At 38.8% G+C, this 72089-nt stretch overlaps 1 protein-coding gene and 1 non-coding gene across 2 annotated transcripts; one reads left to right on the top strand and one right to left on the bottom strand.

The window, feature by feature from the left end:
• Nucleotides 1–279: 279 nt before the first annotated feature.
• On the bottom strand, nucleotides 280–399 carry LOC148092715 (small nucleolar RNA SNORA26). The gene has a single exon (XR_015714854.1). It is a non-coding gene; the product is annotated as a small nucleolar RNA SNORA26 (small nucleolar RNA).
• A 23308-nt stretch (nucleotides 400–23707) lies between these two features.
• GPCPD1 (glycerophosphocholine phosphodiesterase 1) lies at nucleotides 23708–70799 on the top strand. Its single transcript, XM_016212052.2, has 19 exons — nucleotides 23708–23990; nucleotides 26820–26916; nucleotides 30974–31058; nucleotides 37245–37320; nucleotides 39280–39321; nucleotides 41255–41378; nucleotides 44579–44810; nucleotides 47043–47205; nucleotides 47779–47911; nucleotides 49015–49069; nucleotides 50944–51036; nucleotides 53775–53852; nucleotides 54488–54527; nucleotides 56204–56265; nucleotides 58629–58694; nucleotides 60390–60526; nucleotides 61082–61217; nucleotides 61622–61782; nucleotides 67599–70799. The coding sequence occupies exons 1-19, from the start codon at nucleotides 23942–23944 to the stop codon at nucleotides 67786–67788; spliced, it is 2019 nt and encodes a 672-aa protein (XP_016067538.1). The 5' UTR covers nucleotides 23708–23941; the 3' UTR covers nucleotides 67789–70799.
• Nucleotides 70800–72089: the final 1290 nt, after the last annotated feature.

The following is a 72089-nucleotide window of genomic DNA, read 5'->3' as shown; positions in this document are numbered from 1 at the left end:
TTGATGTATAGTCTTTTCAGTTTGTCTCAAAGAATACCCAGAAAAAGCCTTGTGTACACATGCTCCATCATCTGGATTTTTCCCATCTTCAAAGATAACCAAAGTATCCAAATTCCCTTAGCTATTTGAAAATACTCAGTGGTATTCCCAGAGAAGTTTAAAAAGCATGCCTGAAGGTATCATCAAAGCTAAGGTTAAATTTAAATGTATCACTTTGCTATATATTGTGTAAAAATATCACAAAGTTGCTCAAACTGGAAGGAAATTTTCTTCTGGTTCAGCAGTAACTCCAGAAAGGATCCAAAGAGGAGTTTTACACAATCTCTTTTCTGGGTTTTATGGAGACTTTACCCTTCTGTGTTAGCCTTGTAAGTTACTGAGTCAACCTTAAAAGGGCACAGGAAAGGGCACCTTAGCAACTTTCAAGTATATAATACAGTATTATTAGCTATAATCACCATTAGATCACCATGTACATTAGATCTTATAACTGTTTATACCCTTTGACCAATGTCTCTCCATTTTCCCCACCCTCTAGGCCCTCGTAACCACCACAGTAATCTCTGTTTCTCTGAGTTCAAGCACCTTTTACCCCTTAATAGTTCAGTGCATATTTCCTAAGAACAAAGATCTTTGCTTATGTAATCATTATCAAATTCAGAAATTTAACATTGCTATAATACTGTTATCTAATCTACAGTTCATATTCCACTTCCAGCATTTATCTCAAGAAATTTCTAGAAAATTTTTTTCTGATACAGAATCCAGTCCAGGAGCACCTGTTACATTTAACTGTCATGCCTCTTTAGTCTCCTTTAATTGAAACATTTCCTTAGCTTTACTTTGTCTTCCAACAAAGAAAAATGGAGTGACTTTTTGAAGAGTATAGGCCAATCATTTTTTTCACTTAGATTTAGATTATATACTTTCTCTTACCTTTTATCATATGTTACTCTACAGTGCTTTTTTAATGGACTTATGTTCTCAATTTTGATGCAGTCAAATTCATTAATATTTTTTCTTATGTTGAATACTTTTGTTTTCTTTTTAAATAAAACTGCATCCTGAGGACATAAAGGTTCTAACCTGTATTTTCTTCTCATGCTTATAAAGTTCTGCCTTTCACATTTAAGTTTTTTGTCTCTGTGGAATCTGTTTAGTATATCACGAAGGAGGAATCCAACTGCATATGTCGCATTTACAAAACTGTGTAAATCAGAATTTATTTGTCAATAATATACATTCCTTAAGAAGAAAGAGAAGTAATATAGTGAATTATGTGCATTCAAAAGTCTTGGGAGGATTGAAGAAACAAGCTATTGGCTGGACTTCCAAAATTGATTCTCAACAAACCAATATGTTAAAGGTGAAACATCCCCAGATAGACCTCAGTCCTTGGGTTTTGGCTAAGAAAGAATTCAGAGCCAAGACTCAAACACAAGCAAAAGTTTATTTAGAAAGTTAACAAGGTAGAAGAAGTGAGCCACGGAAGAAGTGAGCCAGCTGGGCTGTGTGGGCTCAGGGAACAAGTTATGGAGGCAAAAGAAGGACCCTTGGAGCTTAGGAGAGAGAAAGCAAAGGTATGCGCCTTGAGGGAAGGAAGGGGGAAGAAAGGCATGGACATGATCAAAGGAGAGAAAGAGCTGACTAGATTATATACACACACACACACACACACACATGCATGTTTAAATATATCTTCATTGATTTCAGAGAGAGGAAAGGAGAGGGAGAGAGAGAGTTGGAACATTAATGATGAGAGAGTCGTCTTTGATCAGCTGCCTCCTGCACGCCCCCGACTGGGGATCGAGCCCGCAACCTGGGCATGTGCCCTGACCGGGAATTGAACCTTGATCTCCTGGATCCTAGGTCAGTGCTCAACCACTGAGCCACGCCCTGTCAGGCTAGATTATATATTTTTGACTTGAATACACCATGTGCTATTATGTCCTTCTGCTTTTGTTTTTTCTAAACTACGATTGGTGAATTTTAGAAAGCTCATGCAAGAAGTGTTTTGATAGGATTGTTAGTAAGGGCTCAATAATACAGATTTCAAATTCTCAACTCCAGTACTCCTTATCCTATAGGTAAACTATGTTTACACCCAAGTTGGAACAGTCAAGAAGCTCTGTGCAACAGTGGAAATAGTCTGCCGTTTAGGTATCAGCATGGACTTGGGAAACATGGAAAACTTCTGGGACAGACTCTCAACGAACAGGACTCAGCAAGGCCATGGTGGGCAGTGGACTCTGAACTCTTGAGGAAGGGAATACAAGGATTTCAGGAAGGACAAACCTGGCATTAGTGAATGTTCTTTGGGTTACAGGTAGCAAAAAGGTGACTCCTTATCTTTTAAGAAAGGGAATATATTGGAACATAGTAATTGGACTATACTAGAGCCTCTCTACTCAAAAATGTGGTCCTTGAACCAACAGCATCAGCATCACCTGGGAACTTATTAGAAGAGCAGAAGCTCAAGCCTCACCTTGGAACTGCTAAGTGGCAACCTGCATTTTAACAAAATAGCCAGGTGATTCATCTGCACAGTAAAGTAAGAAGCACTTACATGGATGGGGTGATGTGGAAGGTCTCAAGGAACTGGAAATAGCTGCAAACCAAGCCTTAAGAAGCAAGAAACAGGACAGTTCGGGAGCTGCAGGAACACGCAACCCTTCCTGTTAGAGCTCATTATTAACACGACTCAGCACAAGTACTTCCCCACTCTGGTTTCCAAGTTCAAAATTCCCAGCTCCCAGTGAAGTAGATTCTGTTGGTACCACACCCATGGCCCTCAGCCTACCCCAGAGATCACCTGTGCACAATTCCCCTATATGTTTATGGCTTCCTGCACCTTCTCTTTGCCCAGAGAGGTTCTCTGGCCACTGCCTAATGTGGGGAAAGCTAGCAGGTTTGCAAAGTTCATGCCCCCAGAAGAAGCTCTCCAAGAATAAGAGATGGAGTTAATGGATAAATGCCTCATAGTGACAGCATTGTGTTCTACACAGCCCCTTTGTGGGTTCCAGAAGGACTGAGTCCCAGCTGACCACAGCAGTAACTCTTTCTTGTGTGGCATGCTGGAGCCACCTGATACTGGTTCACAAAAGCCAACTGTTAGATTTTCAGAAATTTTGCAAGCCCAGGGCCATTATTAAAATAAATTATATTAAAAACAAAGGTAATCAATACTCAAACTCACTTCTTAGTTGTTCTTGAGGTTTTTACACCTATTATATTTGTATGGTGGAATTACTATTTAATGGTGTGCAATTGTGCATTTCATCCCAACTCAACATTCGGGGATATCACATTGATAGTTAAAAAGTGGCCATTGTGGGAATATTTATACCATGGAAACTGGCAAATGCTACAAATCAGAATTTTTTTCTGGAGAGCCAATTGTTCATTTATCCTTAAACCAATGACTTACACTTTTTTTTTTATTGATTTGTTTCTCCCTCCCTGACCCTTTTCCTGTTCCTCACAATACTTTCTGAGATCACCCACAAATAAACTATTTGCACAAAACTTTGTCTCAGAGTTTGCCTTGGAGAAATGCAAACTAATATAATAGGAGAGAGAAATCCGATTGTTCCAAGCTGACACACTCTCTCACCTCTGGATCAGTTAGAACTGTGTTCTGCAAAAAGATATATTCATATTCTAACCCCCATATCTGTGAATGCGACCTTATCTGGAAATAGAGTGTTTGCAGATGTAACCAAGATGAGGTCATCAGGGTGGTCACTAATCCAATATGACTGGTGTCCTTAGAAGAAGAGAAGAAACACAGAGACAGACATGCACAGAGGGAAGACAATGTGAAGACAGACACACAGGGAGAATGCTATGTGAGGATGGAGTTAGAGATTGGAGTGATGCATCTACAAGTCAAGGAATGACGATTGTTGGCAATACCAGAAGCTAAGAGAAAGGCATGGAGCAGATTCTCTCCTTGTGCCTTCAGAAAGACTATGGCTCTGCTGGCACCTTGATTTTGCACTTCTGGTCTCCAGAACTATGACAGAATAAATTTCTGTTGTTTTAAGCCATTAAGTTTGTGGTACTTTGTTGCAGGACTCCTAGGAAATTAATACAGTATCCCAGCTGAAGTTGCTGGGCAACAGTGTGTGGGCAGATTGACCTACATGTGTAATACAGGAAAGCCGGCAGGCTAAGACCCACTGGAGAAAGGCCAGTGAGTATGGCCAGTGGACTGAAGACATTGAGGGGGAAGGAAGACTCACCTTCAGTTCCCCATTGGGTTGAGCTTGAGTCTCAGGAGGGCACAATGAACTCTAATAAAAATTTTCCCATTTCTTCAGCCATAATGAAGGAATATTGATAGTTTATCGTGGAGAAAAGGGAAGCTTATCACACATCGTTGAATACCAACCATGAAATAATGTTGACCAATCCTGCCTTATTTTGAAAAATATCTTAATTTCTCCAGGCCCGGCATTCTCGCAAGATGTGATTCTGTGATAGGCACTTAGACGTAAGCAGGGCATGGGCAATGAGCCGGGTGCAGGTCACCGAGGCAGAAAGTCCTGGGTGCCTAGCAAAGGACAATTGTAGGGCAGGACCTTGCCCCCTCAGTGACATTTTCTCTCTATTGCTGCTCCTGCGGTTTAGACCCCCTCACCTTTCCTCCCTAGAAATAACATCTAGACTCCAGTTGTATTTCAGCTCCAGGCCCAGAAAAGCAGCAAAACCAGACAAGCAACCTCATGGCTGACCTCAAGACCAGAGGCATTAAATAAATGACCCCTTGCCCTGGTGCTGACCAATCAATCAGTGGAGACCTAGACCCTGCAAGGACACATCTAGAAAGCTGCTGAATATTCTATAAGGTCTTCCCCTAGGGTCTGGCCTGCATGGCTCAGCAGTTGAACATCGACCTATGATCCAGGAGATCAAGGTTCCATTCCCCGTCAGGGCACATGCCCGGGTTGTGGGCTGATCCCCAGCCGGGGGTGTGTAGGAGGCAGCCAATCAATGACTCTCTCATCATTGATGTTTCTCTCTCTCTCTCTCTCTCCCTCCCCCTTCCTCTCTGAACTCAATAAAGATATATTTTTTAAAAAAAGAAAAAGATCTTCCTTTCGGACCTCCCTTAAAATCTCTACCCTAAAAACCCGTAGGATGAAGGACCCAGTACACTCTCCCTCCCCAGGAGCACTCTAGAACCTTTCCCCCCACCCAGGCGTGTTACCATTACCTTCCTCACTCCCAAGCTCCTAGGGCCCTTCCTTTGCCTCTATAACTTGTTTCCTCAGCCCATTTCTTCTACAGATTACATCTCCTATCTCTGTGATTTTATAAATAAATGTTCTCTTATAGTTTGAGTCTTGGCTCTAAATTCTTTCCTAGCCAGAACCCAAGTACCAAAGTAGCTGAACCCAGGTCCTGTGTGACCCCACCAGTCTAACACCTCATGCCATTCCCACTGCCTACAATATTTCCACAGGAGAAGAAACACTGGTTAATGAACTAGCTAATCCAAGGCACAAGTATGCCAAACAAAATGAGCTGTTCAGAAAATTATTAATCTGGGGGGGCTCTCCCTCTCAGGAGCACTCCTGAGCCTTTCCCCTCCTCCTTTTCTTCCCCCAGGTGCTTTACTTTTGCCTTTCTCTCTCCTAAACTCCAAAGGTTTATTTTTTTGCTTTTGTAACTTGTTTCCTGAGCCTACGAAGCCCAGCTGGCTCACTTCTACCTCTGTAACTTTCTAAATAAACTTTCTTTTATAATTTGAAAAGAAAAAAGATAATTATTAATCTGGGCCCTTTATGGCAACAATGGGCAGGATAGAGATTCAACAATAAAAAGTGCACATCAGCACCCGAAGACCTTATGTGGGGTGTACTGTTTCTCAAATCAGATTGAAAAAGCTGAACTGGGGAAAATATTTTTCTGGACCTTTTTTGCCATTCTTGGAATTCCTTCACATTCCAGCTGGGAAAACAGACCTTAGGACTTGCAGAGCCAAGTTATGAATCACTCCCCCCAAATAAATAATAAAACCTGAATTTGAGCCAGACCAATAAATCCATTAACTCTCAGTCTGGGAGCTGTAGGGTGCTCGTAAATAGCCAACAACCAACTCTCCATGGGGAAAGGCCCCGATTCACTGTGTTTGATGGATTTTGACTACATGGCTAATTTCAAGTCACCAACCTGAGGACAATGAACTTGAAGTTGGAAGGAGATGTGCACAACTGACACACAAGCTGGCTTCTGCATGCTATTGCTTAGGAGCCTGTCTCAATAGTCATACTTGACATCTGTAGAGAACTTAAAAAAAATTGTTTTCTTTATGCCAGGTATTTCACATAAGATCCCCTTCATACCTGACAGTCTTTTTTAATCTTTATTCTTGCGGTAGATACTATCTAAATTTTATAGACCATAAAATTGGAAGCCTAAAAAAATAAGCAGTTTTATAAAGCTCGGTAACTGAGGGGAACTAGGCAAGTTATTTAACCTGAATAGCCTTTGTTTCCTTTTCTGCAAAGTGGGTTGTAATGACCTCAAAGATGGTTGGGAGGGTTTAGTCAGATGACGGGTGTAAAATTCTTAGCGCTTTGCCTGCTGTGCAGTTTTCTCCATTTCAAGTCCAATAAATATTCATTGTAGAACATTAGAAAGTACCAATATGCAAAAAAGAAGAAAATTAAAAATACTTCTGGCTGCTAACAGTCTTGGTGCAGAATTTTGATCCTGGCTTAATGTGATTTATGAAAGGTAGTCCAAGCACATGAAATACTTTTTTCAGTAATGAAGCATTTGAGCAATTGTTGAATGCAATTTTGTTTGGATCATGATGGAAGCTTAGGTTGCATACCAATGTATGCAAATTACTTTTTAAAATAAATTAGAGCAAGGAATAATGTGTCATTGTCACTTGGTGTGCTGTGATGCTCTCTCTGAGTGGGAGTACTAAGAAAGGAAAGAGCAGTCAAAGTCCAGGGCATTTAATAGCCATAATGGGACAACCATAGGGAGACGTGGCATTGTAAATTATACCTCTCATGAATGCTGCAAGAGAGATGGAGGGAGAACTGAGCTGGACAAATTCAGTTAGACAGGGAGAGCTATTGTGTTTCTTGCAAGCCCGGCCTGCTGTAAATGCTCCTTGGAGCACTGTGTTGAGAAGGGTAATGGGGCCTATCCTCTGGGGGGGGGTGGGTTGGGAGCAGTTGCAGGACTGTGTGTGCATCGTGCCCACACTGGGCAGAAGGAGAACAGTGGTTTGAATGCCAAGTATATGCTATTTTTGGTAGATGGTAGATCTGTTACTGGCAAGAGGGGACCTTGGTTCTTGTCTTCTTGAAGGAAAGATTTCAATCAAGAGACAAAGTGCTGCCTTAGCCGGTTTTGCTCAGTGGTTAGAGCATCAGCCTATGGACTGAAGGGTGCCAGGTTTGATTCCAGCCAAAAACATGTACCTCGGTTGCAGGCTCGCCCCGGTTGGGGCGCGTGTGGGAGGCAAACAATCAATGTGTCTCTCTCACATCGATGTTTCTCTCCCTCTCGCTCCCTTCCACTCTCTCTGAAAAAGCAATGGAAGAAATACGCTCAGGTGAGAATTAAAAAAGAGAGAGACTAAGTGCTGCAAAGCAAGCAAGAATTTACTGGCCTCAGCAAAAACACACTTAGGACGGTGAAAAAAGGAAGGGCATAGAAGAAGCAGCAGGAGAGCCTACGCTGGGCTGCTTTGGCTCACTGGGAAGTCAGAGAGAAGGGGGCCTTGGAGACAGGTTCAGGGGGTTAGCCTAGGATGAGCTGCCATTGCCCACTGCTCCCCTGGTTGCAACTCTCGTGAGGTCCCTTAGAGTTTAGGAGATACAGGCCTGTGGGGGAAAGAAATGGCATAGGTATGCTCCCTGGAGGGAAAGCAAGGTGGGACCTTTGTTTTCAGGGGTTTTAAAGGCTGGGCATTTAGGGGAGGCCTTAGGGGAGGGTCAATAGAATATTCATCAGCTTTATGCTGATTTACCCAAATGAGATTTATTCTCTTAATTTGTCTGTCTCTGAGTGTGTCTGGGAAATGGCACTAATTGGATTTCTGTTTTCTGTCTCCCTGAGTAGGGTAATTTAAGCTATTTACCCTCTGGTTAAGGAGGAGTGCAAACTATTTACTCTTAAGTGTTTAGGGAAGATAGGAGTTACTAGGTGGCTGCAAAATGCTTTTTAACTATCTGTTTTAGTTTCTCTGTTCCACTGGTCCTGGAATTTTCCTAACTTCTTACTATCCTATAACAGGTCTTTACTTGATTTGACTGAAAATTTTCAGTGGAAATAAAAAGTGATACTTTTGTTTTAAATTTTTCACATACTCTTATTTTTCTTTTCTTTGTTACCATAATTCAGTATTTCTAAGATGGGCTTGTAGTTTAGTTTACTTGTATATGAAAAAACTTTTCTATTGTTCTCAGGCACAATTTAAAAATTAACACATATTCACATAGAATATTTGAAAAATTTAGAAAAACGCAAAAAAAGCAACAACTTCACATATAGTACTTTTTCCTGATAATTTCAGTGATTTCTATAAGCATGTGTTTATACCTGCTGTATGTCAGGTACTACACTGGGAAGCAAAGATTAATAATATATAGTCTTTGCCCTTTGGGCCTAATCATAGGAGGGGGTATAGAGCTACACAGATAAAAACAACAAAGTGTTAGTTTTCACTCTCATTTTCATTTCATAGGTAAAGTAATAAAGGAATTGGGTGAGCCAGCAAGTCAACAGCAGAATGGAAAACAGACTCATTGCCTCTAATTCCCTCATCTAAATACACCACCATTGCCAGGAATCTCTGCCTTCCTGACTTCTGTCCCAAATCGCTCTGGCCCACTGCCAGCCTGCTGTGGGTAGCTGGGTTTTTGAGCCTGGTGTGTGGTAATAGTGCTGTTAGAATTCTTTTGTTCAGAGTAAGGATATGCCCTGAAAACAGCAGCTCATTCTGCAATCATCAATATTTTCGCTAAAATGATACAATGGCAGCCAGTCAATTATTGAAGAATCTGAGCAGCAAAGGGAATTCCCTTGGGGAATTCACATTAATGTAAAATGCACAAGACTGAGAGGCACTTGGGAAGGCAAAGAATGATAACAAGTAGAACAGGCTCAGTTCAGTGTTTTCTGATATAACTTTTGTTTCTTAGTTTTACAGGGTCCGGACTCCTAAAGAGTCCATAGGACAGACACTTTTCAGAGTTGCAGTTATGTTAAATTATGTTACCAGGTGATGATTTTTCTTTAGAGATTGCTTCATGATATCCAGTTTCACCAATATACTAGAAACTTACAAACAGTACTCACTAGTCAGGATGTTTCTGTAGAATGCTGCACTAACTAAACATGAAAATTTGAACTAACACTTGTAGGGGGCTGGTGGTCCACAAATGAGTTCTTTAGAGATGAAAAGTTACTTTAGTCAAAATTAAATGGAAGACTTTCCCAATCAGTTATGAAAAATGGTTATACTGTCCCTTTTTGTGGAGACTCTTTATAGTAAGTGACAAATCTTTCTAGATTATTCATTCATTAAATAAAAACATTTTTTTGAAGCTCTCCCTTTTTAATTATATAGATTTAAAAGGTGGGTAAGGAGGTCCTGGACAGATAGCTCAGTTGGTTAGAGCATTGTCCCTATGTTACCGGAAAGAGGACCTGGCCCTGAACAGATCTACCTAGGGCCAGTGGTAGTGTGTGGGTTCCTGACTTTGTGCAGGAAAAATGGGTCCAGGTGAATTTTTGAGGCTGTTTATTAAAGCTGGGGACAGTGAAACAACAAAGGGCTGGGGATATTGTTAGGGGCAGAAATATTAATCATGCTCTGTTAACTGTGATTGTTCTGTTCTGATTAGAGAAAGCACATTCTAACCTGGCTGAGAGTTTTGTGCCCTGGGAAGTTCTCCTTAACTGCTTATCATCTTAGAAAGATTAACAGCCTTGCTGCTGAAACAAAGGGGTCCTGAAGGCACCCCACCCTTTTACAACCCAAAGCCCGCATTTCCTGTAACCATTATAACCATTCTTATTTCTTTTGCCTACTTCCCCATGTAATCTTTGTCCTTCTACCCAATATAAGCACCTGGCTTATGGGGGAGGGAAGGTAGAGCAGATTTCTGTGGATGACCTGCTGCTCTCCCATACTGCCGGCATTATTGGAATAAATGCTCGTATATGATTCAACCCTGTCTCTGCTCAAGTAGTGACAGGCAGCCAGGACCCATTCATTGTCTGGTTTCAATACGAGCCTAGGCTGGTCTGCTTTAGCTCACTAAGAAGTCAGAGAAAAGGGGCCCTTGGGGACAGGTTCAGGAGGTTTTCCTGGGAAAAACTGCCGCTGCTTATTGCTGTGGGGATCCTTAGCGCTTAGGAGATGCATGCCTGTGGGAAAAGGTGTAGGAAAGAGAAGGCATGGGCATGCTCCTTGGAGGGAGAGCTGGGCTGGACCTACATTTTGAGGAGTTTTAAAGGCCGGGCATCCAGTGGCGGACTTAAGCGGGGATAAATAGAATAATCATCAGCTTTCTGCTGATTTACCAAAATGAGGTTTATGCTCTTAAGTTCATCTGTCCTTAGGTGTGACTGGCAAATGACACTAATTGAATTTCTGCTGTCTCCCTGAGTAGGGTGATTTAAGCTATTTATGCTCTGGTTGTGAGAAGTGCAAACCATTTACTCTTAGGTGTCTGTGGTTTAGGGAAGATACAATTTACTAGGTAGCTGCAAACTGCTTGGCATCCAGGTTTTCTAGATGGCTGCAAACTGCTGTTTCACCATCCGTCTCAGCATCCCTATTCCATTTGTCCTGGCCCACTGGCCTGTCTCACCAATCGGCCAGGGTTGTGGGATTGATCCCTGATCAGGGAAGGTACAAGAATCAACTAATGAATGCATAAGTGGAACCACAAATCTCTCTTTCTCTCTCTCTCTAAAATCAATCAATCAATAAATATAAATTTTAAAAAATGGGTAAGGAAACCTAGTGGGTAAATAACTGTAGATTGATTATCTATCTGTACAATTAGTTTCATTACCACACTTCAGTGAGTTAAGGTGGGTATTACGTCATTTCACCCATTCTAAGATCCCCCTTTTATAATTTTAACCTCTGAACTCACTGGTGGCCAGGCAGCAATCCTGACATACTTGTCATCCTCTGGGTATATTTGAAATGCAGCTGTTTTTCCTGCTGGCATGACTAAGGACTATAACCCCTGGGTGTCTCAGTGCATAAACCATTTGAGGACCCTTTGAAAATGGAGAAGGAGTCCTGGCTGTTGTCTATAGACCTTCATTGATTCCTTCTCTTGGGATCAAAAGTGGTAATGGCATGAAAACTTGCTCAATGGGTATCAGTGGCTTGGAGAAAATCCCAGGGATATTATTTGAGCACTAATGTTATTGGATAATATTGTTTAGAAAAACAAGAACATTGCAGTGTTATTCATGGTTGAACTATATTTTTATTTACTTTTTTAATACTCACCCAAGGATATTTTTTTCCATTGTTTCTTCAGAGACAGTGGAAGGGAGAGAGAGAGAGAGAAACATCATGGTTGCCTCCTGCTTGGGCCCCAACCTGCAACCGAGGTATGTGCCCTTGGCTGGGATCAAACCTGGGACCTTTCGGTTCTTGGGCTGACACTCTAACCACTGAGCCAAACCAGCCAAGGCTAGGGTTGAACTATAAAGTTCAAGAAATTTGAGGGATACCTAAACAATTTATTTCACTTGTATTTTCTTTTATATGCATGCACAAGAATGATATATAACAAAATTTATACCTAATAGGTGTAAAAGAATACTTTCAGTAAGTAAAGTGAAACATTCTAAGTTATAGGAGAGTATTATGGCATAGTTTAAAGGGAAGCACTGTTTTTATTTTAGTATTGTCTTATAATAGACTTCTTAGATTTGATGCAACTGGTAGTTCCTTCATAGAACTGAGGTTTGGTGAAGGCCTGGGAGGGATGTAAGCATTAGGGCACAGCAGGTACTATGTTAGGTGCTGGGTGCCTTCTCAAACGTCACCTGGAATAACCTGTGGTGTTTAAATTCCTATTGCACTGATGAAGACATTTTGACCCTGACATTTGACACTTTTCCACTCCAGACATTTTGATCCTATGATGCATTTGAGAGCTTGGAAAGCAATACACCAGAAACGCTGCAGCCAATTTGAAATTAGTTTAAAGGTTCACATTTGAGGCCCCTAAATAGCTTTGGAAATCAGCAATATCCTTGGTTTCCTCCATAGAGGATTGCTTTTTATGTAAAAGAAAGTCAATTCCAAAAAACTAAATCATAACAATTGTGTCACCTACTTGAAGTGTAAGTAGTGCATGTTGTAATTTGGGAAACTGTTCATGGACCAATGCAGAGGAAATGAAGCATAGCGGTAGGGATAGTACCTTTAAAGAGCAGGACCACTAATGAGGCAAAGGAAACACACAAAATTGCTACTGTTTTGAGTCTGACAGGAGAGCAATTGTAGAGTATCTCAGAATACTTATAATATTTTCATGGAATGATCAAGAGATAAGTACAAATGAGCACCCTTTTATCCAAGTCATAATGAATATTTCTGGGAGAAGAATCAGCCCAAAACATAGCTGGTGGCATCTGTTAGACATGAGCAGAGCAAGGACAATGGGCGAGGTACAGAAACTCACCAGGGCAGAAAGCCCCGGATGCCTAGCAAGGGGAAAAACTAGGAAAACAAGAACCTTGTCCCCAGGGGAACCTACCCTCCTCTAGCATATCTCTGGTCATGCAGTTTAGACCTCCTGAGTGTTTCCTCCCTAAAGATGACATCTAAGTCTCAGTTGTATTTCAGCTCCAGGTCCAGAAAAGCAGCAAAACCAGACAAGTGACTCTGTGGCTGCCCTAGAACCAGCTACATTGACCCCCAGCCCTGGCACCGACCAACCAGTGGAGACCACGACCCTGAAAGAGCACACCTGGGAAGCCGATGAATATTCTATTAAGACCCTCCCCTGAGACCTCCCATAAGATTTTCATCGGCAAGAGACAGATAAATATGCTCAGGACAAAGGACCCATCCCTATTCCCTAAGGGACTCCAGGGACTTGCAACCAGGTGAGCAATGGGCAGCAGCAGTTCGTCCCGGGCTTACCCCTGAACCTGTCTCCAAGGCCCCCTTTTCTCTGACCTCTCAGGGAGCCAAAGCAGCCCAGCCGAGGCTCTCCTGCTGCTTGTCCTATGCTCCTTCCCTGTCCTACTATATTTTTGCTACCATCATGCCCCCAATACCCTTCTTCTTAAATAAGTTCAATTTTTCTTTATTCACCATCTGAGATGGCTATTTAGCCTGTGCATGAACCACTGACTTTAACCTTTCAACATCCTTTAAATACGTGTAATACTTCTGTCATTTCAGTAGGATTTAGGGAAGGAGCATGGATTAGGTCCATCAACTTGACCTATGAACATTAGGCAAGTAATTGCTTGGCTAAATGGTAATTACAGGAAAAGAAAGATCTATAATAAACATTTGAAGGAAGCAAACTCGTATGAAAGAAATCCATCAGTGTAGTATCACTAACAGCAGAGAAACAAAACAAACTCCAAGCTATTAGGAAATGTACAACAGCAGACTTTAGCAGATAGTGGTACATCATCAGGAGGAAATTTTAATTCTTTAAGAAATGTGGGATTAAAACGAGTGCCATCAAAAAAAGCCCACAAAAACAAGGAGAGAAACAAGACGGCGGTGTAGGTAGCAACTGTCCCCGCCGCCTCCCGCAGCCACATCAAAATGACAACTAAAATACAGAACCGCCATCACTCAGAGCCTCCTGAAATCCAGCTGAACAGAAGCCCCAGAACCAGGGAACTAGAACCACCGAGACCAGGAGGAGGGGCGGAGACGCAGGCGGATCGGGGCTGAATCCCAGAGACGCGGCCGCGGGCCCACACCCAGTGCCGCGGGTGAAACCCGGGAGGGAATCTCAGGGTGGAGGTTTCCCAGAGGAGGGAGGGGGTCCCAGCCCCACAGCAGGCCCCCAGCCCAGGGCTCCAGGGCCCGGAAGAGACGTCCCCACAGCTTCGGGCTGTGAAACCAGCGGGGACTGTCCCTGAGGGTCGAGGAGGCTGCGGGAGCCCCAGCAGCTCCTCTAAAGGGCTGCGCACGCACTCACTCGGACGCTCCCTCTGAGCCCAGCGCCGGGCAGCAGCCTGAAAGGACCCGGGACACTCGGGGAGGAACTAACCTGCCTGAAATCCGGGCGAGAGGTGGAGGGGCGGCTTCCTCCCAGGCAGAAGGGCTGGCAGAGGCCATTGCTGCTGTGGCGAGTCCTCCTGGCACACAGCCGGCAGGCAGGCGTCATATTTGAATCGCCAGCACCTGACTCACACCTTAGGCCCTGCCCCTCCCACCTGCAGCTCATCCAGGCCATTTCCAGGGGCTTTTCTGTGCAAGTGGCCTCTTGAGCCTCATGCTTAGGACTTTCCTAAAATCTCTCAAGCAGCAGCGTGCCCCGTAAGGCTTGATAAGTGGCCCCAGGCCTGGTACTAGCGGCAGCCTGCATTGGCTCATAGCTTGGCCCCTCCTGGACACCGCCAAGCCCAGCACAAGTAGCAGCCAACTATGGTTTGCTATGTAGCTCATGCTGGGTGGCCCTGGGCAAGGCACTGGCACAGGCTGACTTTGCACCTCCAGGGGGGCCCCAGAGACAGTGCACCTGGTGGTCAGACTCGACCATGATGGATTACAACCCTACCACATCCACAAGTGACACACTCAAGGGGCGCACTTGGTGAACACCAAAGCTCCACTGAAGTAAATCCTGCTCCATAGGGGTGTCTCCAGCACAGCAGCTCTTTGGCTGTAGGTGCAGCTGGTCCTCACAGCTGATTGGCCGGGGGGTCAATTCCTCCCAGGGACACCAACAGCAACCAAGGCTCAACTACAACAAGACAGTGCACACAGCACACACAGGGGAGCACCTAGAAGGCCCAGCTCAGGTGACTGGGGAGGCTGAGCCACTGGACCCTACAGGACACCTACTACACAAAGCCACTCTACAATTCCAGGAGACATAGCAGCTCTACCTAATACATAGAAACAAACACCTGGAAGCAGCCAAAAAGTGGAGGCAAAGAAACACGTCACAGAGGAAAGAAGAAATCTCTAGAAGCAGAACTAAATGAAATAGATCCAAGCAAGCTAACAGATACAGAGTTCAGAATTTTGTTTATAAGGATGTTTAAGCATATTAGAGTATTACAAAAGTATTACAAGAGTATTACAAAAACAACTGAGAAAATCGATGACAAAATAAAGTACCAATCTGAAATGAAGGCTACACAAACTGAAATGAAGAATAATTTATAGGGGATCAACAGTAGAGTAGAGGACACTGAGAATCAAATCAGCAATTTGGAACATGAGGAAACAAAAAACACCCAAGCAGAAGAGCAAAAAGAAAAAAGAATCCAGAAATATGAAGATAGTATAAGGAATCTCTAGGACAACTTCAAGAGGCCCAACATTCATATTATTGGGGTGCCAGAAGGGGAAGAAAGAGACCAAGAAATTGAAATCCTACTTGAAAAAATAGTTACAGAAAACTTCCCCTACCTGGGGAAAGAAATAGACTTACAAGTCCAGGAAGCACAGCGGGTTCCCAAGAAGGAGAACCCAAAGAGGCCCACAGCAAGACACATCATAATTAAAGTACCAAAGGTTAAAGACAAAGAGAGAATCTTAAAAAAAAAAAAAAAAAAAGAGAGAGACTCTTAAAAGCAGCAAGAGAAAAGCAATTAGTTACCTAGAAGGGAGCACCCATACAACTGTCAGCTGATTTCTCAACAGAAAACTTGCAGGCCAGAAAGGAGAGGCAAGGAATATTTAAAGTGATGAAAAACATGGAACTACAACCAAGATTACTCTACCCAGTAAAGGTATCATTGAGAATTGAAGGTCAGATAAAGAGCTTCACAGATAAGAAAAAGCTAAAGGAGTTCATCACCACCAGACCAGCACTACAGGAAAAGTTGAACGGTCTTCTTTAAGAAGCAGCTAATGGCCCGGCCGGGCATGGCTCAGCGGTTAAGCATCGACCTAGGATCCAGGCGATCAAGGTTGGATTCCCTGTCAGGGCACATGCCCGGGTTGTGGGCTGCAGCCGATCAATGACTCTCTCATCGTTGATGTTTCTATCTCTTTCTCTCCCTCTCCTTTCCTCTCTCTGAAACCAATAAAGAGATATTAAAAAAAAGAAAAGAAAAGAAGCAGCTAATGAACAAAAGAATCTGACGAATAGATCCAGAGACATTGACGCCGGCAACAGACGATCATATCTCAGAGGGAAGGTCAGAGGGAAGGGGGGTGGAAGGTGGGAAGAGATTAACCAAAGAAGTTATATGCATATATACATAACCCATGGACACAGCCAATAATGGGGTGAAGGCCTAGGGAGGCAGTGGGAGCAAAGTGGAGGGGTCAATTGGGGGCGGGGGGGAAATGGGACACCTGTAATACTCCCAACAATAAAGATAAATTTTAAAAAAAAACACAACACAAAAAAACATTGCATCCTGTACCTACCGCAAAGTAGACACTTAATAATTATTTATTAATATGAATGGATGACATTGTCAGAAATGCCCTGGGATCTAATCCAAGTTCAGATATCAAATGTGGTCTTGAACAATCTGCTTTATAGAACCAGAAGCTGTCTAAAGCTGGAGCTCATCCAATCAAAAAGCCTCCTCGTAGGCTTTACAGCCAATTTATTACTCACGCCGTCTCTATTCTGCGCCCCTCAACATTCCCTACAAAAGTGGTTCTTTTTAACTTTCAGTATCTCACTGATTTTAATGAGCCTGATAACATAGTTTTTATGTTAACTGTTAGCCAGAGGTTAAACTTGATGCTGGAAAGATAACAGTTTAAGTTAGATACCCAGCAAGTGTGGATCAATTTTTCTGGGATCATCAAAGGAGAGAGAAAAACTCCTGTCTTTTTTTTTCTTCCTTTGGTGGGGTCAATTTTTTTTTTTCCTCCCATAAAATAAACAACTATGACTTTGGCAGAGGATCTTTCTGGCTTTCAGAAAAGTTCCTTCTAACTTTAACTTGCATACAAATAACCTGGGGATCTTGTCTTGCAGATTCGATTAGGCAAGTCCTCGATGGTCCAGATAGGGCAGTTCTGACGCTCCCAAATGATGCTGCTGGCTTGTGCACCATACTTTGCGTTGCCAAAGATATAAATTCTCAACCTTCTTGTCACCTAATTTTCGTTTACAATTTTAAAATGCGATCCAACGTGTGCTTGTTGTTTTATAACGAAAGAAAATTTCCAGAAAACATCTGGTTTGTTGATCTCCCTTAATTTCGAACGGGAAAACATGCAATTCAGAACTGCAGCTCCAGCCTCCACACTTGGTTGTCCCAAATAGGCTTTGGGGACCAAGGTACTGGGCTACGACCATGGGCCAAGTCCCGTGTGGCCGCCCGCTGCGGCCCTGAGTCAGCAGAAAAGGCGGACCGTGGGAGCCCCGGGATGCCCGGCGACCCCGGGCCACTGACGCGGCGCATTTCCAGGAACGTAGGGCCCGCCCCCCCGCGCGCGGCCGCCGATTGGCCGGGACTGCGCCGGGCGTGACGTAGGGCCCCGCCCTGCCGCCCCTCCGGCTCCGCCCCTCCGGCTCCGCCCCGCGGGGTGGCCTGGCGGTTTGGTCTGGAGCAGCTGAAACCGGTTTGAGCGCAGCCGCTTTCCGCCGCTGGGCGCCGCCGCGGGCCACCTCGGGGAGCGCTGGCGACGCGCGGACGGCCGGAGCCCGGCATCTCGGCCCGCGGCACTCGCTCTCGGGCGCGGCGGCGGCGGCGGCGGGGACCCGCGGACCCGCGGACCAGGCAGGTGAGACGGGCAGCCGGGAGGGCCCGGCGCTCGGTGCGGGGGCCTGAGCCGCAGCTCACGTGGCAGCCGAGCTGTCAGGGCGGCCGCGCCCCGGGACCCGGCGGGGCGGGGGGCGCCGGGCCGGGCCGGGCGGCGGGGCCGAGGGGCGGGCAGTGTCCCCCGGCCCGGGCCGGGCGCTGCCTGCCGGGGAAACAGCGGCCTGGATGTCCCCTCCGGTAGGTCGCTGGGTAGCATCTTCATTCGACTTTTATTGTTCGCTGCCACGTTTCCGCTGGGCTGCCCGGTGCTTAGTTCCTCTCTGAAGAATCCGTGAAGTGTTTTCGATGGGCCCGACTGCAGAGGGCATAGGACCACCACGGTATTCGAAGGACCGAGTGCCGGGACGAAGCCGCAAGAATGCCGCTGCAGTCGGCTGGGTGCCCTGCCCCGCCGCTCGTCCCTTGCCCAGCACTCCCTGCATCTGTCCCCAAGCCCTGGTGTTTTGACAGCTGCTTGTTTTCTGAAATTGCCTAACCGCGTACTCTAGGCCATGCCCGGCTAATTCAGTTATTCCAAGAAACCCAGATGCCTTCCTCTCCTAGGAAGAGTTCCCAGGAATAGACGCCGGTGCCCTGCGTACCGTTTGAGACGGCGGCTCCTCGTCGCCGAAGCTCTGCCTTCCCCCGGGCGCTCGTTCGCGGCGGCGGGTCCCGGGAGACAGCCTCGGTCGGCCAGGTGCTTCCGCAGCCCCTCGCCTCACCCCGCCGCCCCGCTGCCAAGGAAATCTGCCGGGAGCTGCGGCGTGCGCTGGAGGGAATTCTTTCACCTCGAGGCCGCTGCGGGGTCTGATGCGGCCCCGGCACCCGGGAGCCCACGGAACCCAGCGGGACGTTTGTCGCAGGGGATGCCTTCTTCACACTCTTCTTCCACCTTCCCCATTTCTCGCCTCCTACCCACTACTCCTCCCCTTCCAGTTTCTCCATCTTGCTACATTTCTGACAGTTGTGACTTAGCCAAAAAGTATATACAAGCGATCAGTACTTTTTCCAACTCCTGATCTTCTGGCTACAAGTAACACAAAATAAACAGGTAAAATTGCACATGGCCCTATCCTTGATTTAAGAAGAACTAGGGAGAGCCCTGGCGGGGTAGCTCAGTTGGTTGTGGACATGCCAAGGTTGCGGGTTTGATCCCCGGCCAGGATGCACACATGAAGCAACCAATAAAGGCATAAGTAAGTGGAACAACAAACTGATGTTTCTCTAAATAAATAAATAATAAAAGAGCTAGGGAGAACCAGTATTCTAGACAAAATAAGACGTAGAAAAGTTGAACTCAAATAATGATCACAAAATAGATTTCAGTGGCAAAGTGAGTAAAATTTGTATGTACAAAAAGTAGATTGATGAATCAAATCTTCTTGTATAACTTAGCCAGGAAAAATATTGAAATATATAGGAAAATAATATTGAGATAACATGAAATGGAAAACATTTGGAAAGATTTTACTGCATTGTTTAGAAAGTGATTAAGGAACTAACTTGGTTTAATGAAATCCAGAAATGCTTTCTTAATAAAAATCTATTCATGACTGCATACATTTTACTAAAATTTTGGTTCAAAGTATACTGGGGTCTGAGTAGTGGGGTTATAATGGTCCTCCATCAGAATCAACAGAAATTAACTCAGGAAGATGCAGACGTTTCATATATCCCTTTCTTACAGCCAGTTATAAGACTCAAGGCTGTTGGCGTCCAGGAAAAGAGCAAGGAGAGTTGGAAACAGTTTTTACTTTGAAAAAATTTGGGGGAACAGAGATGTCCTTTTTGGCCAGAGAAATATGTTTTTGCCAAAAAAATCTATGACTTCAATTAAGCTCTAAACTAAATGTTCCTGTACCTTGGTTTTCTTAAATCTCCTTTTTGTCCCCTAAGCTGGTAAACTAGTAAAGTCACATATTGGAGTAGTTTCTTTGACAAAAAGAAGAGTAATATTTATTTTGCCAGGTAGTGTAAACTCAGAGATATTTTAAAATGTGAGTTGCAATGTCATTTTGCTAGTTGCTTGAGTCTTTAAAAAAATATTAAAGTAGTGTTAAATGCTACTCAAAATCTCAGATAAGAATGCGGTTTAACATTTATCTAAAAGCACGAAGTGGAGGTTATATTTAAAAACAAAAACAAACCAAAAACCTGTGTCAGGAAGCATAGTCTTTCATCTTATTTTATGTATATTGGGAAGACCTCCCCCGTTCAAGGTTTTTTCTTGTTGTTTTTACTTGTTTGGATGAAGAGGAAGTGTTGGGTGTGTAAATTTTGTGTTCCACCACAGAGCAGTATTTTACCTCGTCATCACTGTTTTGGTGATAGCTGGGTGCTTGGGTGCTTCAGTCCTGCACCAGAAGTTTGGCTTCTGTCCAGGGTCAAGTAAACTGCTGTAGCAGCAGCTCCCCCGGCTTTTATTTGGTATGGTATTAAACTAGGGGAGTGGGGTGGAAGTTAAACCAAGTCATATTACTTTTGGCAATGCAAATAGAAGGTGATGACATTTAGGGAAGTTTCATGGGGTTATCTTTGTGCTTTTAGAGCTTTGTATAGTACACTTACTGCAGCTGTGTCCAGCAAGTTACTACAGCCACTCTTACAGCAGCCTTAAGAACAAAAGGCTCAATTTTAATAATCAGTTGATTTCCCTTAATTCAATTAAATTTAGATAATTTTCTCATTTAATGCAGTAGAATTTAGAGATAATTTTGTATCAGTTGAATTTAATGCATAGGAATAATCACATCTGACTTCTTTAACATTGGTTAAAACTATCCAGCTTTAGTTGATCAATTTTAAATGACTGTGATTATGTGAACGAGGTTGTCCTTCGTCGAGGACTGTGGCAGTGAACGCTGGGTGAAAGTGCAGGCTGTCAGTTGAGACTGAGACTGGTTATTCAGCAGTTTTGCTGGATAATGGGGCTTTTAGCTATGTCTCAAAATTAATTCAGTAACTTAAAAGCTGAGCCTTTTTGCTAGCCTTAAGGTTTCTTTTTGATATAAATTTAAGTGGAAGATTGCAGTGCTTCAATAAGCCATTTTATTAATTAGAAAAGGAAATATTTGTACTCAGTGTTATATACTTAGATTCATATCAGCTGTCATGTTAAAAGGGAACTATTAAGGTATTTGGATAATAACAGGTTATTTGGGGGGTTAACAATCAAGATATTTTTAGATTTAGGACATTCTTTGGCAGTGTAGAACTGGATGTATGTGCTTTAAATAGATTATGTTTACTCTTAGAAAGTAGATTAGGTATCTTAGAAATTATTTTGATCAAGGACAGATTTTTCCCCAGTGCAGAGTCTTGGGTTTTCTAACTGAAATGGTCAAGTTGCCAAATAGGAAAGTCTTTATCCAAGTAACATGAAACCGAATTGATGGTCTAGTTTATATATATTCAACATTTACATTTTATAATTGATATAAATGGGATGATATATAGCTTATACCTAACATTGAGCCTGGACTCTAAAAAAATTTTTTACATTTATTTATTGATTTATTTATTATTTATTTATTTTTTTTAGAGAGAGAGAAGAAGGCAGAGAGACAGAAGGGGGGAGAGAGAGACACATCAGTTTGTTGTTCCACCGATTCATGCATCATTGGTTGATTCTTGTATGCACCCTGACTGGTGATCAAACCCACAGCCTTGGTGTATCGGGACATCGCTCTAACCAACTGGGCTACCCGGCCAGGGCATGCACCTTGGTGGCCGGCTGGGTCTCCGGCCCCAGTCAAGGCATGTGCAGAAGGCAGCTAGTCAGTGTCTCTCTCACATCGATGTTTCTCTCCCCCGCCCCTTCCACTCTCTCAGACAGTGGAGAAAATATCCTTGGGTGAGGATTAAAAAAAAGACGTACAAATTGGTAGTCCCCAGACAGTCACAGCAACAGAACACAGCACAGGGCATATAGTCCGTAACACTGTGTAATTGTGTATGGTGCCAGGCGAGTACCAGCCTTATCAGGGGGGTCACTTCGTAAGTTATATGAATGTTGAACTACTAGGCTGTGTACCTGACATGAATGTAATGCTGAATGTTAGCTGTAATTGAAAATTTTAAAAATAATGAACTTTATATTCACTTCATAAATTTTTTTTAAAATGCCTCCAGTGAGAACCACTACTATAGATCTGTCTACCTTAACTTAGAAGTGTGGTAGCAGTGTTCATTAAATGACCACTGCAGAGAAGTGCATGTGTTCACAGGGAGCCAAGGTAGAACCAAGGGGCAATAAAAGAATGAATAGCTGTGGAAGTTTCTTTAGGACTTTTAAATATAATATAATGTATAAAATAAAAGCAAATAAACAATTTAAAATAGTAAATTAAATAAAAATGATTTAGAGTCACAACATGATGGGAATTTTTTTTTCAAATATGTCTTTATTGATTTCAGAGAGAAAGGGAGAGGGAGAAAGAGATAGAAACATCAATGATGAGTCATTGATCGGCTGCCTCCTGCACACCCCCGAGGAGGGATCGAGCCCGAAGCTCGAGCGGGCATGTGCCCTGACTGGGAATCGTGTGCCCTGACTGGGAATCGAACCTCGATCTCCTGGATCATAGGTTGATGCTCAACCACTGAGCACACTGGCCAGGCATGTTTGGAATTTTTTAAAGGGTCATTGGTGGATTGGGGTGCAAAAGTTTTTGGGAATATTGGAGAAGTTATGTAGAATGTGATGTGTCCTTGTGTGGCATATGTGTTCTTTCTATACTTATTTATTTTTAATCCTTACCCGAGGATCTGCTTATTCCTTTTGGAGAGAGAGGAAGGGAAAAAGAGAGATGTGAGAGAGAAACCTCAATCAGGTTTTTCCTGTACACACTCCGACTAAGGATCGAACCTACAACCTAGGTATATGCCCTGACCGGAAATTGAACCCATAACCTTTTGGTGTATGGGATGATGCTCCAGCCAACTGAGCCACCTGGCCAAGGCATGTTCTTTCTATATTTAAATTATATAACCTTCTGGAGAATTGACATTGTATATTTAAAAACAAATCTATTTCCTATCTTCCTCAGGAACTTAAATTAGAGGATAGTAAACAGATTGGTTTGGCTGGGGGAAACAGCAAAGAAGTAAAAATTAAGAAAATGTGGATAAGCGATAAAGGACATCAAAGGCTAGGGGTTTAGATTTCTGTACATAATCGAAGTGATTCCACGAATATTGAGGAAGAATATTCTAAATGACATAAAATGTATTAGTGGGAAGAGATTTAGAAACCAAAATACAGGTAAGAGAATTAGGGTTATGAATGAAGTTCAAACTTGAGAAAGAACAGCATATATGTGAGATGAAATACAGGGTTTCGTAATAAATTGCAAAGTTGAGACTCTAAATTTAAGTCTGCAGAACTGGATTTGAGGTTCCTAAGGATAATAAAGAGAAAATCTGAAAAGAGTAATTTGTGGGGAAAAGTATTTGTTTGTTTGTCAATAGTTACCAAGAAGCACTTTCTCAAACTTGTAGAACATGACTAGTTTGTTTCAGTGGCTGATACTTTGTTCTTTGGTTGTTTCCTTGTTATTAAAGTTAAAAACCTTTTGTTAAGGTACAAATCCTCTCTTGAGCCAAGCCTTTTTCTCTATAGTTTTGTTTTTTGTGGGTTTTTTTATTCCACCATAACATGGGCCTGGTCAGGAAAGGTTGATTTCAGAACAGCTGTTCATCAGAAGAGAAAGTATGTGACAAGAGAATCTTGCATCCTTAAAAAAATGGGTGTGTGGGGGGTGGGGGGAACACTTGTTTTGCAGTTTTTATGGTCCATACATTCTTATGGAACAGGTTTATAACAGCACAGGCCCTAAAATTTGCTAGGTACTTCCTAAGTAATTCTGTCTTTCTGTATAAGGTCTCTGAAGTATTTTGCTCACAGTTAAGATTCATTTTTGTTTTTGTGTAGCTATCTGGAGCTAATATTTTCATACTATAAATGACATCTCTTTTTCTTCCTAGCACGACATCCTAAGATAAATCCATCACAATGACACCTTCTCAGGTTACCTTTGAAATAAGAGGAACTCTGTTTCCAGGTATTGTAAATGAGCATTTTTCTTATCTGGTTTATCTTAAATATGGAGTTGTTATTAGAGTGGACCTAATTTTTAGGTGAAAATATCTTTATGGCTTGCCTGATACCAGAAATGTACTTGGAACACAGTAAACTCAAGAAAAAACAAACCCTCATATTTTCCATGAAAATGTGATTTTACTTAATTTTACATAATGAAGATAATTGAGCTATGATTTTTTTTTTTTAATATGTCTTTATTGATTTCAGAGAGAGGAAAGGAGGGAGGGAGGGGGAGAGAGAGAAAGAGAGAAACATCAATGATGAGAGAGTCATTGATCGGCTGCCTCCTGCATGCCCCCGACTAGAGATCGAGCCCGCAACCCAGGCATGTGCTCAGTCCGGGAATCGAACCCCGATCGCCAGGATCCTACATCGATGCTCACCCGCTGAGCCACGTCCGGCTGGGCGAGCTATGATTGTTAAGTAGCATAAAAATAAGGGAAATTTTGCTATTGCAAGAAGTTGGCAAAATATTTGGCTACGATAACTTTGTTCCCTACTTATAAATTTTTATTTTTAGCTTTATTGTATTTTTTGCTGTCTGCTTAGGCATTGTGAAGTAATTTTAATGTAAGATAGCATGTCAAAACAGCATCATACCTGGCCAGTATACACCTCCTTGTTTAATATACTCCGGCTATACTGGCCAGCTCCTTCAATCTGTTGCATTACTTCTCTAGAACCATGGGACTTTCTCAAATTACTTTCTCTGCCTAGATCTGTGTGCTCCCCTTAATTATCTTTACTGTAATCCCTACTTTCAACTAGGTTAAGGTGTCTGTGAAATTCAGGGTTCCAGGACTTTAACACCTCTTACAGAGTTTATGGACTATATGAGTAATTTTGTTTGTGGATAGATTATAAACTCTGTGAAAAAGTTACTTTGTCTTGTTCATGCTGAATTACTGTACCTCACACAATGCCTGGGTCAGAGTGGGGGTAAATTTGTGTTCAAAGAATGAATGAATAATTGCTTCACTCTGTATATCTAGCACCTTTGTTTTAGGAGTCCTCACAGCAGTTGACAGAGTTGTGTGCCTAAATGCAAATTCTTAGCCAAGATGATCTGGGCAAGATTCTACAGATGGAAGATTCCCAGTCAGCTGATGGGCTGGCTCCCTCGGGTCAAGTGCTCACCTCCACTCCAGTATGCAGCCTTCTCTGTGGGAGAAGACTGCAGACCTATATCGTAGCCTTTTAGGGGGCCATACAAAGGCAGTTTAGCTAGAAGGAACTGGCAATGTCAAGTAAATAGACTGACCACACAATTAGCCGTCCAAGGATCTGCTTGGCAAGAAGGAACCCTCCTTCTCAGGACTATAGGGAAGATAGTGGTGAATATGAATGCAGATGAATTGTGGGTGGGAAGGAGAGGGTGGAGGGCGGGGGTGTTGGGAAGACCACCCCACCCCCAGCTCTCCCCCATTACCTAGACTTTCTTGCCAAATGTTGAGAGAGTAGGGAAAGCAGAGAGGGGTGGGTTTAGAGGGAGCAAGTGAAAAGAATACGTGGGGCTGCTGTTTGCAAATTCCTTTAAAGTCTTTATCTTTTATAAATGAAAACTAAACAAAGAGATTTATCTGTTCTAGTCAACAGTTTCCCCCTTTCCCTCATAGAAGCCATATTCAAAGGCAGTTAGCAGAAAGACAAAGTAAATTGCAGGTGGGAACTGGTAAAATGCAGGAGCACTTACAGGAGGAAAGAGTGAACCACCGACTGGTTGCCTAAGTTTTACTTTTTCCATTTGGGGTACATGTTCTTTCCACAGCAAACAGTAGCTGCTGTTTTGTGTGGAGCTAAGAAATAACTGACTCCATGAAAAAGTTGGAGACTCTCTAAAGGAAGTATAATGGACCAGAATCAGTGACTTTATGGTAATCTGTCCTTTGAGCTAGGAGCCACAGCATGTGCTATCATGTGCATAGCAACATATTTGTGCCTTGTATTTAGCAACAGTGTTTATCCTTTAAAAAAATCAGAGAAGGTATGATAACCTAAGTTAATTGTAAAAAATTGGGTTACTTTAAAGGATTTAAGTATTTGAAATATTTTGACATGAAATCTTCATACTCAATCACCCTAAGCTTTACACACGTCTATTTAGAACTCTGGAAACTCCTGAATGACTCTCATACCTAGCATTTTAGTTGAGTTTTACAGTCTAAGCTTACAAAATGCTTATGCAGGTGGCTAGCCCAACTGTAATTCTAGTTTTTCCTGAGTAGAGCCTAAAGCTGGAAAGCAAGCTGCTCTCAGAATGTGGAGGAATTTGTCCTGACCTTCATCATTTGGGCTCAGTTCATTATCTTTCTCTTTATGAATTTTAATTATATTAATTCAGAATGTGTTGATATAAGTCAAAGACTTCTGCATATTTGTATCCAGAAGGTGTAGACTTTAGCTAAATTTATGAAATTTAGCAAATATAGATGATAGCTATATGTTGCTTTGTCTATTGATGAGAAGTGTTCTGATGAAGCAACAGGTATTATTTTTATAAGGCAGACGAGCGTTTTCAGTGTCTTTTTTTCAGATTTTTATTGTTATATTGCTCCTGTTCTTTTGATAATTTTCTTGATCTTTAACTTGTTAATAGCTACTGTTTGAGTTTCTGGAAAATATCAATTACTGTTTCTTTAGAATACTTATATGCTTTTATTGATTGCCCATTTATGTAGTCCTCCATCTGGTCAAACTAATGCAACTGAATGCTCTTTTCTTGCTCTCTTAAACTAGAAATTGAAACTTTCCTGCTCATGCCGCTGTAACTGGTGTTCTGTTTCATTAGGAGAAGTTTTTGCAATATGTGGAAGCTGTGATGCTTTGGGAAATTGGAATCCTCAAAATGCTGTGGCTCTCCTTCCAGAGAACGAGACAGGTGAAAGGTAAGCGTGGAAGTGGCAGGTTACAGAATAATTGTGATGTTCAGATTATAAATGGGGCTTCTAAGACAGCTTGGTATATTTTTCTTCTTTTTTAATTTTAATTTTTATCAAAGTTATGTGCATAAATAGTAAAATCATTTTACAAAGTTTGTTGTGAGGAACAAATTCATCTGTTCCTCAATTTCTACGTCTCAAACATTTTCAACTCTTAGTTGATTCTTTTGGTACTTACCACCACATTTCTAAATAATAGGCTTATATTGCTATTTCTTTTTTCTTTTTTTAACTTTTTAGGAAGTATCGTTTGGTTTTTCAGTACATATTCTTGATAAAAGATCTAATTTTTGCTATAAAATAATTTTTCCCCAGACCTGTATAGTATTAACTAAAAGTAGCAGAGAATGGAACATACTTATTTAGATATTTTATTTAACGTAATGAAATGAGTTCACTATGAAATTAAGTACAGCACTAAACTTAGCATGGGTGTGTTGGTGCATTGGGCTGGGGAAAGGTGGATCTGGGTGCCCGTTTCAATTCTGCAGTTAACTGTGATCTTGGGCAGACCTACCATCCCTAAGCCTTGTTACCTTATCTACACTGTAAAGGGGTTAGGAAAGAATTAGTGAATGTTTCTCCACTTGGGGATACTTGGAAGTGTTATGGGTTGTCAGGATCTATTGGTGGGGGGTCAGGAGAGATGAAGAGATTCTAAATAGTATATAAATACATGCAATACCCCTAGGGAGAAATACCAAATCTGGAGATTATGAAGCTCAAATTTTCTTTTCCTGTGGAGCAGTGCTACTTAATGTGGCCTGTGGACCAGTGCTAGACAAAACATTATTTTATTCATGCATATGTGAGAAGTACAGACACTTCTGTATTTCTCACATCTGAGAGCAAGCATTTGGAAATGTTTGTAGCAGTTTGACATGCTAGGGCATCCATGTATGTCACCATGGATGCATGGTACCTTGTTGCAGGTACAGTTGCGGGACAGGTTGGGTAAAACAAATGAGCAAACAAAAGTGGCCTTCGCAGCAGATGGTTTGAGACGCCCTGATGGCAAAGCAAAGGAAAATAACAAAGGAAGTAAAATAATATCATAGTGTAAGCTGAGGGAAAGAAAACAAACAAATGTAGAACACCTTTTTCACTATTGTCATTTGTGTGGCCCATTTTTCTCAGCCACAAGTAAAGTTCCACTGATAAATGATATTGGCGTCACAGGAATGATCACAGAGAGTTTATTCCTTTTTTTAAAAAAAATGTTTTTATTGATTTCAGAGGGAAGAAGGGAGAGGGAGAGAGATAGAAACATCAATGATGAGAGAGTCATTCGTCGGCTGCCTCCCGCTTGCCCCCTACTAGGGAGCGAGCCTGAAACCCGGGCTTGTTCCCTGACCAGGAATCAAACCGTGACCTCCTGGTTCATAGGCCAACACCCATCCACTGAGCCACGAAGGCTGGATGAGTTTAGTCCTTTTAAGTGGCTAGTTTTTCCTTGATTTTCAGATTGACCACTCCTGTGAAGTGAAACCTCATACCTTTCTGAACCTATTCCTAAACCACCCCTCTGCTCTGAACGTTTGAGCTTCTCTGTCACCTACCTTAAAACACTTTGCCGACCGGTCACAAGTTAACTCGTGTTTCCAGTCCCAAATGTCGTTGACAGGTCACGAGATAACTCGTGTCTGCACTTACATTAATTTATGGGACCAGCCATTTTCACATTGCTGATGTATGCTGAAATGTAAATGGTTCGTATATGGCAGATAGACAATGCTTCACAAACAGAAAGGCGGTAGATAATACAAGATGACACAAGCAGGTGATACAAAGTATGTGTACTCTGTGTCTAAGTCCTCTGTACCGGTTTTTCAGAATCTCTTAAGCCTCTCCATACCTACAGGCTTGTGGTGACAAGACCTCTGTTGGATTTTTTTTTTTACTTAGAGTTCATTTGAATGTCTTGTATTGTTTCCTAATTCAGAAAATGTGGCTCACTTGTGGTTTTACTCACTCTCCTTGTAGATTTTCGGGAAGGATATGAGGGCAATTAAAACTCCGGCAGGTGTACTAAGCTTTCTCACTGCCCCTTTCCTGGTCTGTCTTGAATTTTGTCAGGTTATATTCATTTTTGACATCACTGAGCAGTACTGGTTCATTTTTAACTTTGCTACATTTGCTTAGAGAACTGGAGTAAAAAGATTCATTGCGTTGTTCTTTTCATCTCTTCATTGGTTCTTAACCAGGGGTACAGATTAGAATCACTTCTGAGGGTTTTAAAAAAAATACACATGCCTAGCCCTGGCTGGTGTGGCTCATTGGTTGGGTGTTGTCCTGTGCATCAAAAGGTTGCTGATTTGATTCCTGGTCAGGGCACATGTCTGGGTTTCAGGCTCCATCCCCAGTAGGGGGCATGCAGGAGGCAACCAATCAATGTTTCTCATGTCAATGTTTCTCTCTCCCTTTGCCTTCCTCTGTCTCTAAAAATCAACAAACTACTCCTTAAAAAAAAAAATTTTTTTAAATACACATGCCTAGACCTTACCCCTAGAGATTGAAAAATAGTGCATTAGAATGTGGCCCCAGGGTATTTTTAAAACTTCCCACTAATTCTATTGTGCACATCTGGGGCTGGTTTCATATGCTCTAGCTTACCATTTTTTGGATGACATAGTACTGGGAATTTGCCTTTTTATTTTTGTAGCAGAGATGGGGAATAAATTTCACCGTATAGTTGATAGAATTTGCCTAGAGTTGTGTGTTGAAAATGATTCTGAGGTCTATCAGGGGAAACATAGTAGGGGCACATATGCCAAGCATTTGCTCTGCTTGCTTTACAGCAGTGATTCTCAACCAAACATATACATCCAATGTCCTATGAAGTTATATCAAATTCCACATGACCAGGCTCCACCCAAGATCTGTGAAATCAGGGTCTCTCGGGGTGGGGCCAGGGTATGTGTAGCTTGTTACTACCACATTATTCTGATTGCTGAAGGTAGGCCCACAGGTGATAGCTGGCTGTGGATATTTTTAAGGAACCACAGTTGAGTCAGAGTAAGGATAATGCACTAAAACCTGTCTTGGCAGAGTCAGATGGGGAGCAATGCTATCCATCTGGTGTCATGGAGCTGCCGTTCATTCACTGAACTATTCATGTGGGACTCATGTTTGGGTAATGGGCTATGACAGTGGCTCTCAGACTTAAGTGTTAGTTATCAGAGTCACCTGTTAAATTATAGATTGTTGGGCCCCACCCCAGAGTTTCTAATTACATAGGTCTAGGTCTAGTCTTGGCGTGAGAATTTGCATTTCTAACAAGCTCACATGTTCTAGGACCACACTTTGGATACCACTGGTCTATGACTTGAAGCTAAAAATCAGTTCTAATCATGAATTGTAATGAATTTTTTCACCATTGAGTCAAAGTTCTAGAATAGCATAGTTCAGAGGAGGACATTAGGTTGAAACAAGTAAGATACAGATACTGATTGCTTGGCTAGGAGAATAGCCAGAGGCTGGGCAGGACAGTTGAGAACATGAGTGTAACTTGCTGGCCTTGGCCCCAGAGCCTCTTAGCAGCCATGCAACATCTCTAGCTAAGTGGAAAGTCTGACCCTGCCATCCACCTCTGCACTACTTGCCTTTTCTGTTTGGAGTACTTCTCCTGGTTCTTTGTATGGCTGGTTTCTTCCCATCATTTAGGTCTCACCTCAGACAGTTCTTCCTCTTTTAGACCTCCCTTCCAAAGCCTCCTCCAAAACTTCCTGTGACATCAGAGAGGCCAAATAGCCCTTACTGTGTATGTTGTTTGGTGGTTCGTCTACCCGCACAAGAAGGCAATCTCTTTGAAGATGGGGCTCTGTCTGCCTCATTCATCAATGTGTTTCCAGTGCCTGGTACAGATTATACCTAGGGTAAAATTTTGTGTAGGAATAAATAAGTGGTATGGGTCACAGACCTTACTTGAGGGGTTTTATGAATTATGAAATCTTTATGCATTTTAGTTTGATATTGATGCTGCTGCTTTTTTCCCCCCTCACAGCATGTATTGGAAAGCAACCATTGTACTCAGTAGAGGAGTATCTGTTCAGTATCGCTACTTCAAAGGGTGCTTTTTAGAACCAAAGGTATGTTTTCTTCATCTAGTTTCCAGTTTCTTTAGCAGACTTACTTCTTTCAAGAGCAATTAATTTAAGTTTGGAAACATTAAAAGTAAAATGAGTTTGTTTTGATCAAATAAAGAAAAGAGAACTCTAGATTAATAACATTTTAGTACCAAAAAGCAAGGAAATAACCACTTCAGAGGCAGACAATGTCTGTAATGGAATTTTTAAAAGACTAATAGTAAGTATGTTGCAATTGTCATGATACAGGATTTAATGATAAATAAATGTTTTTGATAGGTAGGTATGCATTTTCTTTAACTTTTGTAAACTAATTAGTAACCAGTTGTGAGGGTTTTTCTTTTTGTTTTGTTTTTAATTGTTATGCGATATGAATACATTTAGAGGAGTATACAGCCAGCTTTAAGTGAGTAATTATTTTAAAAAATTATTTCACAGCAGCTGTCTCTTAGTGGCTGTATTGTTTAACTTCTATCAAAACTGAAGTCATTTCTCTTAGATTTTTTTCAGCAATGGTGTTGATAGATCAGGATCTTTCCTGAAGGCCTTCGGAGTATCTATTAAGTCTAAATCTGCTTGCTCACAATGATTTATTATTTTGGGAGTGTTTTCGTAAAAAAAAAAGTTGATTCTTTTCCTCTTATTTTAAAGATACTTATTTGCTGAAAGGATTCTTTTCCTTCAGAGTTTACCTTTGAGCACACTTGGGCTGCATGTGAACAAGGGCTTAGGCAGGAGCCTAGGAAGTAAAACGTGGATTAGAACATTTAAGACAATGTCTTTCCCTTCGGGGTCATTGAATACTTGTTACATGTGAAAATGCAAGCAGCCACTGTTACCCATTCTCTTAGCCACCGTTATAAAAAAGAAAACTGACAAACCCACTTCAGCTGTCTTTTGCACCTATTACGTACGTTTCTTATTCTGAGAATATATTGTAAATACTCAGTAATGAAACTAAATTACATTATGGTTAATCATTGTGTTGGCTTATCTTGACAGTAGTCTCACTTTACGACTTGCGATCATTTATTTAGTATAGGGGTTGTTCATCATGGCATAGTTCTTCAGTATAAATTGAACAATTGTGCATAGAAACGTAGGCCACAGCACTCATGATGTTGAAAGCTTATTGTGGATTCTCGTATGTGAAATTTATAATGTGAAATCAACTAAATTTTACTTAGAGGGGTATTTGGACAGGAAAAATCATGATTCCTTTGGGCATAGTTTTCTAAAGTAAGACTACTGTCAACACAGGTTAAATTAAGCCAACCTAAGCATTTCCCCTCTTCATTGAAAATGTAACCAAAAGCAGCAAAACCATCCAAAATGCCTTTGAAAAAATTGGCAAGAAGTCTGCTTACAGTAAGAAACAAGTTTTTCCCCTTGTAATACTTGCAAAAGTTTACAGTATGTGTTGGTGAGTGTGTTTCTTTAAGTAGGTGCTCTGTATCGTGTACACATGTACCGTGTGATGCAGGGGCTGCCATGGTAAGTATGTTTTTCATGGAATAGAGTAAATAGCTACATAAAATCCCATGCATATGGCTAGAGGGTATTTTCCCCCACATGCCAGCTTAAATTGACACTTTTTTTTGTAAGTTGGTGGCGCTTTTTAAGTGAAACTTAATTTCTAATAAAAATAATTATGAAACTTTGTCTCAATTGTGCACCGTGAAATGACAGAACTAATGTGCAAGGAATCTTAAATCATAAAATGATGTAAATTATTGGAATATATATGTTATAAATATAAACAATAATAAGAAAGCAAAGTAATTATGAAAGCATTGAAAAGCCAAAATGGGTAATAAGATTAATTTTACTGAGTTAAAGTCTTAGGAGGTCGTCTACCCCGGCAGTTGTAGAGTCTAAGCTAAAAATCTTGTGATTTTGTCACTTGACCTTTAGACTTTAGCTTCCTCATCTTTAAAATGAAGGGTTTGAACTATAAATTTCGTAGACCCCTTCCATCGATAATATTTTATTGTAAATAATGTAAAATTTTACCATTCATATTCTCTCTTTTATATTTCCTTCCTTCTGGCATATTCCTTTTAGTCTAGAAGTTGAGCCTTGCAGTCCTTTTTCTCTTAATTTTTCATAGCTACATGTTCTCTTATACTTTGTAGAATTAGAATAAGATGTTAATATGTTGAATTTTAAGATAATTTTACTGGGGACAAATCAAAATATTAATTTATGTAAGCACAGAAAACAAAGGTAGTAGATATTCCTGGAGTGGAAACATTGGTGTGAGCCTGCAGATAGTCGATTAATTTCATATCTTCACGAAAGTAATTTTTGAGTTAACATGCAATTTAAACATTTTTAAAATCCGTGTCCACCCCTCTTTACTTGTGGCTAGAATTAGGGTAGTTACCTCATATAGAAATATTAGCCAATTTTAAATTATATTGTCTTTGAAATATTTCCTTAATCTCAGTGTAAGTAGCTGTTTATTTTTAAGTAACAGCTGTTTCAAATTTTTATAGGTGTTGACGTTCATTCATAATTAGATTCATTATAAACTCTTTTACTTTATTCTTAATCTCCCTTGATTTTCATTTAGAATAGCCCAGGGTATCATTTTATAAAATGGTTTCTTAATATAATAAAATTTTTACCTCAGCTGTTAACTTCGAATTTAAATCATCTCATAGATAGCTGTTCACCTACCCTTCTTTACTTGACTCATTCCTAGGTCACCATTTTCTTAATGGTCTTATTAAAAATAGTGATTTTTAAATAGCTATGGTCTGGCCTCTGACAGCATAGATAAAAATTCCTCAGAGACCCTTTACATGCACATTTTTTCCAAAATTGTGGAAGAAAACAATCAGTAAAATTTTAAAAGTTTACATTTTTCATGATATTTAAAAGCAGTGCTGTTACATGAGTATTTGATCATTTTGCTTGATGGTTTGTTAAAACCAAACAAAAACTCCAGTCTACATGTTGAATAATAACCTTGTTTATTTCTCTCAGTGCTCGATGTAGCTGAGTGATGTCAATGACTGTTTAAGAAAGTGATGGTTAAGACACAAGTCTGTGGAAACATGTTATTTTTGTGTTTTTGTTAGTATGCATGTTTGAAAACACTTCAGTAATTGTCTGATTTAATAATTCTGCCAGTGCTATTAACAGAATACCGTCTTAGACTGATAGTGTTCCTTTTTTCTCCAAAGATCCACCTTCACTTCCCTCCAAAATGTTTACAGTTGTGGCAGCCTTTTACAAAATGGAGCTGTTCTGTCTTCTAAGATTTTAAAGATTGTTTTTCATGGAATATAGCCTTAAAAATGATTGCGTCTTTTAGAGTCATTACTGAAATTTTTGTTTTTTTCAAATATATCTTTATTGATTTCAGAGAGAGGAAGGGAGAGGGAGAGAGAGAGAAACCTCAATGATGAGAGTCATTATCGGCTGCTTCCTGCATGGCCCCCACTGGGGATCGAGCTCGCAACCTGGGCATGTGCCCTGACCGGGAATTGAACCACAAACTCCTGGATCCTAGGTCGATGCTCAGTCACTGAGCCATGCCTGGCCAGGCTGAGATTTTTAATATATCAATGCTCAGGTCTTAAAAAAATTTTCAAAGAACTTCAGTAAGCTAAAATTTAAGATTACCTTCTAAAGTTTAGTAAAGTAGTCATAACAATTCTGGAAATTCACTGTATTTTAAAATTTGGTTCATTTTCCCCCCAATATTATAACACTTTGTGTACCAAACAACATGGATTTGTAGTGTGAGCACTAGTAGGCACAATTCTAAGTTATCTGTTGAATTGGCCCTTTGGACTGCTCCTCAAATACTCCATTCTGTTCAAGCCCAAATTGTTTTATGCTGTGAGTGGATTTGAGGGTGGAGTTCATTAAAATTACTACTAAAATATATTCCCTATGAAATATTCAATTCACAGGGCTATTCTTACATGATTAATATAGATACTACAGTCAAGATGTGGTCAAGTTCCCCGGACACCTGAATTAAAACAAAAACAAAGTCTCTTTTTCCCTCTACCCACTTTTTAATCCTTGCTGATATTTAATATTATTTTCATGGCACCCTTTTAGTTACGTTTGATTAGTAACTTCTATAAGAATATAGACCCAGCCTGGCCAGGCTTGGCTCAGCGGTTCAGCGTCGACCTAGGATCCAGGCGATCGGGGTTCGATTCCTGGTCAGGGCACATGCCTGGGTTGTGGGCTGCAGCCGATCAGTGACCTCTCATCATTGATGTTTCTGTCCCTCTCTCTCCCTCTCCTTTCCTCTCTCTGAAATCAATAAAGATATATTTTAAAAAAAGAGAAAAAAAAAGAATATAGACCCATACCATCTTTGTAGAGGATTTTTTGTTTTTGTTTTTTCTTTTTCTTTTTCATTTCTTTTTCTTTGGCAGGGTATGTTGGGGATATGGGAGGAGTGAAGAAGAATAGGTTAGTTTTTCCTGGCTGCCGATTATTGCCAAGAAACATCATTCCTATTTTTAATGTATGCATTTACATCTCTTGAGGATTAGAAAGTTTGATGTTTAAAAAAACAAATTCAGAAAAATGTGACAGGAAAAGTAAAAAAATCTAAGAGATGTAGGATTAAATGCATCTTCTTTAAGTTGTAATGAAAATTAAATTCCCCATATTTTAAGATGAGCAGTTTCACATTTACCTTTTTAAAAACATCTACCCAGTCTACCATTTCATAAGTAAACCCTCATAACAAGGAGGTATTTGTCTAGAGAAAATGAGCATTTCCTATATTATCCCAAGATAAGTGATTTGAGTATCTAGTGCTATTTTAGTTTTCAAATTCCAAAAGTATGCAAGTTAAAAAAAGATTTTAATCTCTGGTTATTTTAAGTGGCAGAATTACCTCTTGTATTGAATTGCCTAATATTGTGCCTAACTTGTTACCTATTTATTTGTTATCATTTGGCAAATTTTTAAAATATAATCAATATTGAAATCCTGTAACATGTTATAGGAGAGTATTTAATGCCATCTAAAGATGTACAATATATAGAGAGAAAGTTATATGTTTCAGGCTTTTTAAGAGTATACTTAGTATATGCCTAGAAAAGGCCTTGAAGATTATGTATGAAAATGTTGATAGGTATTAAACCCTAAGTGGTGTGATAATAGGTGACTTTTGTTTTTTCTTTTTGCTTCCCTGTATTTTACTACATTTCTTCAGAAGATATGTAAAGAACAAAAAATTAAAGTAACTTGTAAGGTTACAGTTGAAATTTTGCTTTTAAAATATGTATTTAAGGGTTCCATTTTAACACATAAGTTTAATTTTTAAAAAGTAAAGGAAAATTAGGAAGCATTTAATACTTCAGTCTCTTAGGTATATGCCAGGAATCTTTGTTGGTAGGTTCATTATTGTTTTTAAATTGGTATAGGTGTTATCAACAACTCATAAAGCTTTATTCTTATAATGGGACAATATTAGGAGTTATCACACTGTATGAATTTAGAAACTCAAAGGCATAAAGAGTAAAACTGGATGTTAGTTCCAGTTTACCCATGTGTCCCATGTGTGTGTCCTTTCTTTTAGGGTTTCCTGTGCCCTTTAGAAACACTGGTTACTGTGATATGAGAAATCTCTGAAGTTCTTTCTGTAATCTACTTACTATTCTTAAATGTATATAGTAAAAAACTTTATTGTGCCCTCCAATTTTTTGAATAACTTGTGATAATTGATCTCAAGGTACTTGTTTCTACTATTCCTATGATAGTAGAGTTTAGGCTTTTTAAAAACACTTCAAGAGTTACTTAAGATGAGATACTTTATCCAGTAACACCCCATTGACTGCTGACATACCAAAAATAAAGTATATTTGTGGTAGCTTTAACTTAGGACAGAATATCTGTTAAAGATTAAAATTTCTTTGAAACAAATTGAGTATCGTAGGCAGATTTAAGAATGGGTTTAAAACAGTTTTATGTGCCAGTTCATCCCATTTTTCTTTGTTTGCTCTCTCATCTCCATTTTCTTCCAGCACTCATCATGTTTTGTGACCTGTTACATTCCTGATTGGGGGCATATAATATTGATAATTAACAAGATGAATCTCTTGGTTTCATATTTAGTATAAACTTAGGCTACAAACATCTAATGGAGTCATGGGTAGAAAATAAGATATAAGAAATTATTGCAGACATTTAACTTTTAAATTGCAGACTATCGGTGGTCCATGTCAAGTCATAGTTCACAAGTGGGAGACTCATCTACAACCACGATCAATAACCCCTTTAGGTATGGGCATTAACTGCATCTGTTTGAGGCATATGCGTAAAGTTACTAATATGCTGCACAATGGCTTAGTGGGATTTAATAAATTTTTATTCTAAAGTTTAAGGTCAATTTTCATTCAGCATATCATGAATCTTACTTTCAAAACTAAATAGTTCTTAATTGCCTTTCTTTATAAACTTTATTAGAAATGCTTGCCTACTTATTTTTATTTTGTTGGGTTAGATTAATTTATTGTAGAATATTTATTTTCATTTGGAATAGTTACAAAGTTTATAAAGTAACATTCTTCTTTGCTGAGCATCCATGGCTTTATTTGATTACTTGCTCAGAGAACTTAGAGAACACTTTTTTTTTTTAAGAGGAAAGGAGGGAGAGAGACATTGATTTGTTGTCCCACTTATTTATGCACACATTGGTTGATTCTTGTATGTGCCCTGACTGGGGATTGAACCCACAACCTTGAGGTATCGGGACGACCCTCTAACCAACTGAGCTACCCATCCAGGGCAAAAACAAAAATTCTTAAATTTTTAACTTTAAATAGTAAGAATAGAACAAGTTATTCTAATTATTCTGTGTGTTTTTAAACTAGTAAATACTTGAATAAACTTGTATGAATAAATTCCAATTTCTTGGTTGTAGCAGACATATTTTCCTCCTAATTTACTTAAATACCTTGCTGGCTAGGCTGAAATTGATATTTGGATAGTTTTTTTTAAAAAAACACCATTATTCTGTTTTCTTATGCCTAAAAAGGCATTTATCTTCATACAAGTATTTTTTAATTTCCTTCTCCATACTAAGATTAAAATTTGAAGTTCATTTCACATACATTAAATTATCCACTTGGATTCATCTGTAAATTGACTCAATGCTGACAAATGCATCTCTCAGTTTCTAAGGAAAAGTAGAATGTGAAGATAATAAATGGCTTTCTAGTTACCAGCTTAGAAAGTAGTGAGAGATTCTGCTTTACCCTGTAGTAGACACGTCTTGTTTAAACAGATATCTCATTCCATCTTCTTTATTGGATTTTTTCTGTTTTAATACATTTTTGATAGTGTATTTAGAATTTTTCTGATAGTGTCCTTCAGAATTACAATAGTTCTATATTGAGGTTGGAAATTATTAGGTACTGAATATTTAAAAATAATTTGTGTTTTGAAGCATCTTGCAGTTATATATATATTTTATTATGAGAAGTGGGATGATTTTGTTTCTGATCATTCAAAAAAAGTTATAAACTTAAGAGCTGCGTGAAATCTATCAGAGAATCTTCCTTGGGAACTATCACACTTATTTTAACAAATATTTCAGACTTATGTTTAAAGTAAACTGGAAAAGGAAAGCAAGAAATTAGTATGTTACTCAGAGGGCGGGGCTTACCAGCTTAACTCATTTAGTTGAAATTTCTGTTAGAAGGGCATGTGCTAGAACTTACTCTTTTGATAGTTCCTCACAGCTCTGAGTGTACAGGTAAGTTTACACTGTTTGTAAAGCTTTTAGCCGGCTTTAGAGAATAGTGGAGATTTGAGGAGAATTACATTTTAGATAAGTTCAGAATATGCACTACATAAGAATAAGCATTTTAATTGTGCCAAGACCTTGGTTTAAAAAATGAACCAGGATACACTGTTGTCCAGCAGCCTGTCAGGCTCACACATTGTGGGTATAGAAGTTTGTCCCAGTGCCTCTAGAGCACCTGTCTGAGGAGTTCTCTTTCTCTTCCTTGTAACATCAAGAATGATCACCAAGTATGTAAGAAATGTGATTGTTTGATAGCCTTCTTAAAAGAGAATTCTTTATTGAGGGCTACAATAAATATGCTTATTCACTTTGGGCTGCTTTTAAATTTTAGATTCCATATTTTAAAAACGCTTAAGGTGGGTAGTTTCTCAATTATGTGTTCTATATACATCATGAATTTTAATTAGGTTTTCTATTTTCCTTCAATTCTAGAAAGTGAAATTATTATTGACGATGGACAATTTGGAATCCACAGTAAGTGAGACCGAGTTTTAAATTTTTTTACTGATATGGTTGAGATGTTACATAACATTCATTAGAAACAGATGGCATAGGGAAATATAACAGTATGATATTGAAAATAGAGGCTAAATATAAGAAACAAATAACATTCTCTCTTTTTTTAATGTATCTTTATTGATTTCAGAGAGAGGAAGGGAGAGGTTGAGAAAGAGAAACATCAATGATAAGAGTCATTGATTGGCTGCCTCCTGCACGTCCCCTACCGGGGATCGAGCCCGAAACCCAGGCCCTGACTGGGAATCGAACCTTGACCTCCTGGATCCAAGGTCAATGCTTAAGTGCTGAGCCATGCCAGTCAGGCAATATCATCACTTTTTAACACTATTATGCTCAAAAATGATATTAACAGTTCTAAACATTTAAGGTGTGAAAAGTTAACTCTTAAGCTAAATTTGTGCATTTTGTATGTTTATATGTGCATTTACAGTAAAATCCAGGTTATACAGAATGTTCTGGTAATTCTGGCTTAGCCTTTAACATTTAATTTACAGTATATTAGAAAATCCTTTTACCTCTAAATATGTTGAAAATGTTATGCATTTATATACTTCTGCTTCAGTGACACTTTATCTTGAGAATTCAAGGTTGCAATTTTATTTTATTTTTTCCTTAAATGCAGTTGATTGCATTTTCATTTTTAATACTTCACTGTGTGAAGAGGTGGGCAGAATGTGTGCTTCTGCAGACTGAACCAGAGTTAAAAGGCTGATAACCAGTTGCTTTCCTGTTCAGAACAGGAAGAAACAGGTCTGAATGTTTTGGTTGTGGTTTAATAGGGACATGTGTTTATACACTTTAGAAATGTACATGCTTTGGCAGTGTTTGAATAGGAATTTGGATTTTATTTGGGGTTATTTGTATTATATCATAACGTGATCTAAAATACTTGAATAGCTTTAGTGTTTAGTGTTTTACAGTCTTGCCCGCTTTATTTACAAAAGATGATACTTATGCCACATAATTTGGAGACCTTTCTTTATGGAGGAATAGTTTTCTCATTTCTTCAGCTGTAATATATGACATTATGTACCTCTATTTATTAATTACTATGTATGGTTATAAATGCATAGAAATTTTACTGTTGTTCTAAATTCAGCTTTAGTTACCTTTTAGGATGAAAAGCCATTTCTCCAACTTTGTCCATTTCTGAAAACAGTTTAAAATTAAGAGATAATAGTGGTTTCTCTTTATTTTTAAAATTTGCTAATTATTAAACATTTTAAAGTTGTATTTCTAAGGAGAAATGTTTCTTAATATATATATTTTTAAATCCTATTTAAAAACTTAGGTCCAAAACACTTGATAGTTCTGTAGTGTTATGAAAAACATATTACCTATATTAATAGGAAACTTAAACAATGCTAATACAGTGTTATCATGATTGTGAAATTTATGGCAGAATGTATAAATGTGAGAATACAGGGTTGACTCACAGTTTTATTCTTACCTTCTCATATACTTCAGTCCCTGACACGAGTGGTATAACTAGTTTCAGCTGAATAAATGTCTCATGTGAAGCTTTGGGAGTTTAATAGTAATTCCCAATGGAACAACTGTAGAAGTCATCTTGGAACATGTATTCTTGCTGAAATGGCTTTGTATTACTTCGATAATGGATTTACTAAGAATATTTTTATTTACTTAAGTTGTTAAACTGAGACTGTTGTTAACATTCATTTAACTTGTTTCCCCTTCTTCATATAAAAGTTATTTTTTCAATGACAAATTTAAGACTATGTATATATTTGTTTTGGAGAGAAGTACCAGTGACATATAGGCTGAGTGTATTAAAATCTGAATGTGAACTAGAAATGTCAGTGTGTATTATACTTACTGGATTGTTTAAAAATATGCATAATAGTTGCTGTTCTTATTTACTTTCCAGATGGTGTTGAGACTTTGGATTCTGGATGGCTGACCTGTCAGACTGAAATAAGATTACGTTTGCATTATTCTGAAAAGCCTCCTGTCTCAATAACCAAGAAGAAATTTAAAAAATCTAGATTTAGGTATGACCATGTGTATTTGTTACTTAGGCCATTTATTTTCACTAATGCTATAGATTTCTGGTTTTAGCCTTTAAGTGTATAAACTAAGAAAAGATCACACGTAGAATGTCATATTTTTTACCTCAGATTGCTGTAGTTACATCTACTTATGTTAGTCTTAATCTCTAAATTTGAAACTAGAACATTTTGTTTTTATGTAGATAAATGATTTTCAAGCTTACATATCTGCGTAGTTTATAAATAAATTGCTTGTTTTAAAATTGATATGAGAAATGACTTTGTGCTAAATGAGGGCAGAGTGACATAACAGAAAAATGATTACTGAAAATATCCTTCAGTGTCCTAAACTTTCCTGTAGCTTACAAATGGAAACCTTTCCCTGAGGAAAGGTAGCAGTTATCATAGCAGTACTGTATTAGTTTCTTTTTAATCTGATATATAGATGTCAAGCTTTGTGTGAATAGCTAAATAGTAACTTTATTTTTCTGTAATGTCATCATACATACCTTTGAGTGAGCTGGCTTCTCAATGACCCAGGCAGCTCTATCATTTGGATATAATTCATAACAATACTGCAGTTTGAAAATCCGCAAATGTTTTACCATAACTTTAAATATTATAATACTTATACCAATCATAAAATACATAAGGGAAAAGGTGTATAATACTTCATAGTTATTTGCACTGGCTCTTCTGAGAGTGAGTAAAGGGTTTTGGGTGTACCTTGTTTCTGTGCATTTCTAGGCCTCTGCTTTGCTTCAGAAAAACCGAGGTTATTGGACCATATGTTTGATCTGCAAGATCCATTTGACTGCAAAGATTCTCTAACCAGTTAGTCATATATAATTGAATATTTTATTTAAATGTTAAAAGAAGCAAATAAATTGTGTAACAGCTATAATAGTATAAAACCTTGAAATAAAGATAGCAGTAGAAGATAAAGCCTTGGTTGGTTGGGCTTATTAGGATTTTTTTCTTTCGCTGTAGCTAAGAAATTAATAGATATTAGTGGTTGAGGTTCTGATGGCTTTGCATCAGAATGGTCCTGTACCATTCTTGTTTATAGAAATGATTTTGAGTATTTGTATATATTATAGTGTTGCTTAGGCTTAAATTGAAATATTTTCGTATAACCATACTTAGTTGGGCTCTACAAATTAGTAACTGATTCCTATTTAAATAGCCATGCATAGCTAGAAACTGATGTTTGTCCTGACTGTACCCCACCCCCCTAAACAACCCCCAAGTTTTCATTAGTGATAAACTAACCCTTCATGGTGTAGGAAATAAATTTATCTGCAAGGATATAAGGACTTTAAAAACTTAGCAACAGCTTAAACATTTTAACTAAAACACTAGACATGTCATTTTATCTTATTACCATCAAATTTTAAGCACAAGTTTCTCTTTCAGTTGGCTCCAGCAGTAAGTAGAAAGCAATGTCTCTTTATGATAGACTGTAACATTTATATAGCTATTTGAAGAAGACCTTTAACAAATAAATTCGTTCATAGATCCCTTTAAACGTGAATTTTCTTTTTTTTGGGTGGGGGGGTAGATGTGCATTGCTGTTGGCAGAGTGCCTTTCTTGCCTGCTCACTCCTGTCCATTTGTGGTCTCTCTTTACACATCCTGGTAGAGAATGTTTCTTCCTTCAGGTTCACCAACAGAATCAGTTGTCCAGAACTATTCGTAAGAGTTTGGTTTATGAGAAGAGATGGTGATTTTTGTTTGGATTATTGAAGTGCTACTTTTGATTTTATAGTGTGATTACAGAACAGTATTACTAATTGAATAATTTATATAGCTATCCCCTCTGAGAGACCTCAGAATTATGTGGCTATGGGACATGGCTCAGCAGTGGTTGGAGGCAGGAGATCATGCAGAGAGGGCAGGGCCCACTAATACAATTCCATTATTTGTATTATCAATCAGATCCCATTTAAATCTACAATGAAAAGCTTTTGTAGCTCAGCTGTTACTCTGTACCAGTGATTTTCAACCAGTGTGCCACAAGAATTTTTAAAACATGACCTCTTTTCCTTTAGACTGCCAAAAAAAAAAAAAATGACAACCACCAACAGAACAATAGCCGTCCAGTTGTGAATGAATCAAAGTTATAACTATTTTTTTGTCAGATAGGCAAAAAATATGATATTTTTTGATGTGCCGCAGAATTTTATTAGTTTTTGTGTGCCATGAGATAAAGAAGGTGGAAAATCACTGCTCTATCCATTAACATTACTTCCTACCTTAATAGTATTAAAATTGTTTTAGTGCATTTCAATTGGTGTAAGAAATATTCTAGAATTGAGTCTTCTTGGCATTACAAGTGCTCCGTGCAAGTAATTGCCTTTCATTGGGAGTAGACTAGTCTCTGGCCCTATGGTTTGGGTAACTGGTCTTTGTTTTCATTGCTGTGAGGCCTTTAAGAGTTTTAGACTTTCAGTTTATTTTTTTGTTCATTTGCTTTTTTAAAAAAATGCATGTATATAAATATATACACACACAAAAGATACATACATTCAAATATATATACTTAATACAATGTTTTTCTTTAATAATGTACTTTTCCCAAAGTACCTCAACTCACTGTGGTATAAGGGAAAGGAAAGGAAAATTTTTAGTTTATAACCTCCAACTCTAACAGTCTTTTTAATGCACTCTAATAGAATATGGTTTAATTTGTGCTTGTTTTATATATACCCATTTGTGAAACTTCTCAAAAGAAATTGAGATAGCCAATTATAAATGGGGTAATAGTAAATATCTTTTTAGATTCATTTTTGAAAAACAAAGAATGAATGAAAATAGCCTTAGGCATAATGAGTGTTTATCTCATTTTAATACTTTACAAAAATATATGTAGATTAAAAACATCAGTATTTTAAAAAATATAGCTAATGCCTTACCTGTAGTAAGTGTAGTCTTTGTACTATATAATACACAGGGTGGGGGAAAAAGTGGGTTTACAGTCTGTATGGAAAATAGTACAATAATTAATAAATAATAACACAAGAATAAACTGTGTTTCATGTACTCACAAATGAATACCTACTTTTGCCTCACCTTGTATTACTTTTGTTATTTGAAGATTTTGCATATTCAGGGAGCACTCTAAATTTTAGCATTTAGGTAACATTTGTGTGAGTTTCCTTCTGTTCCACTTTTTGCATTTCATTATTTTTTCTTTTGTTTAGGGTAAAGCTGACACTAGAGGGTCTGGAGGAAGATGATGATGATAGGGTGTCTCCCACTGTTCTTCACAAAATGTCCAATAGCCTGGAGATATCCTTAATAAGCGACAATGAGTTCAAGTGCAGGCATTCACAGCCGGAATGTGGGTATGGCTTACAGCCTGACCGTTGGACAGAGTATAGCATACAAACAATGGAACCAGATAACCTGGAACTAATATTTGATTTTTTTGAGGTGAGTAATTCTTTAATTTGAAGGGTTTGAAAAAGAATGCAGGCATGAGCTTATTTTTACATATGTTTTGATTTTTATTGTAGTCTAATTTGTGTAAACCCATTATTTGTACAGCATCTTAGATGTTTAATTCTCTATACATTTTAGCAGGCTTAAAAAACTTAGAGTTGACAGACTCAAGTACTATTAAGTATATAATTAAGAAAACTTCAGCAGAATTGGTTTCAAATCAAGACCAGGTGTCTTGATGTCTGTGTCTGTTTTAAATATAAATGAATTATATTGCCCGGCCGGGCGTGGCTCAGCGGTTGAAAGGCGACCTGGAATCCAGGCAATCAGGATTTGATTCCCGGTCAGGGCACATGCCCAGGTTGCGGCTGCAGCCGATCAATGACTCTCTCATCATTGATGTTTCTATCTCTCTCTCTCTTCCTCTCCTTTCCTCTCTCTCAAATCAATAAAGATATATTTTAAATAAATAAATAAATAAATAAATAAATAAATAAATAAATAAATAAATAAATAAAAATGAATTATATCAACCAAACTGTATAACTTGGTGTGCAATCTGATGTAACTAGCATGATTGAGTCCTCTTCATGACCAAAGCCTGTGGCTTATTGAAGCATTTTATTATAAGAATTCATTGTAACTGGACTCATTTTTGCAACTTTACTTGATATTATAAATATGTAATAAAAAGCGTTGCTATAAAAATTGTGCGAGGTTGTTCAGAATCTGTGCGGCCAGCTTTCCGGAGCTACTGGTGACACTTACAGTAGCGCTCCAGCTCACCGGCCGCTCAGGTGCTCCCCCTGGTGATACCGAGCCCTCCCCTGCGGTCCTTGCTCTATCTTTCCTGGCGCAGTCAGCTGTACTGCTTTCCTGAGACTCCTGTTCTTTGGCACATCCACTCCCATTTTCACTTTTTTTTTATATATCCTCACCTGAGGATATTTTTTCCATTATTGTTCAGAGAGTGGAAGGGAGAGAGAGAGAGAAAGAAACACTGATGTGAGAAAGACACATCGATTGGTAGCCTCCTGCACGCCCTGTGGCTGGGGCTGAGGATGGAGCCTGCAACCGAGGTGCATGCTGTGCCCTTGGCTAGATTGAACCCAGGACCCTTCAGTCCACAGGCCGACGTTCTAACTGCTGGGCAAAACCAGCCAGGGCCCATTTTCACTTTTTTAAAGTTTAAATCTTTGAGAGTAGGAAATATGCTTTGCCCAGCAGTAACAGCTAGCCACAGTTTCTTGAAAATGTTAGAATTCAGAGTGGATTTAAACCCACTGAGTAGCATTTGCTGTACATAATTAAAATTATAATCTTTGAATTGTTGAATTTGATGATTCCTTTAGACATAGCCTTTGTGAGTGGCTTTTTAGCAACCTTGCATTAGATGGAATTTAAAGGTGTTTTTCCCCAAAAAAATTTATTTTAAAAAACACTATAATTAGATCTTACCTAAGTAATGAGATGTGGAATTTTATTATAAAAATATGAAGTTTTGGTTGAATGTTTCCTTGTTCTTTAAGGACCTACATTTTAGCCCTGGCCAATAACTCAGCTGGTTAGAGCACATCCCAGTACACCAAGGTTGCAGGTTCAATCCCCGGTCAGGGCACATATAACAATCAACCAATGATACATAAATAAGTAGAACAACAAATTGATGTTGCTCTCTTTCTCCTTTCCTTTCTCTCTAGAATCAATCAATCAATCAATAGAAATTATGAGAGCAGCCTAACTTCCCTTTCATTTTGTTAGCAGCATTGGAAATACTATTTTATTTCTAAACCAGGCTGATAAAATACTCAGTGTAATCTCAAAGTGTTCAGTTTCCAGGAGAGTTACCATCCCTCTGTGTCATCTGTGTGGATGTGTTTTTAGAGAATATAATATATATTAAAAGCTCACTACAGGTATATCTTAGTCTTTGAATATAAAAGTACTTAGTAACTTTTAGTTAGTGTTTTAAATTCACCTAATACATATTAGAGGATCAGAATTGCAAATCAGCAGAGTTATGATTAATAAAGTAATACATAAAGTCTTAAAGTATTATATATGAAAAAATGTACTGTTTATTACCAAGAAGTGCTTTCTAAATTTCATGGATATAAATTTGATTGTATTTCTTATTGATCTTCCTGCATAGTTTTTGATCTTTAAATGGAAAATATTAAAGTATAAGAACTTGGATTATTCTAAATTTTTCTCATTTTTCAGGAAGATCTCGGTGAACATGTAGTTCAGGGTGATGCTCTTCCTGGACACGTGGGTACAGCATGCCTCTTATCATCCACCATTGATGAGGGTGGGAAGAGTGCTGGAATCCTTACTCTTCCTATCATGAGCAGAAACTCCAGAAAAACAATAGGCAAAGTGAGAGGTAAGCATGGAACAGCAGGGTGGCCCTTTACAAATAAGCAAAGGTTAAGTTAAAATTTCATTAGTTTCAGATTGAGCTTTTGAGAATGGTAAAGATTAAATTAATGATTTGTTTTAGAATATTATCTAATATAATAACTAGGATATATCTTTTGAATTTTCTTTTTTTTTAATATTATTGAGTACCTTCTATAATAGGCACTTTTCTTTTTTCCTTTTTTTTTATATCTTTATTGATTTCAGAGAGAGGAAAGGAGAGGGAAAGAGAGAGAGATAGAAACATCAATGATGAGAGAGCCATTGATCGAGCCCGCAACCCAGGCATGTGCCCTGACTGGGAATCAAACCCTGATCACCTGGATCCCAGGTGGATGCTCAACTGCTGAGCCACGCCCGGCCGGGCTATCTTTTGAATTTTCTAGAAGCTTTGAATCAGTTTTGACTTGTTAATTTTTTCCTATTTGATAGAGATTGATAAAGCTAGTTTTAGTATATTTAAATGTAATTGAGCTCATCATGCCCTTTTTAATTGTCTTTAATTTTGTCCCCACCCTCTCTTTTTTCCCTACAAAAGTTGACTATATAATTATTAAGCCATTACCAGGATACAGCTGTGACATGAAATCTTCATTTTCCAAGTATTGGAAACCAAGAACACCATTGGATGTTGGACATAGAGGTGCAGGGAATTCTACAACAACTGCTAAGTAGGTTGAATACTTTTGAGCAGTATTACCATTTGGTAGCTCGAACTTGATAATGTTAAATTGGTTTGAGTGAAAAAAGGTCAAATGATATTTTTTTAAAAAAATTTTTAGTGTTGACATTACTACAGGTATAAATGATTGTATTATTATTACCCTGGAATTTAAATTTAATTTGGTCATTGGGGTTCCCAACTTAAATTAGAGACTAACACTCTTCTAAAGATTCTGGTTAGTGTTTTTTAATGTTCTACTGAATTGATAAGCGAAACATTAAAACTAGAAAGCCAGGCCCCAAAGGGGAGCAGAATGGGGGAAATGGGTGAAAAAGGTGATGGGGGATAAGAGGTACAAACTTCCAGTTATAAAATAAGTAAGCCTTGGGATTATAGTGTACAGGGAATATATAGTCAGTAATATCATAATAACATTGCATGGTGACAGGTGGTTATTAGACTTATTGTGGTGACCATATGACAAGGTATATAAATGTAATCACTGTGTTGTACATCTGAAACTAATATAGTATTGTATGTGAACTATACTTTATTAAAATTAGGACAACAACAACAAACAAACTAGAAAGCTAGGAGGAAAGCGTAATGCAGAAAGAGCCTGATGCCGTCAGTGTGTCTGTATTGTGGTCCTGACTTTTGCATGTTGCCCTCTCTGAGTCTCAGCTTCCTTACCTGTTCTTAGTATAGTTTCCATACTTCCACCCTGTTGGTGTGTCAGCCTTTCCCATTCCCCTAGTCTGCCACTATTAAGTCTTCTGAGGCTTCAAAAGGAGCAAGTTTCTGTGTCTCTACTACTTCGTGCCATTGCAAAGGTTCTTTTCCTTGATTGGTCACCTCACTTGGAGAGATTGGGTTGGTATGGGATATGCCTATATTCAGCTTGTAAATACTTATAATTAATGGAATACATGCACACACCAAGCAAGTGATGGTCACAGTCTCATTTTGGGGGTGGCAAAATTTGTCTTAAAGTAGAGAATAGGTACTATTTCCATTGTTGAAAATACAGCTGGCTTCTTTATTACATTTATTTTCTTTATCTTCTCTATAGTATATGGTAACTGTATTTCTGTATATTTCTTCTTTTAGGCTTGCTAAAGTTCAAGAAAATACTATTGCTTCTTTAAGAAATGCTGCTAGTCATGTAAGTGAACCTTTCTTTCTTCAAACAACTGTGGACTATTGGTCCAAAGATAGAAAAGCAAGATATGTGGGTCTGGGGAGTCTTCTCCAGTCTGCATTAATAGGTTAAAAAAGGGAATATTTATGCTGCTTTTGAACATGTTTCTAAGCGAAGGTGAAATATTTCTTGACATTTGTATTTAGATTCATGGTGCAGATTGAGATGAAAACAATGGAATTAGCCCTGGCCAGGTAGCTCAGTGGGTTAGATCGTCATCCCAATAAGCAGTGGCTGTGGTTTTGATCCCTGGTCAGGGGACATATACGTGAGGATCCCTGTTAAAGAACTTTTAGGGACTGCTTTTTGCGAGAAGATTTCATTGAGCCTTTTCCTTTCATATTCTGATGAAATCCTTTGTCACTCACATGGATCACATTTTATTTTATTTTATTTTTACATGTGTTTTTATTGATTTCTTAGAGAGAGGAAGGGAGAGAGAGAGAGAAACATCAGTGAGAGAGAAACATTGACCGGCTGCCTCAAGCCCGCAACCCGGGCATGTGCCCTGACCGGGAATCAAACCAGCAACCTCTTGGTGCCTGGGATGGTGCTCAACCAAATGAGCCACACTGGCCAGGTGTGGATCACATTTTAGAATGTTTCATGTTAGTTATTAATGCCTGGTTTGTTTAATGTTAAAAACATATTTTTGAAGAGATTTTGGTCTGTTATTGCATTATTTCCTAAATTCACACATGAATTTTGGGATCAGATTTTAATCTCTTAGTAAAATTATCTTCATGAAGGGTGATGATGATCATGTCAAATTTAACATTTAAACTAGAAAGCTATGATTTACTATGTTTAACCATTGCACCTATTTGGAGGTGGTACGGTTTTCTTCAGTAGGAATGGTTTGTGTCATTGTCTTGTTTGTAGGAATAGAAGGAGCTAAGCTTATTTCCTGCTTCAAAGTCATCCAGGAACTCGGCTCCTTCAACTCAAGCCTGTTAGGCATGTTTACGCACAGCTGAGCAAGGGGTGGAAATGTGTCCCCCCGTTCTCATTCAGTACTTCTCTGGGTCGTAGCAACGTTAGAGGATCCTCAGACCTTGTTTCCTTCCGTCCCAGCTGGCTTTCTTGCAGTGAACGTACAGATTTGTATGTCAAGTTATGTTCTCAGCCTTTATATGGATTAATTCACATGTCAGAATGGATCTGACTTTAAAAAAATATGTCCTTAACTCATTTTTGCCCTCAACTCATTTTTGCCCTCCCTTCTTCCATTTAGGCTTCTCTCAGGAAATTTGCCTGTGCATCCTTCTTGGTTCCCATTTCTGCTTCCTGTCTTTTCAGCAGCAGTTGCAGTTTCCTCTTTAATCTGGTGACAGAGGTTTTGCTAAGAATGGCTGTAGTGTTCTGCTCAATGGTACCAAGGAGCAGAGCTGAGAGACTGCAGCTTCGTCTTTTCTCCACCTCACCTTTAAGATATAGCTGTCCAGCTAATGTCTGCAGGGGCAGCAAGGTGTGAGGGAGCCCTGTGCCCCAGGCCCCTGTTATGCTCCATTTCTGCTAATTATAGTAGCAGAGGTGACACACCTGTGAAGGCTGTCCCTTGCCACAGAGGGGCCCCAGGGCATTTTCAAGTAGATCAGTGCCCATCTTTTGCCAGGAAAAAATTACTGTGCTATTGAAAAAGGAAAATACTTATAATGGTTTTAAGAGAAGAAATTAGGATAAAGCTTGAAGTATAGCATTAAATAATTCATGAGAAAGGTTTTTTTTGTGAACAGGGCTGATTTTATAGTGAACAATAAGTTTATGTCCGTGTAGTTTTATATGTATTGTGAGCCAGATAATATTTTTCAAATACTTTTTTCCTTTATTTCTGTCAGGGTGCAGCCTTTGTAGAATTTGATGTACACCTTTCAAAAGATTTTGTGCCTGTGGTGTATCATGACCTCACCTGTTGTTTGACTATGAAAAAGGTATGTTGAAATTCTTTCATTTATAGTATAGATAGAAAGGTATTTATTAAATAGAGTTTGCGAGTTCATTTTCTTGGTGAGTTACTGCCAATCCCTGTCTGTCTCAAGCTTCTACAACATTGAGAGACAGGAATATTAATGTCCTAGAGTGTGGTGTCTATTGCTGAATTGGCTTTTTCATATTATCCAACAAAAGAACGTCCTAGGTGATTATCAGCCTGCCACTGTCTCTATACTGAGACAGCAGAGAAACCTATCAAGAGTGTTTTCTAGGCTCCCTTCTATTTCTGGTTCAAGCTTTTTCTCAAATTAATAGGCTAGTATGATTTGGATACAGTGGGAAGGGCCACAGTGAAAAATAAAATAGGAAGTGCTTGGGAGCCAGATAATGTAGGGCCTCCATCAAGGGGTTTAAATTTAGGAGCTAGGGAGATATGAAAGACTTTTGAGCCAAGAAGGGAAATGTTCAGAACTAAACTCCCAGATTAATAATTTGATACCTGATGTAAGGGGAATTTAAGAGGACAGAGAGTAGAGGCAAGTGGAACAGCAATGAGGGCCAAAGGTAAGGTAAGCCTGAACTGGAGTGGAGACAGTGAGAGTGGAGAGGAGGGCATGATAGAAGAGATTTGCATAGCCCATGGATAAATGATAGTGCAGTGCGGGGAAGGCCTGGGGAGGGGGTGGGAGGGGGTCAGCTGGGGGAAAATGGGGACATCTGTAATACTTTCAACAACAAAGATTTTAAAAAAGAGAAATCAAAGAGGGGCTATCATTACAGATCCTAAAGGTATTACAAGTATAATAGGAAATAACATGAATGACTTCATATTAATAAAATTTTTAAACAAAAAAAAAGAAAATGCATATAATTTCTTAAAAATTGTAATTGCTATACAAACATAATTGTGATGATTATATAGTGCCTAAACTTCAGTATACAAATTTGCCAAGTGATTTCTCAGGGACTTACACTACTAGGGTTTATTTGGCATTTTCTTTCAAACTGTATTAGGTGTTATTTTCCACTGAGTTGGTTTGAAGTTAAGGCTATTTTGCTAAGGTGTAACACTGCACCAGACACTGCATGTTGTAGAAGTAGATGAGAAGGCTCCTGGCTCTGCCTGCTAGCAGGTTCTAATCAGTCATTTGGGTTTGCATTACTGTGATGTATAGAAAGGGACCCTTCATTTCTGTGAAGTGTTGTTAGGGGAGGGAGGGAAGGAGGTGCACCTGTTAGATGACAGAAGTAGAATAACTTAACAGAAATGGAGCAGGTTGTTTTGGCTGTGGGGAAACCAACGCAAAGTAAAATGAGAAGGAATGGAGGGACTGGTAAAGGACCTTACTAACCGAGATGGAGATTAATGAATCTAGTTCGAATTTCTAAAAATCTGTTAGCATTAGTTGAAGCGTAGTATTGATTTCCCCTTATCACCAGACTTTGTTTCTCTTTTTCCTTCTTTTTCCCCCCTGTTTTTTTCTTTTAAAAAAGTATATTTTCTTTATTTTGCTCTTAAGTTGAATTTGGATAACTTAACTGGGGAATGAAAATAATGAATTGTATATATTTCTATTTTTATTATTATTATTTTTTAAACATATCTTTATTGATTTCAGAGAGAGGAAAGGAGGGGCAGAGAGAGAGAGAAATGGAAACATCAATGATAAGAGAGTCATTGATTGGCTGCCTAGCCCGCAACCCGGGCCTGTGCCCTGACAGGGGAATCGAACCCCGATCTCCTGGATCCTGGGTCGATGCTCAACCTCTGAGCCATGCCCGGCCGGGCTGTACATATTTTTAGTTTTAATTTTTAAGCTGGTATTTTCCAATAAAACCAATGGTTCATAAGATTATAACATGAATATAAGTTTTCCTTTCTGCTTGGCCGTACTCCCTTACTCTTAATAGTTTCTTATGTATTCTCCCAAAAAAGCTTTATACATATACATACTCATACATATATACATGAATGAGTATAAAAGTCAGAGTTTTGTATACTGGGGTGTGCAAAAATCGGTTTACAGTTGTGAGTATGCAAAACAGAGTTTATTCTTGTATTATTATTTATTTGTATTATAACTGTAAACCTATTTGCCCAGCCATGTATTTGTTGGATTGATGATTTATTGGTGGTACATTAATTCATTAAGATAGAGGTGCCTAAACAATGTGACATTTGATATGGTATTAAAATTTTAAAAACAGATTTGCTCAAGGGGAAAGTGTTTATAATAGATTAGAGTTCCTATTAAGTATTAGTACTTATAGCTAATCAGACATTTTTTAATAACAATTGATTTCTGTGGCTATTTTTAACCAAACTTAAGTTTAAAAGATTTAGAAAAGGCTAGAAACTTATTGACAGGAATTAATTCTTACACAATGCTTGCATGCTGATTTCCTAGTCATGTGGCATAGGTATGGTGAATAAAATATACACAGGATGGCAGGAAATAAAGGAAATCACTGAACCTCTGGCTTGTTTTCAGTGTTTTCAATGCCATAGCTTGCTTCCAGTGTTTTTTTTCTTCCAGGCATTACCACTTAACATTAAAAACAAAAGCCAGAATTTAGGAGCTGGGGGGTGGTGGTAGATAAGAAGGGCTCCTCTACGTGGGCTCACTGGTCATCAAGTAATTGTTCTCATCATTCAGTAAATTACAGTTTTAGGCCTGTCTAGAGTAATCATTCAGTAATAATAAGGGGCCTGTTTTTCTCTATGTTTCCTATTTAGAAATTTGAAGCTGATCCAGTTGAATTATTTGAAATTCCAGTAAAGGAGTTAACATTTGACCAACTCCAGTTGTTAAAGGTAGTAATAATAGCATAAAATGTAAATTATCTTTTAGTTTTAAGACTATTTGTACCTGTCTTTATGTGGTCATATTCTCTTTGCACATGGAGATGATATATTCAGCGTGCATTCCTGGACCCCATTGGTTTTTGCATACATGAAGGGGCTAGGCTATTAGTCTTTGGAGGCCATAGGGGCCAGCTCTTCTCATCCATAATCTTAGGTTGCCTCTGGTCTACTTTAGCCCTTCTTTATGTAACTCGCTATTTTACAATTGACCTTTTGTGCTATTGTTGGTTTTATACTTATATTACTGAGATCTTCGTATATTTTGTTATACCATGTGACTTTGTATGATCACCTTTCTGTTCCCATTAGACACCTAAATAAATGGCTGATTGAGTATAAGCAATTTCCTAACTTAATGATTTTATATTCTTCCCTAAGTGGGTATTTGATTATGATCTTACGTGTATGTGTGAACATATAAAATATATACAGTGGTTAGTGCTTATTCTTATTAAACTTAAAATTCTATACTTTATAGTTTTCTCTAACTTACTAGCTCTTCAAGTTATAGTTCTACAGATACTGCATATCTTCATAAAGTAAGGCTTTTTTTAATGATTGCATTTTGTGTATGTGTTTTCTAGCTCACTCACGTGACTGCACTAAAATCTAAAGATCTAAAAGGTATGTACAAATATGGAAACACTGTTTTTATTTCATAGTTAGCATATACGGTATTTCCTTATCCATTTTAACACACTTTTTGGTCATTTTAATGAATATAATACTGGGCTATCCAAATGTAATTTTATAAACATGAAAGCTTTACGTATATTAATCTTCAAATGTATATATGGCATGTATAGTAACCATGATTTTTTACTTTTATGAGTTTTCTTAGCTTGATGATCAGAGTTCTTTATAATTTAGTATCTTTCAACATTTCCAGCATTCTTCACATTACAAAGTAGAGAATTTATCAAGCATAGAATCTGGCTCCAGAGCCAGGAGTTTGAACCCAGCTCTATCTAATATTTATCAGTTGTGACCTTGGGCAGTTTACTTAACTACTGTGTGCCTCAGGTTCCTCAAAGATTGTCCTGCCTACAAAATCCCTTTGTAATTCTACTTTACTTTATACTCCCTTGGGACTTAATAGTCTATGCCATTCATTTGAAGCTTAATGATACTTTTTTTAACTCTTTATTTTTGTATATGTCCTATCTTTTCAGTTAGAATATAAACCTTTAAGGGCAGGGAAAATGTTTTTATATTCTGAGTCATTTATAGTATTCTGCATATAGTAGGTACTCATTAGATATTTATCTGCAGTTGTCATAACAGCACAGTTGAGATGTCTGTATGAAAAAATTGTAAAGGGCTTAAAGACTCAAAAAATTATCCCTAGAGCACAAATATGAATTAATAGACTTAGATATTTCATAACTGTTCATAATAAAATTAATTAAACCTCTAATTTATTCAACTGGAAAATTTTACATGGTTTGTTTTTTAATTTATAGTACATGGGCTTTTTTTTTTTTTTTTTTTTTAAAGAAAAGCTTGATACTAATTTTTTTTTCTTTTGGAAAAAAAATTATTCTATTTCTTGAGGTGGAATCTATTTTGGATTAAGCACAGTGGTAACCAAAGCATATTAGTAGCTGTAGATTCTCTTAATTTCTACCTTGTGAGCTGATTTTGATATTTCAAATAGTCTTAGCAAGATGACATAGCTCTTAATTCCATTAAGAAATAACAAATCACTCTTGTGACTACTTTTTTTAAAAAAGTAGTATTACAACTTTTATAAGAAAATAGTCACTGTTGGCGCCACAGACCATGGTGCTTCTATTTTTTTTTTATTTAATTAATTAATTTATTTTTTTTAAATCCTCACCCGAGGATTTTTTTTTTTGGAAAAAAACCCCAATTTTTCCATTGCTTTTCAGAGAGAGTGGAGGGGGGAGAGAGAGAGAATCGTCAGTGTAGAGAGACATATGGATTGGTTGCCTCCCACGCTCACCCCTGCTGGGGGATGGAGCCTGCAACTGAGGTACATGCCCTTGGCTAGAATCAAACCCGGACCCTTCAGTGCTCAGGCTGACACTCTAGCTACTAAACCAAACTGGCCAGGGCATATGGTGTTTCTATTAAATATTGTAAAATAATCTTCAAAAAGGATGCTTGTTTCAAAAATCGGGGGGGATAATTGTTTAATAAATACAAAAGCCTTCAAACACTACATATGAAGGGATTTCATAATTTGCATGTCTTTTTTTACCCTGAGAATTTAGGAAAAGATCTTAGTGATAAAATGGTATTTTATCTACTGTGTTTTTTTAATTTAAATTTTTCAGAATCGTTGGTTGAGGAAGAAAATGCTTTATCTGAAAATCAGCCATTTCCTTCTCTTAAGATGGTAAGTTCCTTAGGAAAACTGGGGCAAGGCTGTCTCATTAATTCTGTTATACCTGAATAATTAATTTTAGTCTCTTAAATGGGCACTAAAAAGTTTGCGTTAAAGGCAATATTAATATAAACTTGTCATCATTGATGCTTGTTAGAGAAGATACATTCTTATGTGGTGTACCTATGCTACTACCTTTTTTAAAAAAGAGTAATTAATCTGCTCAAATGAATAAAAATTCCCACCTCAACTGGTTAATTTGGTAAGAATAGGAAATTCACATATTTCTGTATATAAACAGGAAGGAGAGTGCATAGAAAGTGGGGTGGGAGAGAGATGTGATGGTAAGAGAGGCATTTTTACAATATTTTTAACTGTTCCTTAATTCTTGGAGAGAAATGAGATTCTCCAAAGAAAATAAAGACCCTGGTTACCTAAAATGAGACACAGATTTTAAGAATTTACTTAAAGTATAACAAAAACTGGCATGAAGACTTAAAAACTAGACACAATTTATAAGAGGAATCTGTTTGATAGTGTCGGGCAAGCCTACATGAACACCAGACATTTCTCCGTAGCCCTGCTGGCTCTGCTTTTTATTCTGCAGGCTCCATATCCTAACTTCTACTCTTCTACATTGTCTTTTCTTGGTGATGTCACCTATAGTAGATTTCTTTCTATTTTTTAATGTGAAAAACATCAACTGCCTCCTGCACAGCCCCCAGTGGGGATCAAGCCCAAAACCAGGGCATGTGTCCCAACTGGGAATTGAACTGGTGACCTTTTGGTTCATGGTTCAATGCACAACCACTGAGCCACACAAGTTGGGCTATAGATTACTTAGGCAAAAATGGGTCATTTCAATTTATCATGATTATTCACCCTACAAAAAGGATGCTACAAGAGACCTCCTATATGGACACTTAGTGCATTTAAAACATGATTTGAATAATTTTTCAGATATTTATGAAGCCCAGCTAAGTCAAGTCATTCTTTCTATTCCAAAATTCTGAAATCATTTGGTTCTTAGAAATCTCATGATTCCTAGGCTTGTGATTTCATAGAATAGAAAACAGTTTTTAAAAAAATTGTTTGTGAAAAGTTTGACAGTATTTGCTTAGCCAAATAAGTTAAACACACACACACTCATTCATTCACTCACTGCCATCACTATAATTAAATCACAGAGAAATTTTAAAACACAAAAAAAGCCAAATACAATCTCAGTATAAAGGAGGATCTTTCTGCAAATTTGATGTTTCGCAATCTCAACGCTAATATATACTGTTGACTTTAGTTTTCTAATTTTGCATTGGCTCAGTAAAAATGTGATGGGTATGTTAAATAAATATGGTTAAAGAGAAAAAAGTCAGAAGCCTCACACATACTTGAGTACAAACTCAGGTACTGTACTTTTTCTGCAGCTGGTTAGTATAGATCCAGGGCTAGTTCCCAGGTCACCAGACTCCCAAGCTATGTTCTTGCTATTAATTACATTGTTCTGTTAGTGTGCTTTATTTGCTGTTATAAAAGCAAATATCATATGTACTGTACATGTTAAATGATTTCTAAATTTTTGAAATAAATTGAAGTTAAAAACACAATCTGTTTCAAATTCCTTTTGCCCTGAGCATGTTTATGTATTTGCCTGGCCTTCATGTTTGAAGACTAAACAAGTCAGCTCTTTATAGGTTCATAACCAGGCTTCATATTTTCAATTTGATTTTCTAATGACACTGCCAAAATGGTTTATTGCAGAGTGTCAGATAACTTAGTTTAGATAAGTTGACACCATATTATTTGTTCATTTATATAGTCATAGCCTTATTTATGAGCCTTGGTATCATCTTTCTTTTGGAGATAACATCTTTTCAGGGAATTATCAACATGATATTGTTGGGAAGCACTACCTTTGAAACAAGTTAGGAACCATGGTTTTTCATATAACCATATCTTGGTATAGTAGATTGACATACTTGAATGAAATTCAGAAAACACAACAAATGTCTTCTTAAATCCTTGAGGTCACCTAAGTTATTACAGCTCACTTTGGATGTCCAGTAAAGTAATGGTGAAAAAAATTTTAAGTTAAGGATCCATCTTTGTGGTAGTAGTGATTGGTTTTCACAGATACTGCCTAAGACTACTTGCTTTTGCTGTTTAATTTCTTTGTCTCTCTTAATCAGTGTGGTTGTCAGTTTGAGTATGAAAGATAGTGGTTTATGCTGAAGGCACAAAACATTTACCCTTACTAGTGATATGTTTTCTCACAGATTGCTTTTTGTAATAATTTTGTTTTTCTTTTTTTTCTCTTATTCTACCATTCATTTCACCAAAAATAAAACAAAATTCAACACCAACAAACAAAACTCTAGGTTTTAGAGTCTTTGCCAGAAGACGTAGGGTTTAACATAGAAATAAAGTGGATCTGCCAACAAAGGGTAAGTAATTCTCTGTGTAACATGTTCTTCCCCCGTCCCCGTTTCTTTAAATGCATTCATTCCTATTTTTTTGTTTTAATGGAGTAAGTGAAACTGAAAACTTATTGTGGCTTCTTCCAGTAAGCACAGTGCTTTTAGACAGTTTTAATAAAACTTATTTTATACTAATATGTGAGTACCTAAAAGTCGTGATAAATGTATTATAGTAGAAATTCCCATTTACATGTATCTGCTGTGTGCATTTACATAGGTGGTTTCTGTGCATCCTTATAAGGCGAACTGTGAAAACAACGGCCAGGCAGATCTCTAGGACTCTGATTGAATTTTGTTTTATCCCCCCCCATCTGAACACATTTTAAATAATGTCCTAAGCAGTTTTCTTTTAGGTGCTAGTAGCTAGTAATAATTAACCAGGAAACGAAATTTCTGCAAGTGTGTTTTAAATCACTCCCAGATTTAATCATTCTTTTGTTCAACAATTATAGATTGAAAGGTTGCTATGGGCCAGGCATTTTCTGGGTACTGGGATCAGCTAGTGAACAAAACAGCCTAAAGCCTCACCTTCCTGGAACTTAAATTCTAGCCAAGCAGCTATTGAGTGTATCAGAATCAGATGGGGATATGTGTTACAGGGATGGGTGCATGGTAAGAGCGTTGGTTGGGTTGGGGTCAGTAGTGGTTAATTCTGGTATCATGATTGGGCAGCCAGAACAATATCCTGGAATTTGTTTGGGTCAGAATAATCCTAACTGCCCTCAAATCATGCCTGCTAAGTATTTATGATCAGCTGCTCCTAGTTAGCATAGCGAGTGCTCAACTAAAGTAATTTTTAGTTTTCTGAGCTTTTTGATTTATTTTAATGAATAAATTTATTTTAATTTTAATGATATTCTAATTAAAATATTTTATTTTTGAATATCAACAGGACTCTTGGTATTTTAGCTATATTTAGAGAATTATTTTTATTATTTGTTCAGGGTACTTGATATGCTTATGATCCAAAAAATGAGATATTTAACTAGCAATTCATAATTACCAGGTTTTTAAATTTTATTTTATTTTTATGTTTACCCTGCTCCAAATTTCTAGAACAGGGATATTCTTTTCTTTTTTTTTCTTAACTGCCAGCACCTTTATTATTATTATTTTTTTGTTAATCCTTACCCAAGGATATTTTTTTCTATTGCTTTTTGAGAGAGTGGAAGGGAGAGAGGAAGGGGGAGAGAGAGGAAACATCAGTTGGTTGCTTCCTGCACATGCCCCAACCGGGGCTAGGGCCGAAACCTGAAATCCAGGCACATGCCCTTGGCAGGGAACCGAACCCGTGACCCTTTGATGTGGGGGCCGACACACTAACCGCTGAGCCACACCGGCCAGGGCAGGATTTGGGGGTTTTTGGTAATGAGTTAGCAAATGAGTGGAGTCTTTCTGTCTTAAAGTTTATGAAGAGTATATAAAACTATTTAAAAAGTCACAATAGATTGCAAATTTCCAGTTTTAGCTTTTATTTGTTACCTTATTAAAACAAAAGTCTATTGATGGTACGTATAATTGCTTTGTCACAGCAAGTCACTTCATCTTTTCAGGCCTTTGCTTTTCTCATTTGTAGAATACGAGTTGGACTAGATGATCTTTTCTAGCACTGTGAGCCTCAGGTGGCTAATGACTTTTGTTTTCCTGTTTACTTCTGCATAGGATGGAATGTGGGATGGGAACTTATCAACGTATTTTGACATGAATCTGTTTTTGGATATCATTTTAAAAACTGTCTTAGAAAATTCTGGGAAGAGAAGAATAGTGTTTTCTTCATTTGATCCAGATATTTGCACAATGTGAGTAATCATCACCCTCCCCCAATACTCAGACTGTAGCTAGGACTTAGGGTATAAAGATTATGGTTGGAGGTGGGGAGGTGCCCAGACTTCACCCTTGATTTGTCCTGTCAGTCAAGTTATGTGTATCCTCACTTCCCTTCAGGACTACCTGCTGGGATACCCTTCACTCCTGTGATCTCCACGCCCACTAGGTCCTAATGCCTCATACCCTGTGTTGCACGTAACATCTTCCTTACCAAGTTGTAAGCCCTCAAGGGCTCTCTTGCTGCTCATTTCTGAGAACAGTTTAGCTCTTACATAGAATAATTAAATTTTTTAAATTTTTTGACTGAAATGCAATAGATGCATATTAATGGTGGTTATATCTCACTAATGGAATTATGCTTTTGGGGGAAGTGTTATTTATATATATATATATATATATATATGTATGTATGTATGTGTATATATATATATATATATATATATATATAATATTACTTTCTAAAGTTTCAAAACTATCTTATAATTATCTCCCCAATGAAGAGGCATTTTTTAAATTGTCTTTTTTAGGGTTCGGCACAAGCAGAACAAATACCCCATATTATTTTTGACTCAAGGAAAGTCTGATATTTACCCTGAACTCATGGACCTCAGATCTCGGACAACTGCTATTGCAATGAGTTTTGCACAGTTTGAAAATCTATTGGTAAGTTGTTTGAATTTCTTAATTATAATTTTTTTTTAAATGTTTTAGAGCAGCAGTAAATAAAGTTTCATGTTATGCTACACATCTAATTGGTTAGTTTTGATCTATGTATAACAAGCAGATAGTTCTACTTAAAAATGAGGGTATTAGATCTTAGAATCAAAAACAGATACATGAGCAAAAAATATATACTTCCTTGCAGGCCTAGGTTAGGTAAGTTTTGTAGTTGAGTGGGTTTTATGAATCATCTAAAATGGCTAGACTGTACAGTTGCTTGATAGAAAAAATTGTACTTTTTTTTTTTCCTGCCCACTCTACTTTGGAGAGCACTGATGTAGAGTATGGCCATTTAGCATTTGCAGTTAAGTTGCTTTTTCACGTGTAACTTATTTTTCTTCCATTAGGGGATAAACGCACATACTGAAGACCTGCTCAGAAACCCATCCTACATTCAAGAGGCAAAAGCTAAGGGACTAGTCATATTCTGCTGGGGTGATGATACCAACGATCCCGAAAACAGGAAGAAATTGAAGGAATTTGGAGTTAATGGTCTAATTTATGATAGGTATTTGTTTTTCATGAAAAATTTTCATGAACTGTTAGGGGAAAAGTAGCTTTTATTTTATAAAATTATAAATAATATTAAACTTAGTTAAAATTCTGTAGTTCAACCTGAGGTTTATCTTAACATTTGTCAGTGGAATTTTTCAAACTTTGGAATATACCACATTCACTTGGGAAGCTTGTTCAGGTGACTGCGCCCTAAGTCACCTTGGGGGGGGAGGGGGCTATCTGCCCAGTCTCTTCTCTCTACACCAACTTTCTTCATGATCTCATCCAGTTCTGTGGCTTTTCATACTTTTAGATATTTCTAAATTTTTATATCTCCAACTCAGACCTTTCCCTTGACCTCTAAACTTTTATATCCAGCTATAGACTTCCTGATTTCAGTATAAATGACTGTCTTTCCAGTTTCTCAGGCCAAATCCTTGGAGTCTTTGATGACTCTGTTCTTTATCTTATATCCCAAATTCAGTCAAACAATCTTGTTGATTCTCTTTAAATAAATATATCCTGAATCTATCTACTCACCATGTTTACTATTGTTACTCCCAAGGTGTCTCATTTCTCACGTGCATTATTGAAGGAGCCTGCTCACTGACCACTGCCTCTACCCATGCCTCCCTGCTGTCTGTCCTCAGCACAGCAGCCAGAGGGAGCCTTTTAAAACGAAGGCAGATCATGTCACTGCTTAAAACTCCCACCGTTTTCTGTGTCACCTAGAGTAGAATTCCAGGTCCTTATCTTCCCCCCATCCCCAATGTCAACATCTCCGTAAAGCCTTCCCTGAATGTCCTGATTCAGATAACCACCTCTATTCAGCATACTTCTGACTTTTCTCCATAGCATCTACCACCATCTGACACATGATATTTTACTTATTTTCTCCCTGGCCTCCCCCACTCTCACGTACGTAATGCAAACATAAACTCCATGAGGGCAAGACTCTTTGCCTGTTTTGTTCATTGCTGCATCTCCAGAGATTAGAACAATGTGTATACCGAGTAGGACTTCAGATATTTGTTGAACAAATCTTTCTATTCTTTTTTTATAAGCTCCCTGGGTGTTTATGATGTAAGTTTGAGAGTCATTAATCTGAGAAATGAAAAGATTGCTTAGTATAAAGAAATGGGTTAGGAAGGATGTTATTTACTGTTTGCTCATACTTGAGCAGCATCACGCAAAGAGTAAGTGATGAAATTCTTACCAGGCCTGCTTTAAAAATACTTGGATTTAGTTCATATTATTGTTTGTCCTATAAAGTTTTATCACTTTCTTAATAAAACTTTTGTTTTTTACTATTTTGTCTGAGTCTGGTTTTAAAATTGCAGCCCAGATAATGCTTGCCTTCTTAATTATTTTGTTAATTTTGCTTTAAGCAACAGGTTTCATAGCTCTCTTTTATATATATATATATATATATATATATATATATGTCTTTATTGATTTCAGAGAGGAAAGGAGAGGGAGAGAGATAGAAACATCAATGATGAGAGAGTCACTGATCGGCTGCCTCCTGCACGCCCCCAACTGGGGATCGAGCCTGCAACCCGGGCATGTGCCCTGACCTGGAATCGAGCCCCGATGGCCTGAATCCTAGGTCGATGCTAAACCGCTGAGCTACGCCCAGCCAGGCTCATAGCTCTTTTTAATAGACAATTCCAACTAATTAAAGGAAAACTAAAATTTTAAATCAACAATTTGAAGGAAGTGTTTGCTTTAGCAAAATTTTGAAGAATATTTTTTTGTTTCTTTGAGGAAGGAATGATTGCAAATGTTTTCAGGCAAGAAAATGTATTGTGAGGTTATACCATGTACGACTTTGTAGAGTACACAGACTTTAGGCAGATCCATCATCTCAAGGGCCTTACTTGGTTGGAGCCAAATACTGACACACGACGGAGAACAGGAAGGTGCTGTACAATATAAAAGGCACTAAAGAAAGGGAGTTCTTCCTAGCCTGGGGTCAATAAGAATAATTTTAAAGAGGAAGCATTGAGATGGATTTTGGAATGTGGTTAAATTTGCTTTGACAGGATATGAGTTTTAGGGGCTAGAACATGAATTGGGCAGGACTGTGTTGAAGCTGTGGAGGATTTTGAGGGGACACCCAACACTGGGTTCCTGCTAGTCTGAGGACGGGTGAGGTGGATTTGGTTTTTACCTTTGAAAGGTGTGGGGTGTTGGGTTTTTTAAATTTTAATCAAAGCAGTACATATATATGTATGCATAGCTATATATGTGTACGTGTGTGTATGTGTATATATACATATATAGCTTAACATATGTATATGTAATTTTTAACACATATATAAATATATATATATAGTTTAAAATTTTAAATAGTTCTATAAGGCTTATGGCTTACAATAAAAAGTAGCAGGCCGTGGCCAGGTAACTCAGTTGGTCAGTTGGTTAGAGCATTGTTCCGATATGTCAACGTTGAAGGTTTGATCCCTGGTCAGGGCACATACAAGAATCAACCAATGAATGCATAAATCAGTGGAACAACAAATCAATGTTTTTCTCAAATCAATAATTTTTTTTTTTTAAATGCAACAGTCCCCCACACCTGTCCCTTTTATTGTCTCTAGCTGAGTTACTATGGCCTAGTTTTTTTAGCTGTGTCTTCTGGTACTTAATGTGCTTATGCTATAATTTTTTCATTATCAAATTTAGACATTATATAGAAGGTTTTGAGTGATTAGTGATTCAGAGCCTTTCGTTCATTTTACACTGGGGAGGATTGTGATGAGGGTGGGTCTTTTAGTTCATCAGAAACTAATGTGTTCTCTCCTTTTCAAAGGATTTAGCACACAGTAGATTTCCATTTCATCATGGTTTTGTGATATATTATCATAGAAACCGGTACGTTTGATTTGCTGATATTTGGAATTTTTGCATTTATGATAATGACTGAGATGGCCTTTAGTTTACCTTTCTCGAATGGTTTGATTTTTGGTGTGGAGATAATACTTGCTTCCTGGCAATTTGGGCAATGTCCCCTCTTTTTATAAAAAATTACCGGGTCTGCCCAAATAATTTTTTAAAATGCACTAACACGTTTAAAGAACATTATCATTAGATTTTGAAGTCCCCCATGAACCTCTTCCTAACTCTATTCTCTTATCTCCTCCCTCAGATATAACTGCTTATCAAATTATTATTCTCTTTAACATTTTAATTCTTATTTCTGTCACTAAACAATATACCATTTAGTTTTGCATGGCTTTCATCTTTGCATGTAGCTATAATCTGTCCATCTTCATGGCTGTGTAATATTCATGGTTCTATGTGTCTATCATAATTTATCCTCCTATTTGAGAACATTTTGATGGTTGCCAAGTTTTTGCTATTACAGCATTTGCTGTAAACATTGTCAACCAGGTCTTCTAGAACACGTGTAAAGTTTCTCCAGGGCAATGACTTTCAAACTTTTTTGACCCCAACACAATTAGAGATGCATTTTACATTGCAACCCAGTGCACACATAGATAAGTGTATTTGCAAGCATTGTGGCTGGACATAAAATTCCACATTAGAAATCATTTCCTTCCAATTTTAAAAGTATTTCTCTGTCACCTTCACAATTCCTGTGTTGCTGCTGAGCATGAAACCATGTTGATTCCTGTTGCCGCACATGTGGTTTCTTTGTTTCCTGTCGGGAAGCTTGGAGAGTCTTCTGTTTGTCACAAGTGTTCTAAAATTTCATCGAGATGGGTCTTATGGGTCTGGTTTCACCCATTGTGCTAGAAACTTGGTAGCTCTTTTAGTCTGTTGACACATGTCCTTGAAAATGCAAAAAATTTCATGAATTATATTTTCAATTTGTCCCTTCCATTTTTCTGAGGTTTTTTTCCCTTATAGAAGTCCTTTTTGCATATTATATACTCTTGGGCCTGACTTCTAATTCATACCCTTTTTTTCTTCTTCCTACTTTCTATCTTTGTGTTTTTACTCCACTTAGAAAAATTTCTTCAACCTTCCCCTTCTGCCCATTCTAATGAGGTTTCCACATCTGCTATTGTGTTTTTTTTAATTTCCAAGGACTGTTTTTTTCCCCCTAATACTTTTTTCTGTATATGTAACATCCTGTTTTCATTTGATGAAATTACTATTTCTCTGAAAGCGTGAAGGAGGACATTTTGTTATTTTGGAGTTTTCTTCTCTTTTGCTCACTGTCTTATCTGTTAGTTTTCCTCAAATGTTTGGAAACCCTTAGTTGCTTCTCATAAGGAATTGGAATCTTAAAAGATTTTTGGAAGCTTGGACTGTGTTAACTTGGATTTCACTATGGGTGATCTGGGTGGCTTGTTTGATCATACCTCTGATGTCACTAGATTTAGAACTTTACTTTTTGGCTGATCAGATTGCTCATAGAAGAATCTAGATAAACTACCGAGAGGATCCAGGTCTGGCTGCCAGGGTTCTTGGAGCCACGTGGGGGCAGAGAGCTGGAAAAGGGAGGGCATCTTTGTGTGTAGCATTGGTTATATGTATGTACTATCTCTAATTCCCTAGTGCTGCTAGAGGTTTTGTAAAATGTCCAAACCCTCACCTGGTCTTGTCCTCTGTTCCAAGGCATTTCCTGTTTGGTTCTTGCAGTAACCTGTCGGGTGGGGGAGGGGCAGCCTCTGGGCCGAGAGGAGGGAGGGCGTTAACTTGCTGCTGCTCCAGGCCTCAGCCCACCCTCCCAGTTTCGGCCCCTTTCCCTGTCACTCCCAGTTCTGGAGGAATTTGGTGCTTTTAACTTGCCCTTTTCATTTTTCCACTACTACCTTGATTTGGCCTTTTCTGTGCTGCTAACACTTTATTACTTACCCATCTGTTTTCCAGCCTCCAAAAAGTTTGTTGCTGTGTCTGGTTTTTCCCATACTCAGGGATTTTTTTTTTTTCCTCTCAAAAATCCCTTTGCTTTCTTTTTACGGGATATGGGGGAAAGTGAAGTTAGATGCTTCCGTTCAGTCTGATTCCTTGACCCAGAGGTCACTTTTCATTCTCTTATATATGTCTTCTTTTAAATTTATCTTTATTGTTGAAAATATTACACATGTCCCCCTTTCCCTCCCCCATTGACTGCTTCCTCCCCGCTCCCACCCTCTGTTATATATGTCTTTAATTAACAGAAGGTCTTTGTTTTATAATAGTCAAATATTTAACCAGGTCAATACATATTTTCATCTGGTTTATGAACTTGCCCACTGTGACGTCATAAAGATTGCCTTGCAGTGCCTCCTGTAAGTTGCCTGGCTTTCGCATTTAAGCATGAAAGACCATCCTCCCTGCTGCTGCAGTGACAGTGCTGCCACCATCACCTGGGGTTTCTCTGTGCTTGTGACTCTGGGTACCTCTGCCAGCACTGCACAGCTTTAGCATAGTTCTCACACAGTGAGAAGTTCTCATCTTGGTCTTTGTGCTTTGAAGTCAGAGCTGGGTATCAATTCTAGCTCTGCCTCTAAATAGCTTCCGCCTGTGAAACAAGCGTTGCCAGTTGATTGACTTGGAGAGAAGATACTTAAAGAAGCACTAGTAAACTACAGATTGCATTTGCTGAGTCAGTTGCTTTCTAATCAGCTCTTTTGCATCAGGGGTACAAAAGGAAATGCTGCTATTCTGGATTATCAGAAAGATTGGGGAGAAGAGAACTATTTTTAAATAGAACTGATGTTTACATCTTAAAAAGGAGGGTGGGGGGCTCTTGTAATATGGATGTCCTAGGCATTCTGTAAACAAATTCTTCTAAATAGGTTAAGTCAGACTGGTCTTAAGTAAATCATGAAATTACCCTATTTTATGTGTTTTGTGTTTGTTTCATCATAGGATATATGATTGGATGCCTGAACAGCCAAATATATTCCAAGTGGAGCAGTTGGAACGCCTGAAGCAAGAATTGCCAGAGCTTAAGAGCTGCTTGTGTCCCACTGTTAGCCACTTTACTCCTTCACCTTTGTGTGCAGAGCCTGGTATCCACATGGATGCCAATGGCATTGATAATATGGACAGCGCTTAGCTTGTATCGGGCAGAGGCCATCTGGGGGCACGCACTGCTCTTCTGGGTATTACTTTTCATGAGCATTGTTTATCTATGCCTTTTAGGTTTCTCAGTCCAATGAAGCAATAATGAAGTATTTTACTGTTTCACTACAGTTCTTGCTAGAATTTCAAGTAGGCTATTTAAATCACTTGGCCAGGTATAATTACCAGTCAGCCTCTTTACAATGAGAAAATTTATTGGTTGGTAAATATTTTAAACTATATATGTAAACGGATAATGTTAATTAAACAATGTCCATTAAAAGCATAGCACTTTGAAATTAACTGTATAAATATCTCAGTTCTTCATTCAATCAGGTCTGCAATATTTAGCACTTGAGGAACATGACTATGCATAATTATACCTGACCATGGGAAAAACAAGTACCTCAAATGCATGCATTTGCACTGGTGATTCCAACTGCACAAATCTTTGTGCCATCTGTGTATATATGTATTTTTTACATGGATTGACATGCACATACACCATTTTCATTCAGTATGAACCTTGAGGCTGCTGCCATTTTCCCGTTTAACCAAACCAATGCCTGTGTAAACAGCCTAGAGGTGATCCCTGAAAACTTGTTTCAAAAGTTGTTTTCCATAAATATTAAAAATGCTGCAGGGTAATTTAATGTATAAAATATTAGAAGAAGTATGTATTGCATACTTAGTAGATCATTATGTATAAATTCTATTCAGTGCATGCTTTAGGTTTTAAGCATGAGATTGTACACGTTTACCGCAAGTCCTTGCATCTGTGGTGCTAGGTGAGTGTGAGAAGGTGTCAAGGACTGAAAATATTTTGTTGCCTAAAAAAAAAAAAAGCCTGTTTGCAGGCATTTTAAATATGTTTATTTTAAGTCTCTCTCACTACCTATCACGCACCGTTGCTTTATGGGTTTGTTTTGTGTGTGTGTTGTACAGTAGTTAAATCTCCATGCAGAAAAATAAATGTCCTGAATTCTCATATTAGTATCTTTATTGGTTAATGTATATCATGCATGTAATTTATTTAGCAATGTCGAAGATCTGACTAAATGTATATGCATGTTTTGAGGGTTATGCTAAGGTTTCTTTCATTAGAAGCATATTGTCTTTGGCATAACTGTAATTTAAAAGAATGTTAAATAAAATACACAGATTTATTTTCTTCATTATAAAATGAAATTGCAAGAAGGTGTTACTTTTGTAGACTTGGTTCTATAATGTTATTATGAGAAATTGGGATTTAGAGTCTACCCTAAAGGGATGGCTTATTTCCACCTACCTTTTACTGTGTGTTCTTCACGAGACAGCTTGTTCACGTATTGGCCTATTTTGGTCATAGCTGAGAACCTAAGACTAGGAATTACACGTTGTGTCTTTTTATCTTTTAAGCCGAGTGATGCACTCTTGGTCAGATCATAATTGTGTGACGATAACGATAGGCTTTGAAATCCTGTGGTATTGTGTTGGTAGCACTGATATGGAATGGAAAATAGTTTTGGAAGTGGAGCCTTCTGCCAGGGCGCCCTGTGTCACCCACTGAGTGGGATTGTCTAACCCTTGGTGCCCAGTAGGCACCTTTAGGAAACGCCCGTCTGCAGAGCTGTACAGTGCGGTTACCGTTACCTCGCGGTGACCTGATCGGCCAGCTATGCGCACCCCTGGTCTGCTCCTTGGCGCCTCCCTGTTCCTTCCACAGCCCAGCTCCGTTTTGAAAACTTGTGATCATAAGGGAAGGAAGGGGAAAGAGGAGAGGAGGCGGTGCAGACGGCTTCCTGAGCAGGGCAGTCCGCCGAGGAGCGTGTAAGCCTCACTGCTCCCTTTCCCGAAGGCGATTAGAGCACAGCAAGCGTTTTCCTGGGGCTGAGTCCAGGCCCACTAAGTCCAGGTGTCACTTGTCTCTGCCTGTCCACTCCGCTCCGGCCGCACTACCTGTGCTGGGCCCTGGCATGCAACGCGCCCTGTCTGTAGCCATATGCCCTCTGCTTCTTGCCAAATTCATTTCTCCTTGAGCCATCCGCCTCTGCCCTGAGCCGGGTGACTCTGTCCTCTGTACGCCGGGCCGTATGGCATGCCTTGGTCATATGCACCACAGGGCATCCGGGGTAGGCAGAGTTGATCAGGATGCCGACCCTTCAGGGGCAGGGGGCTTGTCGTACTCATTTTTATTTCCACAGTAAATGGAACAGAGTAGAAAATAAGTGTTGGAATTGCTGAGATAATATAATTTGTATCAAATGTCCTTTTGAATTAAGAGATTTAGTTATGTTTACTAAGAATGTAACCTTTGAATTGGTTTACATTTTGACAACTGGAACAGCTTATTGATGTCATAGCGGTATAATGTTAAACTCTATATTTTCTGGAAGTTGAGTGAAATGTTTGCTAAAATGCTGCCGTTCTTGGTGTTTTCTCCAGTCTGGAATTATGTGCAGTAACTGGCCGGGTGTAAGTGTGAGGACCCCGGCTCACGTCTGTGGGCAGCGCCTGGGGCTGCAGGGCCACCCCTGCACCTCCCGCCCGTCGTCCGCACGAAGCCCGTCTTCTCCCCGCAGGCCCCGTGCCTCCGCCTGCCTCAGCCCCTTGTCCCTGTGGGGAAGGCCTCCTCTGCCTTCCTTCCGTGTCCAGCTCAGGTGCCACCTACTCCGTAACACTTTCCTCAGCTTTTACCCAGAATCAGGATGCAAACAAATGCAGACAGCCTCTAAACCTCACCACTTCATTCCGCAGCCGAGGGAGTAAACCCAGAGGAGTTAACTGACCACGTTGGGACTCGAACTGGGTTTGTGACTTCGCTGTTCTTAAACTATGCTGCCTTCTGAATTCTCGTGGCGTTTGTCAGCATATGCTTTCTAAAGCCCGCCTTTTTATGTGCCTGTCTTATTTCCCTAATAAGATTGTAAGCCCCATAAGGGCAGGATTTCTCTGCATCTCTAGCACTACTGTAGTGTTCTACTTAGTTATGAACTAGATAAATAAATGGCGGTGGCCACAACCCTAGTTTCTTAATTCAGATTGCTTCACAGTATGCATACAATTTGGTGTGGCATGCTTGGCCATATTGTCGTGTGTGTGCCCACGTGTGCATGTTTGTTCATGTGTCTGCATGTGTGCACATGGAGTTCTCACTCTGCTCTGGTTGGTCGAGCGCACATATTTGATGGGTTGCTGTCAACCAGTTTTCTACTTTGTGCTGAATGAGGACATGGCTGGGAATAAGTGAGGACAGTGTGGGAATAAGGTATGGCTTTCCCCAGGCCCTGTTGCCCCTTCCGGAAAGTGCTGCCTTGGATAGGACTTGTGTGACCTGTGGGTGGCTGTCTCGTGAGTTCTGATGGGCCGTCATCGCCCTTTGTGCCTTGGCGCTTTCTCTTCACGGCTTGCTAGCATTTTGTTCACGCTGTGACTAGTTTGGTATTCTAGGTAGACAGTGGGGTCCTGTTCATTTAATTTCGATATAACTGATTTACTCTTGCATTTTAGGTTTGGATCATGTACTTCTGGTGTAGAAAGCAAAGTATATTAGAAATATTGCATGGTTTGGTGTTCATGTGTGGCAATTCATTCAAGTATAATCTCTCAGTGGGTTTGTATTAGTTTGAGAAATAGATTTGAATGTTTAAAATGCAAGAGAGCATATGATTAAGACCATATGAGGGTGTTGGAGGCAAGGAGAGATCCGGGGGTGGTACAAACTCTTCACCGACCTCTCAAGCTCTTAGAGGGTGGGGTAGAGGTCAGAGTTCCTGCGAGGCCAGTTTGGGGCACAGCCTTTGTGACCTGAGAGACCAGGGTCGTTTTCATGGTGTGTTCAGGGAAGATGGAGCCATGCCAACAATGGAGAGGTATTTAAACCCCAGAGGCTTTGCATCCTTGTAGAAGATAGAAGTTTATTAATGATTTTAAAGGGAAATGACATTAAAATAAAAATGTATTTTAAAATAGTAAAGAAAGTATTAGTGGAGGGATAATCAAAGAGGTTAAATTATCTAATCCTATACCAAACTGATCCAAACATACTTCTACCTGTTTCCTTAGAAAACAGAAATGGTGGAATGGGTGCACTTTTGAAACCTGCTTGCAAAGCCAAACTATATAATTTCACAGGAAGAAATCTAAAAGCCTAGTAAAAGTTCTGTGGCACCCCATGGCTTTAAATGTATCCCTGTAGCCCAGAGCACTCCCCAGGCTCCAGATTCACACATCCGGCTGCCTGTCCATCTCTTCTTAGAGGTCTAATGGGCGTCTCACATTTAATGCACCTCAGCTAAGCGCGCTCTCCGTCCACCG

This window comes from Miniopterus natalensis, chromosome 7 (assembly GCF_054644295.1).
Source record: "Miniopterus natalensis isolate mMinNat1 chromosome 7, mMinNat1.hap1, whole genome shotgun sequence".
Taxonomy (NCBI): Eukaryota; Metazoa; Chordata; class Mammalia; order Chiroptera; family Miniopteridae; genus Miniopterus; species Miniopterus natalensis.
Note: the sequence above shows the minus strand (reverse complement) of the source record. Positions and strands in the feature narration are given on the sequence as shown.

Bases quoted from the DNA above. Each gene is read 5' to 3' on its own strand.
- GPCPD1 (XM_016212052.2), top strand. From the start codon at position 23,942: ATGACACCTTCTCAGGTTACCTTTGAAATAAGAGGAACTCTGTTTCCA. The intron at 54,528-56,203 runs GTATGTACAAAT...TAAATTTTTCAG, and splicing joins AAAATCTAAAGATCTAAAAG to AATCGTTGGTTGAGGAAGAA. The intron at 61,783-67,598 runs GTATTTGTTTTT...GTTTCATCATAG, and splicing joins AATGGTCTAATTTATGATAG to GATATATGATTGGATGCCTG.